The sequence below is a fragment of the Xiphias gladius genome, chromosome 1, assembly GCF_016859285.1.
Source record: "Xiphias gladius isolate SHS-SW01 ecotype Sanya breed wild chromosome 1, ASM1685928v1, whole genome shotgun sequence".
NCBI classification, from domain to species: Eukaryota; Metazoa; Chordata; class Actinopteri; order Istiophoriformes; family Xiphiidae; genus Xiphias; species Xiphias gladius.
This window is the reverse complement of record NC_053400.1, coordinates 1,044,012-1,116,100: the sequence shown is the minus strand read 5'-3', so window position 1 is coordinate 1,116,100 and position 72,089 is coordinate 1,044,012. Positions and strand designations below refer to the sequence as shown.

The 72,089-nt window shown below is 39.0% G+C and overlaps 1 protein-coding gene across 6 annotated transcripts; it reads right to left on the bottom strand.

The window, feature by feature from the left end:
- Positions 1–11,544: 11,544 nt before the first annotated feature.
- On the bottom strand, positions 11,545–39,806 carry vstm2b (V-set and transmembrane domain containing 2B). Of its 6 annotated transcripts, XR_005707773.1 has the most exons (7): positions 39,691–39,806; positions 38,938–39,125; positions 37,942–37,971; positions 36,609–37,053; positions 28,292–28,533; positions 28,124–28,192; positions 25,258–27,979 (listed from the first exon to the last, which is right to left on the bottom strand). XR_005707773.1 is itself a non-coding variant. In XM_040130989.1 (5 exons), the coding sequence occupies exons 1-5, from the start codon at positions 39,761–39,763 to the stop codon at positions 12,317–12,319; spliced, it is 825 nt and encodes a 274-aa protein (XP_039986923.1). In that variant the 5' UTR covers positions 39,764–39,806; the 3' UTR covers positions 11,545–12,316. The 6 variants fall into 6 exon arrangements, 3 of the variants coding, with proteins under 3 accessions (XP_039986923.1, XP_039986906.1, XP_039986935.1); XR_005707775.1 differs by lacking the exons at positions 25,258–27,979; positions 28,124–28,192; positions 28,292–28,533 and adding exons at positions 12,312–12,405; positions 20,013–20,143; XR_005707774.1 differs by having other exon boundaries at positions 28,124–28,533.
- Between the last annotated feature and the right edge of the window lie 32,283 nt (positions 39,807–72,089).

The window sequence follows — 72,089 nt, the reverse complement described above, 5'->3', positions numbered from 1 at the left end:
CAACCCATACTTTGTAATGCACAGATCCAAATATGGCAATTGATGAAAAGTCCATTAAAGCATGGTATTGTCCTTTTTAATAATTACTTTTGCAGTTTATAGTGTAAGACAATTTTCATTATAAACAGTAAGTCATACTTTTTTGTAGACAAGACAGCATAATCCACCTGGCATTATTATGTCTCCTCCTTGTCAATTGTTCCATGCTCTGTTAGGATTTGACAAGGACTTGTACAGTCAAACTCAGTCAAACAGTGGGAATCCTCTGCGTTGATCGAGAAGATCGTAAACTCCACCCATACAGACTTGGGATCGTCTTGGATGGGAGTGTGGTTTTTGCCTCAGGCCTTCTGTCTCCTTTTTGGACTGATTTATGCCATGCACCTGGACTACCCAAATGCATGAAAAACACTTTCAACTTTGTACAGCATGTATTGCTCGACCTCGGTAGAAGTGAGCTGGCACCCAAAATTCATACTTTGAAAAACCAGCTTGCAGCGTAAAATGGGGGTTCTGAATAGTTATGCTACTGCTCCAGATATCAAGTGCTTTGTTTTTAATGATGCACTTTTAGAACAATATTTGCTGTTGTGGTATTGGCACTGATTTTACGGTTTGATTCCATTCTGATTCACAAGGTCTCTGTTTGATACAGACTTCGATTCGATTCCATATCCACTCAGTTTGGGATATTTGAGTAATAAAAAAAACTATAAATCCAAAATGTATCAAGACATCTGCCTTTTAAGCTTGTTGGGGGAGCTTCCATCATTGTTTTTTCATTTGTTCAAAATGTAATTTTGTCAACCAAGTTTCCAGACACTGATAGGTCAGCAGACCAGAGAATTCAAAGACTGTAACCTATCAAACCACCTAGTTTTGACGTGATTTGTTGTGATTCTGAGATGTTGACTGTAATAACGTTCACATGCTTCATGTACATTACACAGATGTAAATGTAAATGCACCAAGAAGTGTATTTGTTAAAACAGGAGAGGCATAGGTTGCTTGAGTTTTTCATGATTTATGTGAAAAATTTTCTCAGGACATGAATGACACAATTTTTGCCACAGTTTCAGGCTTATGATTCAAGGTTGTTGGATTTATTAAAGCAGGGGAACTCCTGTAACTCAGAACAAAAAAAGAATAATTTTTCTCTTTTTGTTTGTTTTTTTTAATTTACGTTTTGTAGTTTAACAACTTATAAAAATAAAAACAAAAATTTTACTTTTACTTAAGATACTCAGTGGAGTAATTGGGCAATGTGTTAAACAAAATTTGTTAAAAGTTAAATTAACTTGGTATTTAGTGTATTGAACTTAAGAATTCCAGCCCTTCGAGCATTTAATTTTAAATTCGCTCACGTTTTCATTCCACTTAATTTTTAAGGTAGTTTCCCCTAATTTTTTCAGTAAATTCAATTTACCCAGGCTTAGAGTGTAGGAAGAACTAGCCTAGAAATCTCACATTTAAAAAAACTGTTACTACAAGACACAGACTTATTTTTAATGTCATTTGCATAGGGGAAAGTATATAGCATAACAATAGACATATACCATAGCATTTATAGCCTAAGCTTGTTTGCAATTCGTGTTTCTAGATCTCTTAGTGTTGGCAGCCAGAAACGAGCACATACTGACGGACACAGTAAATATGCGATGCACTTGGCTAATGATTACAGTCAATCGCAAATTCACACCGTAATCATATTCATAAGCTGCTCAACAATTGAAATATGTGTCCCAGCTATTGTCTTAGAATTGATAGCCCTGTTTGATGGTAACACAATCAGTCCTGGGGCTTTCTCTTTGTTTTGTGGGTAGGTAAACTTAATGCAATATTGTGTTATTTTTCATTTTTTATATTGTCAGATACTACGCTACACATGTCCTGAAAAGGAGGAAGTATAGAACTGAAACTATCAAAGCTTTTGTGAACTGTGTACAGGTGTGAATGCAGAAAAAAATGTTGACTCACAACACTCACTGTATGAATATTGAGTTCATACAGAATATAGAGTTTGGCTGTCTATCCTGAGGCCTTGCTAGCTGTACTTATTTTTAGTGGTACATACCAGTAGTGAAAAATCCTCTTCAGGTCATGGTTATTGAATGATATTTTGCAGGACACACCGTGGCTTACGTAAGATCCAGGCTAGTCACATTCTCTTTCCCCTGAGATTTGATTAATTCAGCAGTGACTCTGTAGCCTCTGCCTCAGTCTGACATGATGTTTGCTGTCTGGCTGTAGAATAATCTGAGAGCTGGATTAGAAACAGTGGAAATCGAGTTTTAGTGTAATGCTGTGGGCAGCTGCCTGCTGAGATCTCTATCTATCTTATTAATTCATGTATTGGTGACTTGTCATTGTATTTTTATATCTCCCAGCAAGGATCTTGAATGACACTCTCACAGGCTGTACAAGAGAATGCTCCCGCCTCTGTTTTAATGTTCAACCAGCACTGGGAGATGGGTCTAAATACACCCCGTAGACCAGCTGCTTCATTCTGTACTTCATACTGGTGCTTCTGCAGACTTCTATGACGTCATGCTTGTGCAAAGAAAATCAGTTTAGAAATCAGTTCAATCAATCCAACCATACTGTACTTTCTATATCATCTGGTGCGAGCTTGGGCTTTAAATCAAGCTTAAATGATGCTGCTGTGATCCTATGATCAATGATGCTGCTGTAATATAATGGACACAAATTTAAGTCCCATTAAAAACCAGTGAGGAAGGCAACTTTCATCAGTTATTACCCTGTCTGTCAGAAATAAAATGCTGGATGTCCCAAAACTACTTCCATGAAAACAAATCTGGGGCACTAGAGGCAGGTTAGAGGAGCAAGCTTATGACTGGAAGGTCGCTGTTCAATCTCCGGACTGGCAGGATTAAATCTAGGTGGGAAAGTGAAAAAGCAACCCTTATCCATCCCTCATCAACACCGCTGTGGTGCCCTTGAGCAAGGCCCTTAACCCCAACTGTTCCAGTGGAGCTGCTCAATGGCCAGCAGGTCAGACAGCAGTGAATGTGTTTAACTGTGATCAGGGCATTCCTGTAAATGAGAAGTTGCCTCTCACTGAAATTACCCTGAATAAATAAAGGTAAAAGTCAAGCCCAAAGCTAGAATCCTGGGTATAATATTTGACAATGACCTTTCATTTGAAAAACAAGTTACAGAATTTGTGAAGTCATGTTTTTATCAACTGAGGAGCTTCTCAAAAGCCAAGTCTTCACTCTGTCAGCCTGATGTCGAGAGGGTCACACATGCTTTTATATAATCTGAAAAGGTTTCATTATTGTAATTAATTGTTTTCAGGGTTTTAGGATACAATAGGCCTTCATTGTCAGGCCTTCAGATTATACAAGAGCCTCTCTTCATTGTTCACTAGTCAGTTTGAGATTTTAATGATTACCTTTAAAGAACGTCATGGTTTAGTCCACGGGCTGAACAACTGTTCCCCTATGAGCCAGAGAGCAGCCTCAGATCCCTAAGCAGGACTCTGCTCGGTGTTCATAAGTCCATTGCACCTTGTTTTATTTTACTGTATAATTTTGGTATAACCAGTTTGCACTGTGTGAACTCATTAATGGCTAATGTGTTTTCTTCTGATGATTTAAAGCCATTTTGTTTTGGATTCATTGGAAAGAATTGGAGGTTCGTTTCTTGTCTACATTGTTATCGCAATTTCAAGGCTGGAGATATCTGGAGATAGAGAAAGCCAGACCAGCCACCTGGATTACTGGGAGATTTCCTTTTTGGCCGATGAAATGAACTAAAAAACTAGAATTTCTGCCTCACGGTTATATGCCTCAATCAACCAGCCAAGTTGCAGTTTAAATCCATGTCTGTCCAGACTCGTATATGTAGTGAAGACTATATATATATGTGGTGAAGTAATTCAATAAAAATGTATTGGGTGTATTTTGTTATAATTAGCGTATGAATTCTTGAGTAATGGCCAAATAAATATTTTGTGAAGTGACCTTGACTTTTGACCACCAAATTCTAATCAATTCATCCTTGAGTCCAAGTGAATGTTTGTACCAGGTGTAATGAAATTCCCTTCAGGTGTTCATGAAGTATTGCGTTCACAAGAAAGTTCACTGTGGCCTCGATGTTTGACCTTTGAACACCAAAACCTAATCAGTTTATCCTTGAGTCCAATTGACATTTTTGCCAAATTTGAAGAAATTCCCTCCAGGGGTAGAAAGAGTACTGGGAAATTGTACTCAAGTAAAAGTACTGAGAAATGAAATGTTACTCAAATCGAAGTAAAATTACTTGTGTAAAAATTTACTCAGATAAAAGTACAAATTAAGTCAGTTAAAATGTACTTTGAGCAAAGGTTACTGCGTTACATTTTTAAAAGGGGGAAGGGTATCAGTAAAAATGTCATATGGTGATAATAATGATATATGATAAAACTATTAAATTAAAGAATATCTTTAGGCTGCCAGGTGTATATGTATTGGTATTTCAATGCATGTATGCCATTCATATGAGAACTGCATCAAAAGCAACCAATAAATTCCAGTCCGGTTCTTTGCAGCTTGTGCACACAACCAATACTTACAAATATCGGAATGTATAAAAAATGTATAAATGGAAATGTATAAACATATACTCCACAGCTAATGCAGCCAACAAACACATACAAAATATGTAGCTAGGCAACGCAGTAGTTGTTGATGCTCTGCCTGGTGCAGTGAGTTACAACAGTCATCAACAACAGTCATTCGTTGTACTCACCTGTCTGAATGTTACTCTTAGTCTTGTACACTGCAAAGTCCTTCACAATATGCTCTAAATCAATATCTCCTAAGTTGATTCTCAATGCAAAATATAGTCCACTCAGCCTCTCCATGCGCTCCTGCAAGTTTTCAAACATTGGGCTGAATGGGCTCTGCAATCACAACAGGGACTATTAAAAACAGCAGATAGGTGGTGCACACATCAGTAACGGTAGAAGTGAACGTTGAAGTAGAAGTCACAGCTGAATTATTCACCGTCAATATTTAAACATTTTGTGTTGAGCTAGACCCAGCATGCACCCGTTGGTCACACAACATGGCAGGTATGTTTTATTTAGGACACTTGCTCTGATCGCCAGGTTGTGCACAGTGAATGTAGACATTTAGAACGTATATGGAGACTGTGAGGTGAGAGTGTATCCTCTGAAAATACAGAGCTCTGCTCTCCATTGGCCTTAGACCATGATGCTGCATACTGACCGGCAGCTTCTTATCTACTGCAGGTGCTGATTTGGCACTTTTCATTTGTTGCATTCTCACATGTTAATCATAATATCATTATCATATCAACTCGCACGCGTTGGTTAGCAAGGAGAGAGGGGAATTTGCAGCTTTACATTATTTGGTAATCATGTAACCCCATGTCACTCCCCATGGTTTATTTGTGACGTGTACTGAGCTACACTGCAGACTGGAGTAATTATGTCCAATGCATGCTGAAATTTCAGTAGACCTATGTCATGTGTGTATCTCTTGTATAAAAATTGTATAACTGACACAGAAACACACAAACAAAAAAAGAGTTGTGTCTTATACTGTGTCCACAGCAAGCAGGTCCCTGTGGAAACTGACTACCAGACTCAGTTACTGAAAGATATAAAAGCTTGGGTGGGAACCACAGTGCCTGTAACATTTCTAATAACAACCATCAAGGAGACAAGAATTTAAACATATATCAGCAGGCGCCGACTGGCAACAAAAAGCATCCCAGGAATTTGCTTTCAAGCAGCCCCAATTTGATACTCCAAATTCCAACTAACACAACGAATCATTAGTTTAAAAAAAAAAGAAGAAAAAAATAATCTCACACCATCTGTTAATTTGTATTATATAAAATATTGAAACAATCTTTCCAAGGCTTTCCTCCCCATGTTTGTGTGTACAGAAAGCAAAAATTCAGAGTTGAATTAATGTAGCATCCCACCTAATTTGACTTATTAGCATGCTTTCATTATCAGAATTATTTGAAATTTTAAAAGCAGTCAATAGTGTTTAAACACAGAACTAAATTAGAACTGGAGACCATCTTGTGATGGGATCACGCCAGCCGCGACACCTGTCAACATGTTGACGTTCTGACCCATGAATACTCAGAAGTCATTACTACATTATTACATGAGTACTCAGTGGTCATTACTACATTATTACATGAGTACTCAGTAGTCATGGGTCAGACCATACCCATCTTCGAACTCGGCCTTCATTTTGATCTCAGCTACACATCTGTAGCAGTTTGGTGACGGTACATTGCACAGTTATGATGCTATCGCAATGAAAAAATCTTTCCACAGACATACATATGGATACCAAAGTACTCGTTGTATTCCCCGCTACAGCAGGTGTCTCCAGGAACACATTTTGCCATGCTGACACACAGCAACACACAGACACACACACATGCACACACACACACACACACACACACACACACACACACTTGTCTTACTTAAGCTTTGAGGACTTATGCACTTATTGACATAATGCATTCCCTAGTCTCTTACCCTAACCTTAACCATCACAACTAAATACTTAACCCCAACCCTTACCCTAACTCTAACCTAAACCTGTTGCTAGCCTGAACCTTCAAACAGCCCTTTGAAGCAGCCTTTTTGTTGTTGTGGTTTACTTTAGGCAATTGTTTTTTTTGATTTGTTCTTGTTTTTTCTCCCATTTGTCGTTGCGATTTGCCATTAACAGTCACCACACTTTAATTTGCTGGATGATTAAAAAGGTTTGTGTACAGTGCACATATTAAATTTGAATATTAGTTTGTACTGGTCCCATAAATGTCTTAATTCTTCATAATAAATTTGTTTGATTGTTTTGTGATAATGAGTGATAAGGTATATAACGTGGCCAAATTCCGTTAGGAATAAAATGTAGCAATTCATAAAATTAGAATTTGTTTTATTTATGAATTGTACCCCCTCCTGCTATTGGAGACTAACTGTCAGTCTTTGAAAAAGTTAAAAGGGGGTTATAAATACATGCTAATGTAAAGAAGTAAAAAAGAAATTCTCAACTACAGGATGTGTATGGATCGTTATGAATTAGGTGTGTTATGTGAAATTTAAGTACAGAAGTTAGAATATCTTAAGGAACAAATGCAAAGTAACCAATTTTGTATCATCAGAAAATTTAATAAAATATACAAAGCTATCGAACAACAACAAAAAACTTTCATATAGTGAAAAACAAAATAAAGACATAAAATATACAACTGAAACAATTATTGGCACCTTTTGATGAATTTAAATTAGTTCCCCCCAAAAAATTAAAATAATAAATCAGACTCACCTGTGCTTAATTTTCAGTGTTCACATGACCTAAATTAACCAATGAATGATTGTTTTACTGCATATAAATGGTTTGTTTGTTTCCAGTTTCTTTTTCACAACAGTGAAGACAAGAGGGCTGTCTGAGAGCATTAGAAATGCTATTATCAAAAAACAAAACAATTCCAAAGGCTACAAGGCAATCACCAAAGATCTTGTCTTGAAATCCCTGTTTGAACAGTTTGTAATGTTATCAAGAAGTTTCACAGTCATAAAACTGAGCTATAAAAAAAACCAGTGTCAGAAAACTAGGTTTGAGTTGAAGGTCTTGAGTCTTTCAGCCGGACAATGACCCGAAACACACATCCAGCAGCACAAAAGAATGGTTGAAAAGAAAAAGATGGACTTTTGTAAACTGACCACCAATGAACCAAATCCCTTTAAAAACCTTTGGAGAGTTGAAATCTGCCATTGCAAAAAGGACTCCTGCAAACTTAAAAGAGCTTGAATGCATAGCAACGGAAGAGTGGCAGAATCTACCAGCAGACAGGTGCAAGAAGCTTCTAGATGGCTACAAGAAACGTTTAGAGGCTGTCACTGCTGCCAAAAGTTCTGCAACCAAATATGAATGAAGAGTGTCAATAATCCTGTCTGGGGTACATTTTGTGCTTGTATTATTTCACTATTATGCAAGTTTGTTTGTTTTTTTCGTTTTGTTCCATAATCTTATCAAAATATTTTGATCATACAAAATTGGTTAATTTGCATTTATTTTAAATTCTGTACTTAAAATTCAGGGGTGAAAGTAGTTTCAACCAGGATTGTATTACCTTGACAGTAAGTAGGCAAATTATTTATTGAAACTTGCAACTTTTAAAGAGTAAACAGGAATAACGTATTTAGGCATTTTGAAAACTGTATTGTGAAGGAACTGTCGGTTATCAATTTACATTCTAAGGTTTAAGTTAGAGGCTAGTCTTCTGAAAAAACCACATGAAACATGACTTCACTTGCAATATGAAAGCCACATCTGAGTTTTCATAGTGTTGTCATAGTGAGGTTAGTAGCCATCATTCCAAAATTCCTATTATCATACAAATCATCATCACATTTTTTGGTGCCATCAAATGTGATTTATATCAGTACAAGCCAATGAATTACCAGGGCTAAGAGTTAAAGAATTTTAAATATATTACAATAAGTGATAAGACGCTAAGAGACAGGAGTCTTGTATTAATTCTTATCCCAATTCATAGCAGAGACGCAACCAGCTGTTGGTATCAGTGCAGGTCGGTGGGGTTGGACAGACAGGGCATAAATGACACAAAAAACCAATGTGATATGCAATATTTAGGGTTATTGGAAACTTTGTGGTTTCCCACTACTGTGAGCTTATTTTGTTATGTACAAATCACTGTTGTGTGATCATACATTGTTTATGTATATGTAATGTATGTGTAACCATGGGAAACAACAGGGAAATGCACTGTGTTTAGCCCCTACCTGGTGATACTCCATAGGGATAAGGAAATAAGAAAAAAGTTGAGAAAGTTTGATTAGAAAATAATGAATTTTTGAAACACTTGAAGCCTGCTGTATGATTTATGACAAAATGAGAACTGCATATTAGACTTGCTTTCTAAAATGCTAATCAAGCTCCATTAGCAAGGTACTGAACTTGCCAGAATTCTTTGCAAAGTAAACATGGTTCTGGTAAAACCCAGATAGGGGTAAGCAGGTCTGAACTAGGGCTGCTGTGCATTTTTTCCGTTACAGTAAAGTAAATACTGCCAGCCTGTCGTAATGAATATTGAAGAATTAGGAGGATTCCCTGTATTTGCTAGTTGCTTCATAACATACTGACATTATACATAAAACATCTTTCACCTGACTGAGTAGTCATGCAGTAAGTACTCCATTTTTGCGATGCTGCATTCATGATAGTACAACCGAGATACAGGATTAAGCAAAAAATCCCAGTGTCAGAAAAACATTTTCAAGCTTTACGTTGATAAAAGGTTGCAGATTATGTTTACTCTTTTTACAGTTATATCAGGATATTTCCATTGCCACTACCTATGGGATGGTGAGATAACAAAATAAAAACAAAGTAGTCACTGTTGAATGAGGCACATTAGTGCTTAGCATATTAACATTGCGGGAGAAATTTGTAAAACAAATTTCAACAAAAAAAACAAACAAATTTTTATTTTTTTATTCTTGAATGAGGCACAGGTTATGACAAAAAACAAGATGAAGAATTAATACATTTGTACATTGACTGTATGAAGATAATCTCTTGTAATTATCCACTAAATTAAAAGACAGTGTTTAGAACTAAAGCTGAATCAAATTGATGTGTTGTAAATTACAATCTGTACATGAAAATTGTATTTATATGAAACAAAATTAAAGGCTTTTTATTATAAACAGGACTCAAAGTCCCTTCGATTTTTTTTACATCCTGTTTACAATTGTTTGTATGGACATTACACATCTCTCTGCAATGTCAATACACAAAGATGGAGACATTTGGTATTAAATTGTATGGGCCCATCTGGATTGCTGCACTCATTCAGGGGCTTGCTGTGTCTTGGTACGTGCAGTCAGGAATCAGATAGCAAGAATGTGTTGAAATCCAAACACAGGTGTCCAAGGTGAGTGACACTCGATCCACAGCAGTCATCCCTGGTGCCTCTCATGCCCTCTGATTTGGTCCTTTGCAGTGAAAGAAAATTTTATGTTTTTTTTTTAGTTTTATTTTTTATAAGGTTTAAAACAAAAGTCTAGGTAGAATGGTAACCTCAGCGTGCATCTGTTTTACTAAAATTTTAGCACACATACCTCTATGGCCTGTGTACAGTTAAATCTTCCTAGCCTCGGACAGATGAACAAGGCATAGGGGGAGTCGCACATGTAATGCTATCTTTTCATCAGAAAAGGTTTAACAAGGGTATAATTCAATAGGCCTTGCTAAAACCGAGCAAGAAAAGTATTTTAGATAGCAGATGACACAAAAGGCAAATAAAAGAGTTAATACACTCACCGAAGTGCCAATGCTTGGGTTTGTTGCCATAGCTGACTGCCTTCGTGGAATTTCAAGCATTGGCTTCACATGACCAGTGGCGTGTAACTTGATTGGCTCGATTTTGGTTCGATTTGAGACAGAATCAATTGCTTATCCTGGAAATTTAATCTGAATTTTTTACCTCAAATTTTGGGATTTGGTCTATCGAATTATAGCAATTTGATTATATGGTACTTGAATTTTTTAAAACTTGAATTTTTAATTCTGAATTTGTGAGCATTGAAAAATAAAAGTGCAACTGAGTTACTGAAAATTTGAGAGTTGAATTCAGAGACAAAAAATTCAGATACATCATTTCAATGCAAAAAAGATCAGTGCTAGAAATTCAAAAGCTTTTAAATTTCAAAATCTGGTGTGACAGATTTGCCTCCATATGTGTCACTGCAGAAGGGATGATCTATTGAATATCTATATAAAGTATAGGCCATATAATGCAGGGGTTGGGAAACAAGACCAACCCTCACAAGACTGGCCCACCAGGAAAATTCCCAAACCTCCTGATTGCAGGTCCACATCTGAATAACAGTAACAGAAAAAGTACTTCATTTGAAAGGCGTCATCTATCTTTAAGAGGATTATGTCATTGTAGTTGAATAAACCAAAAGTGTTTTATACATACATTAGGTGCCTTGCTGAGAAATGTTTTACCTTTGAGTGTTGCCAACCTGGTTTCAGTTGCCTCATTGGATATGTTGATAATTTATCCTTTTAAAATATTTTTTTCCCTTTTAATTAATGTTGTTGAAAATGAATATGGACAGCAAATTTCATGGTAATGTGCTTATTTCATTTTGATATTTCTTTTGTACCAGTTGAAACTTTGACTTGATGGTAGCGTTAATCAGAGGTCACCAAAATATTAGAATTGATTAATATTCATTGCAAATTTCCTGGAAAGTGTTACTCCTGGGGAACTGTTGAGATGATGGTGAGGCTACAGAAAAAGCTAGTACATCAGTAGATAACATCAGCATCCTTAATCTTTGCCTGTAGTGGAGTGGAGTTGTCCCTGCATTGGTTTTAAGCTGTTGTTGACTGTGAGTGATGAGAATTAATGTCATTAATGTCATTTCTTGTGTATTTCCTGTTCTTTATAATCCTCTGTGGTGAAAGAAATCCATTAACATACGATACCTTTCAAAATGTACCTTTTATTACAAAAACAATAAACCTTCATCTCAACTGCTGTTGGCAAGATACCAATAAATCATTTTTGTCTCATAGAAATGAAATGTCTCACTTTGATCAACACAGATTTAATAAAAATAAACATTATTGGAGGTGAATAACAACAACTATGGTAAGGTGTGCCTTATCTTAATCAAAATATATCTGCATATTATTTGTTGTTTACATTATGGAACACAGCTGTGAGAAAAAGTGTGTGTGTGTGTGTGCGTGTGTGTGCCATGTCTGTGTGTCTGTGTGTGTGTGTGGTTACGTGTGTTTGTGTGTGACACAGTGATGTGTGTAGTCAGATGAACAAGATTCACAATGGAGATACTGTAAAGAAATGTGAGTGTAGAGAGTTTGAGGAGGGTCATGCGTGAAGCAGGTGCAGAGCAGAGGCAGCGCTTCATGTAGCCACACTGTACAGGCTGTGTGTGGATCAGTAGTGATGCTCCCATCATTCACTTTAAACAGATTTTTCTTTTCCACACTCTGCTTTGTCTACATTCATGTAGCTTCCATCTCTGTTTCATGTTCGAGGACCGTCCATCTCCTCTGTTTTATGTGGTCTCTTCTGTTTTACTCCATCTGCTGTTGCATTTCTTTCACACCCTGCAGTGATGTGTTGCAGCAGCATACGTTGATTTAATGTGACCCTTCTCCCTGGTGGGCACTGACTGCTGTGTGGTTTCTGTTTGGTATTGAAAGTGAGAACATTGCAGGTCGACATAATTTTGGTTAAAATCTCTTCAGTGGGCCAACAGGAATGAGAGGAACTTATGCAGGAACAGGAGAGTGATGCAGAGGAGGGGGTCGATGGTGCTCATCACGCTGCAGCCTGGATGAAAGGCAGAGAAAGGAAGATGATAAAGAAAGAAGATTACAACAGCATTCTGCAAATGACATTTAGTCTTGTTTAATCATATTAGTAAAGACTGATCAATCAAAAATTAGACCATGGTGAGAGCAGCTGACACTCTGTTAAGCCCCACTGCATTTAGCTGCTGTTGCTACACTGCAGTCATCACTCCAAAGTCTCGGTAGTCTTTGAAACCATGGTTTATTGATTTTAGACAAATAAAAGCAGACTGTTTTTAACTGGCGGCAATTGTTTTCTCTGGCTGAAAAGATGACTAGCCTAACCTGAAATCAGTTCGTTTGAAGCTCATTTTGAAACGAGAACCCTGTTATGGCTGCATACTGTTCCTGGCATCATGCCACAACACTGAGGCTAAAGCTTCAAATCAAACATTCTCACCATGAGATCCATGTAGAAGACAGGCTTATAAAGTAGCAGCATTTTTCTTACTGTACTGCAGGGCAGAGCTAGTTAACCCTGTGCTGTTATTGCAGTACAGTATTATAAATGAAAATGTATTTTCTTCTAACATATCCCTGTTTAGATTCTTCCAGAAAAACATATTTGGACAACAGATTTATGCATTACTGTTAGGTTCTCAAAGAACATGTGCCACATGTACTTTGGGAAAGGCTTTGATGATAAATAATGACTTTGGAAAAGGTAATGCTGTCTCAGGTGATGTGTGTGGTTGGAGTTGTTGGAGGGTAAACAAAGGTGCTGACATTAGCCTAAACACTGATATTGGTGCATCCAGTCATCAACGCATGCTTTTGCTAACGTAACTTATATCCCCATGTTAGCTAATGATTTTGTTTGGCAGTAATGCTTACTACTATAGATAGTAAGATAGTAAGATAGATAGTAAGCCAGTTTGTAACTAAGTATATTTACTCAAGTACTGTACTAAGTACAATTTCAAAGTACTTGTACTTGAGTATTCCTATTTTATGCTACTTTTTACTTCCACCACTAAATTTTAGATGGGAACATTGTGCTCCACTACATTTATTTGACAGCTTTAGTCACTAGTTTCTTTTAAGATGAAGGTTTTACACAATGGATCATATAACAAGCTTTTAAAGTACTACACACTGATTAAACCAGTGGTTTCCAACCTTTTTGGCTTGTGACATCTTACAAAAAGCAGTGTGTAGTCGGGGTCACATTTCAGATGTCTGTGAGTTGTTAACAGCTCCAGCAAATAGGGATTTTTCCTTCTAAACTTATCACATCATTTCATTGTGATAAATGTTTAAAAAAATCAAAGATTAGAGAAAAAGTCAAAAAACTGAAATGAGATTTGTGTGACCCCAATAATTTTAACCAGTCCTGGTTAAAATTATTAGCACCACTGAATTTTAAGTACAGAATTTAGAATATCTTCAGAAATAAATGCAAATTAACCAATTTAGTATAAACATTTTGAATAATATATCTAAAGTTACTGAACAAAAGAAAATGTAAGCTGTGCACAGCCCATTGATTCGCTCAGCCCTTCCTTGCCCTGATCTTGCTTGCTCTCTCTCTTACAAACACATTGACAATGGACCATGTGTCATAGTCGAACTGGCCACCAGGAGAAATCCTGTCACATCTGCGGACGCATTTGATGTACCACGTCTGATGTATAGAGATGTTTGAAAATTGACTGACCAAATGATAGTTCTGGATATGGAGCAGTAGTGAAGAGATTAAACATTAAATTACATGGGAATTAGCCATAAATTCCTGATACTCATCTTTGTGTTGTTTCATGCCATTGTCTATAGTTACTTCTGAATGAATGGATGGATGGAGTCACTTACTATCATGGCTAATTGAAAATAAGTTTGGTCACAACAAAAATGTATGCCTCTCCTTTGTTTTATTTGTGTGTTGTAGATAGTGTGTTGGCTAAATACATAAACTTAAATTTATAAATCACTATAAAATACTAATAATAATACTAATACTAATATTAATCACTAATACAATATTAATAATCAATAATGTGTAAACAAATTATGTGATTTCAAATAATAAAAAATGAATTGAATTGCAAAGCCATGTAACTTATGCATAAATTAATTTTCCAAAAACAGACACCCAGTCAAAAACGGATCAGAGGACAATCAGGTCCGTGCCTGAAAAAAAAAAAAATGGAAACACGGAGCCATACCATGTTTTTTTCATTTTTATTTTTTGGTTTGTAATGGAAAAATAATCCTTATAATGGAAAGATTCTTTTTTCACTTTGTCATTATGGGGTATTGAGTGTAGATTGATAATGGAAAACATTTTTATTTTTTTATTTTTCGAAGGGATCTGAATACTTTCCAAATGCACTGTATAGGGAGGACAGGTGGTTTGAGGGAAGATAAGGAGGGAGGATATCTACATTAAAGTAGGGAGAGCAACCCTTAACAGAGTTCTATGATACCACTTATCCACAACCTACAATGCTGTCCTCTCATCCCTACCCAGGAGTTTTAGCAACCATGCACACTTGGCTTTATGTGACTCCAGCAACTGTCGTTCACACTTGGCCTCAGGTGACCCCAAGAGCTCTAACAACTGTCGTTTCAACAGCCAGGAGCACTAATCAACCAAGTGACATCAGTGGCCTCAAAATCGACCCCACAGAGGTAAAATACCTGGAAATCCCCACCAGTCAGTCAGAGCTGAAGAATCAGCTTGAATGAGAGGTGAAACTTCTTCAAGATCTACAACCAAATCCAGTTGCCCTCAGTTCAACTCTTCTTGGATAACCATGACCTCGATGACAGATAATCTCCACAGTCACCCCACTGTGGTTTTCAAGTGTAATTATCATGCCATTTCCTGCTTTTTCCCTATTTCTAGTGATAATAATATAGCTGAGGAAACACTTCATCTCACCCTAGACCAGGAATTGATGGAGATGGCATGTTTGCCTGTCTGCTGTTTTCATGCTAACTCTCCTTTATTCCCCAAGTTCACATGAAAGAGCAAAGGAATTGCTAAAAGGGAAAGATTTCAAGTTTCCTCACTGTTAATCACTACAGAACCAAATCTTTCTGATGCTGTGCCTGAAGTTCCTTTCAGTAAAAGCAAATCTTGATAATTCAAATTCGGCTGCATCAAAGTGCTTTATAAAACAAATTAGAAAGTAATCATAATAAGACATCTCTCTGTGCCATGTGTAAGAAAAGATGGTCATCCATTGCATCACTATCAAACTCAAAAGCTTTAGAATCAGTGACAACTGCTTCAGACTGTATCTGAATATGGTGATGAGACTGAGAACCATTTCAGAGTCAAGAGTGTCAGATTTCCATGTCACCTGCAGTTAAGACCTTTCACTTCAACACGCGATAGACAACTGGCAAAATGTATTTAGTTAACTCCATTTAAGTTGTACTTCTCGATCATATTCAGCATACCACGTTTCCCTAAGCTTTTCACCTTAAAAGCTCTGAATCCTCCTGTGAAGTTAACACTAATGTTAGCTCAAAGGGGTCCTGTGGCATTTTCATGCAAACAAACAAAAGTTCTGTTAACATTCAGTGTTTCTCACCAAAATGTATTGTTTGTATCCTTGAGGTCAAAATATGTGTTGAATGCATTTCCTTCCTCATAAAAAAATTTGCAGAGCTGACTTATTAAGTATCTTAAATCCTGCATTGTCCATGTTTACTAGCTTAGACAGGAATGTGATTCACATCACCCACAAGCATGTGCACGTGCTCTGATACAGTAAACTCACTGTATACTACAAACAGCAAACAGAGCTAATAGAAGAGAGAATATTGGACTTAGATACATCAGGTGGACACACACACCACTCCAAATGAATGATCATGGTGCTCTTTGACTGCTGGAAATCCTGCAGACAGCTGATTGCTGAAACTTGAAACTTTTTACCTAAATAATATTGTGATTATAGCTTTAGGGCACTTTTCATATAGAGCAGGTCTAGACCGTACTCTTCATAGTTATATTTACAGACCCCAAAAATTCCCCCAGGAGCAAGCACTTGGCGACAGTAGCCAGGAAAAATCCCTTTAACAGATAGAAACCTTGATAGTTGGCAGTCGTCTGCCTCGACCAACTAGGTTGAGAGAGAAGGCGAGAGGGAGAGAAAGACAGAGAGAGTGAGAGAGAGAGAGAGAGAGAAAAAGAGGATTTTCATAAAACAACAAACAGGGCATAAAACACCAACAGTTTTTTATTGTTTTCAGAACTAGCCAACGATGCATCTGAACACAAACAACTTCTAAACAGGAGTTGGTCGTGTGATGTTTTCCCAACTGTACTAGGTGATGGGGACTCCGTGAATGCAGCATAGAGCACAGGACTTTGACGGACAAACAGGGAGAGGACGGGCAGGCTTAACATTTACCAGGCAAGGCCAACAAACCTCAGATGAAAAATTAAAATATGAGGCAATTTTAAACACCTGACAGGTTATCTATCCCCTCCCCCCGCACCCCCCACCCCATATTAATTGTTTCTGCCAATCAGTCATATGTCATTGCAAAAAAGTGTCCGATGACACCCCCCAAAAAAAGTTGGCTGTTATTACTGAGGATAAGGCAGCAGAGCCAAAAGTGAAGACAAGGTAATCTTTCAATTGTGCCATGCTTTTTAACCTTCTATTGTCAGATACTCAGAGCAGATTTAATTGGAGGAAATAGAAAAAAAAATGCCCAAGATGGATTCCTCTGGGTTCTTCTGTAAAGAGAAAATTTTCAGCAAGCCACTTAAACTGTATTTGATTTAGAGTGTAACAGATACCAGCAGCCCGTCTGGCTGATAGTCCACTCAAAGACTCAGATGTAAAAATATCAGACCACACCACAGCAATATTTATCAGGGGATCTTTTCGATTAAAAATCTGCACTGGATGTATGCTACTCAAATGCTTTTTTTCAATCAAGAGTAATAAACAACAGTTTCCCAAGTGCAAATTTGACATCAGACTTTGAGGCAAGCAGTTCTTAATATTTCAGTTTCATTTCCAGATTATAGTCATCTACAACCACTCATGTAGTTAAAAAAAAATCTTGATCATCACTTGGAAAATAACACCATATTACAAAACAAAGATCATTACATTTTTTTTTATTGGTGAAATAATGTGATGGAAATTTAAAAAAACAAACTAATAAGGAGTGACAAAGAAAATAAATAAGACAGACATAATGGACAAACATACAGCTACTAGCATAAAGCAGTTACAATAACATATGTGATGATATGGGAGTGGAGATTAGATTACATTAAGTAGGGTATGTGTAGATACTGTGTGTGTGTGTGTGTGTGTGTGTGTGTGTGTGTGTGTGTGTGTGTGTGTGTGTGTGTGTGTGCGCGTGTGTTTGTTTGGATGTTTGGATGAAAGGCAGTGATATCTATCTGTGTTTAGTGATCCTGGACAGGTTGGTGTAGGGAGTAAGGAATACGGTATGTACAGGAGAGCCAAGGAAAGAGACAGTGTTAATGTTACAGTGACAATAAATATTACAATATTACAATGATGTAACAAAAATATCTTTATATTATTACCATAATTATTATACAATAACCATTATGTACAATTAATATAATAATTAATATTACATTTATACAGCAATGAGGAGTGAGGGCAGACCGGGCCACTGGAGACGTGAGCGACAGGATCCCCAATCTAGCCCCCCAGCACCACAGCCGGAAGGCCCAGCGGGATATGTTTGGGGCGGGTCAGCGAAGGACCAGAGAATGAGTGAAATCGATGCAGAAATTAAGAATTTAGGGTATGGATGAATGAATTCCAGATTATGTTTTTTAATTGAGGCAGATAATTTTTCCATTCATATGTATTCACTTAGTACATTTTTCCAAAGTGCGATATTAATTATGTTCCTTGATTTCCAGTTCATGAGGATAGTTTTGTTGGTGATAATTGGGGCTATGGAGAGTATCGATGATGCGTACAAAACCCTCCCCCAGTGGATTAATCATGCACCGAAACCAAATTTTTTTAGTGTAGAAAATAAAAATTGCCAATGTACTTTATCAAATGCCTTTTCTGTATCCAATGCGACTGTGGCTTTGTGTGAGATTTGTAATGGATTAAGCTAAATAGTCTGCATAGGTTGTTAGATGAGTGTCTTCATTTAATAAAGCCAGGTTGTACTGAATGGATGACAGAGTAATTGTTTTGATTCTTGTTGCTAGGGCTTTGCTGATAATTTGTGTGTGTGTTTTGATGAGAGATAGGGGGGCTATACCTTGATGGGGAGGTGAGGTTTTAGTAAATGAGAGATTGCAGCAGTGTTCAAGTCTATGGGAAGTTTGGATTTTTGTTTAATTTCAGATGTTAATCTCTTGAAAATGGGGGCTAGAATATTCTAAAGTGTTTAAAGAACTCAGAAGGAAAGCCATCAGGTCCTGGTGATTTTTGTTAGGCATGAGTGCATTGTGGAATTCTGTTACTGTAAACGGTTTCTCAAGTGCATTTGCTTGGTCTTAAGTAAACTGTGGCAAATCAGTATTGTGTAGGAATTTGTCAATGTCTTCTCCGCTTTGTTTATGTATTGATGAGTATAGATTGGTAAAAAAGTCTTGGAAGGTCTGGATTATTTCCTTAGGTGTCACAATCTTCCTTGCTGAGTTCATAATCATTGGAATTGTTTTTTTTTTTTGTTTGTTTCATTTGATTTTGTTATTTTCCAGTTCATTACTGTATTCAATATATTTGTGTCTGAGTCTGTGTAGGCGGAATTGAGTTTCCTAATTGTGTGTTAATTAAATTGTAAATTTTATTCCAGTAAATAATTTTGGATTTGTGCTGTGGGATTATTTGCGTTGATGTTCTCTAGTTCTTTAATCTTTTGTTCCAAGTACGTTTCCTGTTTATTCTCTTTCTTTTTCTTGGCTGTGGAATATGATTTTTTCCTCTTAATCCCACTTCTCTTTTTTCCAAAAGTAGTAATGGTACTACTTCCGGTGATTCATTTATTTCAAGGAAGGAAGCCCACTCTCTTTTAATATAAAAATTAAAGTTTGGGGTCATCAAGTAGGGATGTAATAGGGGACTAGAATAGCTAGAGGGTTATTTTTTTGTCAGAGCACAGTTTGCCATCAATGTACAATTTATTGACTGAGATTTTTTTTCCTGCATGTTTTGTTTTCTGATTAGGAGTAGTAGTAGTCAGTTGTCTGATGTTGTACCTGTTGTTTTGTTTAAAATGTTTGAATTTTGCCACTATGGTTCCTCGGTGTTTGCGTGTTTTTTTGTGTGATGTGATGTACTGGTGGAATGTAATGTCTTTTTCTATGTCCGCAGAGATTTTGAATTGAATAGTCATAAATTCCTGTATCAACTGTGCCGGGTTGATGTCATGTGTTTTCTTTGGGATATGGGGAAAAAAGGAGTTTGTCCCTCATGTTGCATACTTATAGATCGAGTATGGTTTTTTTCTTGTCCTTGTTTTCTTTAGCAGTCTTTCTGTTTTTCTTTGTTACTGGCTGAATTCCAAGTTTTCGTGTAGCTGTTGGTATTCCTTGTGAAGCACTTCAACAAGAGCTATTCTTGCATCTAGTCCATAGAGTTTATTGTCGATTGAAAGTAAAAAGTCACTGACCTCAGTACAGCATGATTTGTCTGGTGAGCTGTGAATGTAGTCGGATTGCCAGAATCACTGGTGGTTGGTTTGGAAGCAGAGTCGGTTCGAATCAATGTAGTCCTCAAGGTCTTCCAGATCAAACGGTTGTGCTATACCAGTTGACAGGGTATAGAAAAGGTTTATTTTGTGAAAAAAAGTAGTAGTTGTGTTTGAAATTTTGCAGCTGGGGGCTGCCATCTTGAATCACATCAGTTATTTGGTTAAATGATCTAACCCTAATGCAAATCTTAATTGAAGTAGAAAGAAATGGTTCATCTAATTATAAAGTTCCAGTGTGGCTCAGTGTTCAGCACTTGGTGTGAGTTTTGTCGCAGCAAGAAAGGACAAAGCCATTCAGGTTAGGTTAACTCCAACACTGAACACGTAGTTATGGGGAAATAATGAATTAATGATTTTTCCCCATGTTGTTCAAATCACCTTATACCACCTTGTCTGACTGTACCATATACTGTGTATATTCTGTATCATCTTGTTCCACCTCTTCATTGATGCTATATGATATTTACACTGAGTGAATTAATCAAACCCAAGACTCCATTTTCCCTACAGTTAGAAATCATGTTGTTTGTGTATCATTTTATACAAATTTCCCCCAAACCCGGCCTGGCATTGGAAGACTGCCTGTTTGGGTTTTTCAGTAAGGATTAATATGGACAGCAAAATGTAACAAAGACAGAAAACCTGAAAAGCAGACAGAAAAACAAAAAATAGGCACATAGCCAAGACAAATGGTAGTAGAAACCAAAGAGAAAGCCATGGTGTATTTATTTTGTTAATTGAAGGGTCAGCAGTGCAGTTAACAAAAGGACATTGATTTTAGCAGTATTTCAGAAAAACAGCCAATTCTTAACCTACAATCATTTTGGGGAAACATATTAACATATGGATTAATATCAGAGCAAGGAACTGTTCTGTGATCAGCCACTGTGCTTCAGCTGGATGTAAAATTACTCCACCGACATTCAAGGGTCACTTTTCTGTTAAATGATTTCTGCAACAATGGAAAAGTCTCAGTGTACTGTGTTTACACTTTTATATCTATGCCCTTTGATTAAAACCAAATGATACTGCACCTTAATATGTTTACATCCGAAAGTCACATATATACGTTAGTGCTGTTGCCAGTACTGTCTATACAGTTGAATCTGTTAAAAGGTCTGCTGCAGAGTTGCATGGTTAATGTTAGGGTTACAGATTAAAGATCATGCCAGTCAGGTCAGATGACAGATCTTAGCAACAGCATTAGACTGTAAACAATGAATTAAGCAAGCCCTTTCAGAATAAAGTCACAAATCTTTGCATTTATTAAATGCCTTGCACTTAGCCTTTTCCAACCCATAGAATTTCACTTCTCTCTTTTTCTTAATAAAAACGCATTGAAACTGTTTTGGTACAATTCAGAGTTAAGCAGTTATCCTGCAGCCACTAGGAGACACTGACCAGCTGCCTAGTTATCAGCTCTGTAACCTGACAGTTTCTGCTTTTACATAAATGATTGTTTCATCTGCAAACATTTGGCTCCCAGTCTCTTTACAGCTTTTAGGTAGATAGTTTATATATATGTTAGAAGAGCAAGGGGCCCAGCAGTTTGGTACACCCAATTTGCAATTTCACACATTTTGACATTGCTGTTTACATTCTAAGTATGATATATACAATCTTAAAGCTTGTTGTGAAAATTGGGTTGTTTTAGTTTATTTCTAAGTACTTTGTGATTCACAGTATCAAATGCTTTTTGTCTAAGTATAGTGTTCCTACCACTTTACTTTCCTCCAAACTACTTTTTTGTGGTTTTGTCATATAGCCATTTCTGTTGAATACGTTGATAGATATCCAAATTTTGTGGGGTTTAAAGTTGCTATGTGTAAGTTTGCTCTGACGTCAAACCGGTTTCTTGCCGGGAGCGGGTGGCGGTAATAATGGTCGCTTGCCATGAGTTTCTGCCATCGTTTACAAGAGGTTAGAATACACACTCTGGGCAGCGCTACTTCTTCATCCTCTTATGCTGAACTGAGGGCAGACTGGACACTACAGTGCTCACAATTGCAAAATAGTATTACGAGGCAGGACCAGCCAGGGCCAGCTGGTTAGCATGCTAACTTCAGTTGTAGAAAAGAAGTGATAGAAATAGAGGCAAAACAAGAGTTAACATTGGCGTTGCTTTCCACTGCAATTAAGCACAGGTGAGTCTTATTTGATTTTTATTTTGTTTGAGGAACTAATTTAAATTCATCAAAACGGTGCCAATATTTGTGTATTAGCACCAGCGTACATTTTATGTCTGTATTTTTTATTTCACTATATGCAAGCATTTTTTTTTTTTGTTCAGCAACTTTGGACATTTTATTAAATATTCTGACTATACGGGTTAATTTGCATTTATTTCTGAACATATTCTAAATTCTGTACTTACAATTCAGGGGTGCCAATAATTTCAACAAGGACTGTATGGCTTGGATGCCATGCAGCCATATTTCAATGAAAATGAAGTTCATCATTCCATGCTGGTCTTCTGCATCCGCTCTGCTGGGGCATCTCTGCAGCCATGAGAACATTGTAAAAAAGTTTAGCTGCACTTTTACCATGAATATCACTACAATAACTGCTTCAAAACCAAAACTTAACAACCGTACGTTTAAGCAGGAGTCTGACCTGAAATCAGGAAGAACTGAACAACGTTGGCAACCAAGATGATAGGGTCCCCTGGTTTCCCTCAAGTAAATATTGCTATTTATATATCTCTGTCATACAATCTTACGGTTCGTATTTATGCATAAACTCTTCAAGCTGTAAACATGCTCTGTTTTATGTTTGTCTTTACAGGAACTTTTGTGTTGACCTGCAGAGCCCAATCAAGTAGAAAGCATTTGTTGTGTGGAAACACAGAGGTAACATGTTAGAAGTAATGTTAGCATTCCCAAAACACAGTGAACGTGAACTATAGTGATGAGCCCGTCAAAATTACACCACCACCCACCTGTCAGGAGTTTATCCATGTTTCCCACAGGTAAGACCCACAGTCTTCCAATAATCCAATCACAATTCCCCCAAAAAAACCGGCGCAGTGTGAAACCTACTTCAGGGAAATCTATTAAGTGAGTCCCAGACACACCACTGTTGTTGGTGAGTCTGGGACTCAGTGGTGACCACACCAATATTGCTTGCTTGCTTGGTTGTTTTAAATACACCGATTGAAAGCTGATTTGAATTGTGGTCTATTTGTTTTTGCAGAGCTGTTTTTTTAGTGTCATATATTTCCTTGCTACTTGCTATTTGCCTTATTGTTTTCTATGGTTATTGTTTTGTATTGTTCGATGGAGCTGTTTTCTTTCTATTTTATAATTATTTGTGTTGACATTACTCTGACTGGCAACCCTATTAATACCTGGATTGGATATCCTTTCATGGGACAGACATTGAGAGTGAAGTGGAGCGAATCAATGGCCAAATTCAGACAGCTGGCGCAAAAAACGCCATCAATTCATTATTGGACATGGATTTGAATGTGGACTCTGATCTATATCAACCACTCATTCAACTAGATATCCCATACCAGGATGGAGCTGTTGGTCAGTTCAGATGGAGGACTGAGTTTGATGAGGAAGCAGCTAACACTGAGGATACACTAAAAGCAACTTTGGAGGATCAATTTAATATACTCATGGAGACACAAAAGAACCACAAGGAGGAGCTTCAAACTACGGTAACAACTTTATTAATGGATGTCACTACATCTTATGAGCGACTCTTTCAACAGCTAAATCAAACCCTAGACATGCAATTTGGTTTTCTGAGGAATCATTTCGAAGCAAACCTCAATTGGCGATTAGTACATCATCATACAGAGGTATTAAAAGATGTCAAAGTATGGAAAAAAGTATGGATTCAGTGTCCCAGGAAATGGAGACATTGAAACAAATCCTCAATATATCAGCACTTATGACTATCCCTATCAAAGTTGTCCCAAACAGTGATCAGCTGGGGGAGGACCCAACCTCCAGTCTACTGTATGGTCCGATTTAAAGGCAAATATGTTGGAGACCCCTCGGGATTCTCTTATTCTGCTGGAGGGCAGGGGACGGTTGATGGGACAATGCCCTGTTAAGCTGCAGTGTCCATCATTTGGGAAGATGGTAGACGAAGCAGATCCCCTAATATATCTGGAGAAGTGTAATGATTTTCTGGCTGTAAAACCACTGACTGAAGAGGAGTTAATGGCAACCTTGGGGAATGTTCTACATGGAATGACAAGATACTGGCCGGATGTGGCTCGTTTGAACATGCATGCCTGGTTAGAATTTAAGGAAAAGTTCCGTCCTGCCTTTCTGCCTGAGGAATATGAGGATGAACTGGCAAAGAGAGAGGACAAGATTCCAAGGCAATGGGGAAAGCATCCATGATTTTGCCTGTATGTACCACTCCTTGTGTCAAAGGTGGAAGCCTGATATTCAGGAGGCTGCAGCGCTCAAACTGATTCTATGGAATGTCATTCCAAATATGGGGAGCCAGCTCTGGGGTAGAGTCACTACTGTGGATAAACTGGTGAGACTGGGACAGCAGTTGGGAAAGACAGATTCAACATAAGCTACAGAAACAAAAAATGGTGTGAAACAAAAGGAAAAGAAGAAAATGGATTTATTGACCCCTGATCCCCAACACTTCCAGCCGGAGACCAGCCGTGTGCCTCAGAATAAAAGCACCAGTGGTTCTCTTTTGAGTCATTTACTATAACAGTACTTTATTTAACTGACAGGTAGAAGACTTCTATATAGGCCTATGGCCTACTGACCTCTTAAATGATATTCCTAATGACAGATTTTTTGTTCAAATGGCTTTAAGACAGAGCCAAGGGGTTTATAGCAATGATGCGGCTGAAATAAACTCAGAAAGACAGACTGACAGGTGATGTGCATTGTTGGGTCATATTGGAAATATGACTCCAAATGATGTATTTTACATATACATATATACATACATACATACATATATAAATACATATACACACATATATACATATATATAAATTACATATACACACATATATACATATATATAAATACATATACAAATATATATATACATATATACACACACACATATATATACATATATACACACACATATATATGTGTGTATGTATATGTGTATATATGTTTCTATATGTATATATGTGTGTGTGTATATATATATGTAGTCCCTTGAATATGATTCACCTTTTTCTCATGGTCTGTTAAAACTAAACAAATATCACAATAAATTGTAATATGAATCACAATACTTGTAGAATCGCAATACTTAAAATATGCAGAATATACAGTATGCAGAAAGATGTTGCAGGAAGAGCGTACTGGTTCCAGGAAAATTCGAAGGAAAAACTTTCTCCTCTTCTGAGGGAGGGAGAGTCTAACAACTATGCTGCTTTCTTTTCGGTGGAAGCTCCAACAGCTACTGCATTGTTCCCTACGCTGACCACTTTGGAAGACAGACTGAGAAGACAATCCAGGAGTCTCATCTGGAGGAACCCTGGAAAATCCAGTTAGAGACCCTTTTACTCAAAAATGCTGATGTTTGTACAGCATAAGTGGGATGCACTAAGCTATCAAAGCACCAGACCTTTCTCACAAATCCACTTCCCATTCAGCAGAATCCCTATCGTACCTGCTCTCATAAGCTGAAGATGATGAAGGAAGTCATTAATGACATGCTGAAGTACGATGTAACTGAACTGCCTTGCTCTGCTTGGGCTTTTCCAGTAGTCCTGATTCCAGGGAGCTTGGCAAACCAAGGTTGTGTTTAGATTTCGGGAAAGTGAATGAAAACATAGTCACGGATACCTATCCCATTCCCACAATCCAGGAGATACTGGATAGTCTCTCAGGTGCTGCTGTCTTCTCTTCTGTAGACATAAATAAGAGGATATTGGCAGGTGGAAATGGACTCTGAGGTGTGAGAAATCACAGCCTCATCTGCCCTCTGGGTCAGTTTCAGTTTTAAGCCATGCTGTTTGGACTGAAGAATGCCCCCGTGAGGTTCCAGTCTTAAGCCATGCTGTTTGGACTGAAGAATGCCCCCGTGACGTGCCTGGATGACAACATAATTTTATCCCAGTCCTGGGAACAGCATTTCTATGATGTCCAAGCTGTCCTTGACAGTAAACTGCTTAGGACATGTCTGAAATTTCTGGGACATATTGTGTCTGCAGCCGGGGTTCATGTTGACCTGTATGAAACTAAGGCTTTGCGCAACTTCTCAGTCCCCACCAACCTGAAAGCCTTACAGAGGTTCCTGGGCATGGCAGAGTCAGGTTCCCAACTTCTTACAGATTGTTGAGCCACTAAATGCCTTAAAGAAATGAAGAGCAAAGTTCTTCTGGTAACCTGCTTGCCAAGCTGATTTTGATATGCTTAAAGAACATCTGATAAACCTACCTGTCCTATGTCACCCAAACTTCACAGCTCCTGTTGTGGTCTATACCGTTGCCAGCGGGATAGGGCTTGGGGCAATACTGGTTCAGAAAGCAGACCTTGGAACTGAGGAAGTCCTCACATTTGCCAGCCATGACTTGAATCCAGCTGAGAGTAATTATGTTGCCAACATGTTGGAATGCTTGGCTGCTGTTTGGGCATTGGAGGAGTGGAGCACCTATCTGGACGGTCACCTTTGCACTGTGTTAACAGATCATTCCTCTCATCACTGCCCGCTCCTGAGCCCCTACAGGAGATCAGCCCTCCATACTTGCGTTTTACCATAATTTCTGCTTCCTCTGGACCATCAAAAGAGCTTCCTTTCTCCATCAAAGCCATGTGGAAGGCCTAGCAGGTAGACTTTGAATGCCAGGACCTGTACTCAGTGTGAGCACTACCAGAGACTGCAACACCTGGTCTATTGGCCAAAGATGAGCTGGGATGTCAAACAACGTGTTCAGAATTGCCAAGTGTCAGTTGTATAAACCTGAAAATTGGTGACAAATCTCCAGCAAAGTCTGGTCCAACACACCTGGGAAATGCTTGGGATGGATTTAATGGGTCCATTTCCAAAGAGCTCCCAAAAAATGTTTACCTACTGGTATGTGGAATATCACTCCAGATGGGTGGAACTTTGAGAAAAGCAACTGCAAAAACTATATCAACTCCTGGTGAAGGACATCTCGACCCCATGGGCCCTTCCTGATTTCATTCTTTCAGATCATGGGAAACAGTTAATTTCCTTAACCTTTCAAACGATGTGCCAAACTTGGAACGTGGGACACAAATTAACCTCTGCCTATCATCCCCTGACCAACTTCACAGAGGGATTGAACCGTATTTCAAAAACCATGATTGCATCATATGTTGGAAACCAGAATAAGTATTGGAATAAATACCTCCCAGAGTACTGGTTTACTAACTCGGTGGTCCAGAAGTCCACTGGAGTTTCCCCTGCAGATCTGGATCTCAGACATTTGTTGCTGCAACCTCAAGAGCCTACTCCTAACACCCCTGCCTAGACCATGATTGCACACCTGGATGATCTCTGTTCCTTTGTTTCCAAAAACCTGGATTCTGCATGACATTGTCAGAAAAGGAACTATGATAAACTCAGACGAGACATGGAGTTTGGGGAACAACTAAGAGTCTTGGTACAAGCCCATCCCCTCTCCAAAGTGGAGAAGTCCATAAATGCAAAATTAGCCCCCGAATGGCAAGGGCCATATCGGATAGCAAGTTGGGCCGGTGAACTACAAAGTGGTTTTGGAGTATTCTGGCCAGGACTTAAAAGTTGTCCACATTTCTCGCCTGAAACCCTGCTACCAAAACGCTCAAGACCTGCAGGAACAGGAGCACAAGTATGTTCTGGAGATCTCGAATTTGGACTTTGATGGGGAGGACTTCATTGGCTTCTCAGACATGATATGTTCTGTCCCAGCGGAGGGTGGGCAAAAGGATCTGTGGGGGGACAACAGGCTTATCAGCATGACAGCTCCTCTAACTCAGACACTAAATCCAGTCATAAGTCAAGAACACCTTAATCAAAGCCTTGGGATGTAATTCTGAGAAACAGACATTTTTGGGACAACTACAGCGCCTTACCTTTGGCCGGCTTTTGCTAGGGGGGGAGGAGTGTAGGGACCAGCCCATCAGAATTACATCACTGCCCACCTGTCAAGAGTTCATTCAGGTTACCCACATTTAAAACCCATGAACTTCTAATAATCCAATTACAATTCCCCAAAAAAACCTGCACAGTGTGAAACCTACCTCCACGAAATCTATTAGTGTGTCTCAAAGCTGCCAGTGTTGTTGATCAGTGGAGGAGAAATATGCCAGCTTTACCCTTGGCATCCAATCACGTAAAGTCTGCATCATTGTAGCCAACTTGTGATAAGATATAAGCCTTGTCTTTGGAATCTGTGTCAGGAGGAAGAATAACCTGGTGGATGTGTATTCCCCAGTTGGTGTCTCTCCAGGTGTTGCTGGTCTTGTTGTAGCTGAAGCCAACTCTGCAAACCAGATTGATAACAGACGGTGTTGTCCCACAAGTTTTGGATTTCCTGGTTTCATTTGTTTTGCGGGGATCTGTGGTAGAACCCGGAGCAGACCTTTGAGTTTTACTTTTACGTTTGTCAAACTGGATTGAACTGAAGTGATTTGTGGGGAAAACAAAATACTCTCGTTACTGGCACCCCTATTTATTTAAAGGGTCAAACCCGCTACAAAACACTTTTAATAACTGTCAGGGTGTGTGGGTAGAAAGTAAGATACAGTAAGTAAGAACAGAAGATGTGAAACATTAGTCAAGTAATTATCTCTGGCTTACTAGTGAAACTCTGTTTCGCATCCTAAGCCAGGATGTTAAATGAACCAGGTTTTTTACTCCCTTTACCTGCATGAAATCAAATATGTCTTTATTTTAAACTGTTTAAACTGTGTAATTACATAAAATCTGAGTGAAAGAAAATAATATGGAAGACCCTTACTACTAAATTTACTAATAAATTTAAAATGACAAAGCCCGCCTCAAGAATAAGGCACTTTATTTAGATCAAATGTAATGTAAATATAAATAGGTAAATATAATGCTTAAGTAGCAAAGCCATAACTTTTCTAAACACAGTCTGGAACATGTTTTATATCAAGGTAAAGATTTCCTTGTACAATGAAGTTGTGTCAGGTGGTGCTGGAGCTCTCTCAGAGTAGTCATCCTGTGTGTTCCTATAGATATCCTGAGACCTTCCTGATGATGCTGGCTGCCGTGTTGTCTTCAGGCCGTCACTTGACTGATGCATGACACCCACCCGGAGGTAACTTCCTCTCTGTGTGGTCTCTAATACTGTGAGCACACTGCACATCGTGCCTATTTGCCAAATTACAGATGGTCAACAGCCAGAAAAACACTGGGGGCAGTGACACCCATTCTCTCACTTTACTCTCATGTTATTCAATAATGTTGATAAGATGGAGCTGACCTTACTGACATTTGGACCAAGATAATTAATAAATAAACTCAGCTATTTTGGCAGATCCTGACAATGTAATGCTAAATGGCAAACGAAACTAATAACATAATTATCTTTAACTCTGTACACTTCCTTTGCCACAGTTTTCCCATGGACAGTTGGTATGGATCCCTCTTTCTGACCCAGGTTGGTGAAGCAGTCGGTCACAAAGTGGTTAGCACTCACATGCAGAATTTTGCTAACTGTAGTTGGAAAGTTGCCATCAAAAATAAATTTCAGCTCATGTCCTCTGAGAACAGGGGCCCATATAGAAATTTATGGTCAGTGAAGTCAATAACAGAGGAGTTCCCATGCTTAGCTGTTAGCTTGGATATGATGCTAGTGAGCCTGGTGCTTGTGAGAAAAAATGGTGCAAGGTAGTTCTCAATAATAATACATGAGTAGTTTTAGTTTATTACTTGCATTTCAACATTTGATAGGATGTTATACCACTGCTTCTTTCTTTTGTCATTTATCAGGCTGCAAAAAAACAACAGGAAATAAATCTGATATTTATTTGATTTACAATTACTGTCTCAGCATCTTCATTGTCTGCACTTGTGGAACTGAATTCTCCCTATTACCTGATTTCTTTGGCATACCTCATCTACCAACAGCAGAACATCTCGCAGCTGAATTTAGTTTCCATTTCAGACAATTTCCTGTTATTTCACCCCTGTTTATATATTTGTACATTATAAATATATGAGATTGTTGTTCCTTTTTCATGTTAATTATTTCTGGAGATTTAACAATTTCACATGTAGGGTCAATCTGTATCTCTGATTGGTTATTCTTTCTCTGTGCAGACGTGATCAGTGATGTGATCACCTCAGAGCAGCTCTTCAAAGTGACCTCTACACTTGGCTGTAAGTAGAAGGAAGTCTCAAGTGTTTTATTGTTCACTCTGACGTTGCTATTTTAGACACTTGTGTGTCATTCTTACAAGTTTTTATATACGGGCTCTGACCTCATGAATTAAGACATGAAATTTCTTCCTTTAGTTTGTAAATGGAAGGGTAAATGGACTGCATTTATATCGTGCTTTTCTAGTCTTATCAACCACTCAAAGCGCTTTACACTACTGCCAAATTCACCCATTCACACACACATTCATAAAAGCATTCTTTTCTATACGTACTGCACTTTCTAAACACACACATACTATCACACAGCGATGATACAATTTTTTCTGAGCCACAGCCACCCATGAGAGATTCTAAGCAAAATCCCATGGTGGAAGCATTTTAATTAGATTTAAAAAATGAATGCAAAAAAAGAAAAAAAGAAAAAAACATATCCTCAACTTTCTTAAAAAAAATCACTTTCTGACTCATTTTGAAATGAGATATAAGTAAATGTTTCCTTTCATACTTACATCAACAACTGGTTAAGATATTTGTCCCAGAGGTTTGTCAAAATTGAACTTGTGAGATCTGTCCTTTGTAAGTCTACAGTAGATTTATTCATTGGTGATAAGAAAATCCACTAAGTCTCTTCCATGATTTGCAAAAGCAATAAAATGATGCTTGGGGCAAATAGTGTGTGGACTCAGTGTTAGTCATTTCATCTGGGATGTGGTGTTAAACAAGCTTTGTGCTGACTGTGCTCTGTTAGCTCTCTAGTCAGCAGAAAAGAGTAGAAGACTGTCAAATATTTTATGATTACAATGAAGCTTTTAATCCCACCAACATGTTGATACCCATTATGTGACAGATAGATTGGATAATGCTTCATTAGCTGCTTCATCAAATGGATTAAAGTGAGTTTGTACAGAGAGGCTCTGAACACAGGTTGTGATACTAATTGTAGTAAAATTAAATATCAAGCAGCTAAACTGTCGAATCTGTAATGTGCCTCAGTGAACTCAACAAATCAGAAGGCAATGACTCAGGGTGAGTGGTGAGAGCACAGAAGGAAGAGAGGGAATTAAAAATGTCAAAGTTGCATCACTGGCTGCTTATTTAGACCAACTTGTAGCCTCCACACTTTGACAGACATTTCATTCTTGTGATCTACTGTTTTGAATATACATGCACTGTGCATTTTTCTTTCATTCGATTGCTACCAAGCTTTGTGTTTTTCTGCAGGAAAGGGAAATATGTAACCTTGGATACTCATACAGTTATAGCTTTTTCAGTCGGTGATGTTCAGTACATTCCTCTCATTTTATGTTTAAACATTCTGTCTTGTGTGCTTCTACTTTAGTTGGTGCTTTTCGTCGTTTGCTGAAATTACATTTACCCTCTTTATTTAAAACACCATACAGCTCCGTGCTACACTAAATTACAATTACATTGCTGTCGTACTGCTTGTAGAGACATTTGTGCCTTTCTACTGAATGGATTTGTCATTGAAGCATTAATCCCATCGGTCACACTATTAATCGTAAAAAATGTTTTCAATTATAAGGCTCTAAAAATGTTACTGAATGACATATCAATGCATTTCCAGCAAATGTTTAATTATAAAAACGGTCTCAATGAAGTATGTGCAGTGTCACATGTTTAGTGTAAATTGTCTCACGACCATAATCGTTGAATTGAAGTGTGTTAACATAGAAGATAGGTAAGGATAGGAAAGATAGGATAGGATTTAGGTACATATTATCTTTAAGGTGTCTGTTATTGATATATGCATTTGAAACTACTCAACTTTTTTCAGTGTGGTCATAGAAGGAGTAAACATCTTGATGGCAACAATAGTGACTAGCAGGATAACACAGTGCAATCTAGGTATACACGTACTTATACACATATATAGTTCTTGTTCTACCTAACTTTCTACTCTGTTCTTTCTTTTAAGTTCTGGATATGCTGGATCTAGGTGACTGCCCAGAGTAGTCATGCAACATTACTGTTAGTCCTCAAAACGAGAGAGAAAGATACTTTGCTCAGTGATTGTGATAGTGATGGGTCAGATAAGTAGTATGAGGGGGAGACAGGCCATTTGCCAGCTGTTGAATGCATAAGCTGAATTTATGTAAACAGCTCATGAAGGAACAAATATCAGTGATGATGAAATATTGATGATATATTTTCTTTTTTCTCTCCAGTGTAGGCCTCAACTTGAATTTATACTCTATTAGGCTAAATGTTACCTTTATGTTCAGTGTGAATGAAACACATGACTGCTATACAGTTGTTAGTAAAAGTTGCACAAAACTGTCACACTGAAAATGTTACAATGAATTTGCACTAAAGTACATGTTCAAATGTTACAATAAAGTTACAATATTAATGTCTCAATACATTTTACAATAAAGTAACAATGTTGAAATACATTGATGGTTATTTTTGTCTTGGCTCTCAGTATCCATATCCATGTTGTATAAGGGTTTATGATATGTGAAATAGTCACACTAGAATGTGATAGAGCATTCTAGTGGCAATGCTAGTGACAGAGTTTTAAATTTGTTAATAACTGGGCTGGGATATATAGAAATTTTGATGACTGTATTGGAGAAATATCTTAATTCAGTACACAACACATTACCCCACCAGTCACAATTGTGACCGACCATAAAACACACTTTTTCCACCTACTTTTCCATGAAAACACCAAAAATAATGATTGATTATTTCAAAGGGTTACTAATGACTTTGCCCAGAAATTTGTCCAGGAAATGACCTATAACCTATGGCATGTTGAAAACATAGTAATTGAAATTAAAGTTACAACCTCAAGAACTTTAGTTTTGTTTGACATCTTTTCATCTGTAAATCACCAAAACCACACTGACTGTTCTGTACAGTTAGTAGCTGCTCCAGAAATAAAATTAGGTATGGTAATAAAAGAGGTTTGTTAAAGTTATTATTTCCCAAAGCTGATGTCATAACCAATTTCACCCAAGAGTTTTCAGACTGAATAATTTCCACATTCACACAGACTACCTTCATCTGTCAATGGGGGTGATTTCCAGTCATCATTATACCATCCTTGCTTTTATTGTCAGTGTAATTGTGTCTAATTCAATTCTGCCACCGCAGTTATAGCAGCATCACTAGAGAGCACATATAAATTATCCGTGGATTAGTAGGAAAAGTATATCACTAGGATACATAAGGGACAATGTCATGGCAAGGAAGTGTTTCTAAGAGTGGGTTGTTATTATTATTATTGATATTATTTATATTTTTACTTTTACCAGTACTCATCTACGACTGTGGTTCCCAATCAGGGGGTTGAGACACAAAACAAATGTGATAGTTCATAAGGTTATTACTGAAACAGTAAAGAAGAAAAAACACGTGCTTGTGGTTTTTGTAATGTAGTTTCGCATCTTCTGGCCTCTTACAGTAAGTAATAAGTTTTGAGGAAACTCACACTTTGGTGACACTGCTGAGGGCTCTTACAAATATGTAACCTGTGACAAGGGATCAAATATGGAGATTTACTCATTTCAAGGGGTAACAAGCCAAAAAAAAAATGGAAATCAGTGATCCAAGGGACTAAGTGTTTCCGCTACATACACTGCTGCTGCAAAAAATTTTGCCGCCACTACAATGTTGGCAAGGGATTTTAATTTGAAACGATGGATACAGGAAATGGAGACATGTGTGGACACCCGGCTGAGGCGAGAAGGAGAGAAAAAGCAGAAAAAGACAGAGAAGAGAGAGAAAGGTAGATTTAACTAACTAACATAAAACAAAAGTTGAATTGAAAAAGTGAAACACAATGTAACACAGTGGGGGTCAGGGCCATGTATGCTTATTGGCAGAAATAATGGATTATGGTCACTTTTTATTTTCTTGTCTTGTCAGCCTTGTAACCGAGGGAAATGACTGAGTTCTTTGAAAAAACAAGAGACATTACGCGACCAGGACTAACAATGCAATAAGGTAAGTGGAGCTTCTGACTCTGAGATTTTATATGCTGCGTCAGTGATCATCCAGAATACAAACAACAGACTTAGGTTACATAAATGAACAGTGGACACATGGTCTCAGAACTTAATCATCGTTAATAATTGGTTCGGTTTTGGCTTTGGGCTTACTTAAGACTTCATAGATAAAGAAGGCTGTAAACTGTGTCCAGTGATAGACAGGTCAGGATTTGTTACCGTTTATCACTGGATGTGTGTATTTGGACTTGTCAAAGGTTAGTCTGCTGGTGGCCAGTCTGCAGGGTGGGCCTGCCCCTCCTGTGGGACATTTGAACAAAATCAGATTGATAAGTCCAATAAGTGACTGTTTCTGTGATCAGATACTGTATTTTCCATTTCACTGCACAGTCATGTGTCTGGGGTCCACCAGAGGGCTCTTCTCATTATAACTGTGATGCTTGGAGCAGATACAGCTATCTAAAAACCAACTGTGTTATTAGTATCTGTCCCGATTAAACTAAACACTGCACTGTTTCCAAGTGTCTGCAGTAACTGAAGTAAATTAGCACACATTACTTCAGCTTGATTGTAGAAAACATGTCACATTTATTTTGGAAGAACATTTTAAAATATGTATGGTATAATGTTTTTTTCTCTAGCAGGTGGATCCGTAAAAGGTTCCCTTTAAGTCACACATACCTTTTTGTAAATATTGAAAGAGGCAAATCTGCTTTTACTACCATCATATATACTTTTCCACATGCAAGCAAAGTTAGATCTTGACTTTATTCCTTCAAATTATTAAGTGTCATAATTAAATACAAATGGCTACAATAGATCAAAAGCATATTTATGCAACTGTAATGAATCTGTCATCCTAATAATTACTGCCTGAGTCTTTGGCTAATATTTCTTTACAGACACACACAGATACCAACGGTCTATTAAAGGCTACACATCCACGTAGGCGTTGATAAAGTCCTCTCCACTTGTCCCTGTGAGGAGGCTCTGAATGACTGATCAAAGCTGTGAGAACAGAGGACTGACGAAATGACACAGCAGACTTCAGCAGACGCACAAAGAACAGCAAACATCAGGCCTTTAAAAGATACCTACTCTAATACCATCAACACCTCTGACTAGGGCCTGCCATTTAACAACATAATGCCAGCATGTGGAAGTATAAATGCTGGAGTCAACGAGAGCACAGATGCACTTCATATCAACACATGGTATTTGCATGTCAGTCCTACACATCCTGTCTGTGATACAGTCCACCAGCTGACTGACTGCCCTCTGCATCAGCATCAAGTCTGACAAGTTTCCACTAGACTTCGATGAGTTTTAATTATTCATAAGTACGCTTCATCGAACAGAACTGGGGCAGGGAGACGAACTATGGTGATATAGATGACAACACTCCACCCCCCCTTACTCCCACCACTACCCTACCATCTGCCAAGCCACTGGCAGAAGTAGTCATAAATAGGTGTTAAACATTTGCACATAAGTCAACCTAAATGATGCCCTTATTTAAAGAGATTTGAAAAGTCTGACATAGGTGTGGCACGAGCATTGGAACAGATGATGGAGAATGTTGAGCCGGGTGATCACTCTTCTATTCAAGCACTAAACACATGACTGTACACATACCTGCACTGTGTATGAATGTAGAAATATTCATGCTGTCACATGCAGGGCTGCCACTAAATCTGAATATTTTTTTTGCGACAAGGAAAATGTTATCTCACCGACTGTAATTTTTATGTTGATAATATAACAAGCTGTCAAATGCTGTCCACAAGAAGAAGCATATAGATGTAGAATATCACAGAAGAAGGCTAGTGCTCAGGAGAGTCACTGTTGTAAAATAATAATAAAATAAGAAGATACAAACATAACACACCTAATATTACATGAAATTTGAATCCATGAAATCCATGAAAAGAGGAGCAGCAGTTGTACATTAAAAAATTAGCAGCAGGTGCAGTTGATTAGATCTCAGACTAAATTATATTTTCCACAACAACACAAAGATAAAGCATTATTTTCAAAGAGAAACAACAGCACATTTGCTCAGATTTGCGTTACTAAAACAGTTGAACCCTGAGACAGATTAGCACAGCAGCCACATATTGTACAGCCTGCTGAGCTATGTGTAAAGATCTCAGGTGGATCCTCCTCCTACCACCACTTGGAGTCACTATGGCTCTGCCCCCCCCACAAAACAAAACAAAAACAAAAAAAAACTCACCAGCTCCATGCTGCTGCCAGAGGATGGTCGCTTTCCCTGGCAGTGGTGAGGCTGACGACTTTGCCACCGAGGTGGTGGTGGTGGACGAGATGGAAGGGAGGAGGCCGGGCTGAGCCTCCTGACGCACCCGTTGCTTCCCCTGCCCTAACCTCGGTCCTCCCGCCAGGCCTTGGCCGGGCTCTGAGGTGGCCCTTGCTGCTGTGTCCACTTCCAGAGCTGTGTTGGCATTCCTCAACAGCCAGCGGTTCTGGATGTGTGACACAGCCTCCTCAGCCACCATGCCGTCACCATGCTGCATGATGTGCAGCGTGGCATGGACCGTAAATTCCTGAGTCTCATCAGCCCACAGATCAGACACACGGCACTCGTACACCCCCCCGTCTTCCTTCTTCACCTTGGACAGGCTTAGGCGGTGGGAGATGGCATTGCCCTGAACACGCACAGTCTTAACACACATATAAAAAGAAATCACTGACACAAGGCAAATGGCAACGTTTGAATAACAGTCAGTTTTAGTACAAATTCATCATCAGCTTGTTAAGGGTAGCTCCGTGTTTTATGACAGTAGATGGAAGCACAGGAATAAAAAAATCAAAAAATTGATGACTCTCTATTAGCTGCTCAGCAGACCGACACATTAGTTCTGACAGATCCCGAAATATCCGTAATAAGGGCACACTTTAACAGCACAAATGTATCATATTATCGAAATTCAACCTGCCACATCATGTTTCACACTGACACAATTTTAGAGGTCTGAAAACATTACAAGATAAAACGTGGGACAGCGGAAGGCTGAATAATCATCTCAGGATTTCTTTACCTAATCAGTCTCTAGATTTAAATGAAAAATATCTATCAGCATAAATAAAAAGGATGCAAAAATTAAACTTTTATTAACCAGTAATAATTCAAAGTTTATTTCCCGTTGAAAGAGCAAACAAAACACTAAGCAGCAAAAAGGTTCTGGTTGACCCCAAAACAACCAGTGAGTGAAGCAACTGACTATGAGTGAGTGTTAGATGTATCAGCCATTAGAGCTGAGCCACATGTTTGATATTTCATGAAGGCATACCATCAAGAATAGACAAACATTGTTATTCAGTCTGAAGAAAGGAGCAACTCTATCAGTGGAGAAATATTACATTCCACCAGTTAATCATAATGCACACCCCCATGTCAGGTGGATATTTTCTTTTCTCTGAGGACGAAGTATTTTTCTGTCAAACACATATGACTATAATCCATCAAAAGACAGTCCCTTGTTTGGCACTTGGGGAATAAAAGTCTGTTGATCAACAATCTTCAGTCAGACAACAAAATGGACACTTACACTTATTTTTGTGGCTTCCCTTTGAGGGACCTGAAAAGAGAAATCATTGTGAATCACATGTATACAACATGTTTATCAATTAAAGAAATATTGGTTATTATGTTACTAAAACATGCGCAACAACGAAAGTGGAGAGAGCAAACAGCATGGTTGTGCACAATTCTGAAAGACACCATTGATAACCTCTCTCTCTTTCGTGCACGTCTTTTCCTCTGATCTCTGTACCCCTGTTGCATGTTTTACTGTGCTTAAACCACAGATGAAATGCAACAGATGAAATAATAAGAGAAAAATAAAGGGAAGTTGTCTGACAACATTCAAGATTAATTTTTCACAAAACGTAGCAAATACAACTCTTTGTGTAATGTGGACTCAGCATTTTCTTCCACCCGATCTGGATTATTATCTGGATCTACGCCAAATCGTACAAAATCATAAATCTCAACACCATAAATATCTATGTATATATTATTTTTCACATCAAGATGCATAAATTATTTCCTGCGAAACTAACAAAAATGTTGAAAAATGCCCTATCCCCCAATGTTAAAGAAAGTGATTAAAAAAATTCCTGGATCCGCAACAAAATTTAATGGATTCAGTACTTTTTGCGTAATCCTGCCGACAAATAAAGAAACAAGCAAGCAAACAAACCAACCAGAAATGCACTCAGAGAGTGCAGACCTCCACCAAGGCCAATGTGAAATTACATACACCAGACTTCAGAGAAAAAAAAATCATATTCATAGTAAATGATTTGGATCTGCCTCAGAATTTAATGGGTACTTCCCTGACCTATGCCCCATCCCTCAACCAAGTTTGGTGCAAATCGATTCATCAGTTTTTGCTTAATCCTGCTGACAAAGAAATTTTAGACACGGGTGAAAACATAACCTCCTTGGCAGGGGTAAAAATATGTGCAGGTCATATAAGTAGAAGATATGGCAAACAACAAACACAGTTCTGTTATTTAGAACTAACTAATGTTGCAGTTACCTTGGCTCTGTTGACTGGGGCGCTGATCTGTAGCTCATGAGGCAGTTCTTTAGGCAGATCCTCCTTCAGGTACCACCACTGGATCTCCAAAGACATGGGTGCTGAGCTGACAGCCTTAAATGCGCAGGGCATCTCCACATCTTCTCCCTCCCCCACAGTCACATCTTTAGGGACTTCAGTGAATGCAGCTTTGGAATATGAAGAGGAGCAAGGAGAGAGGCAAGGAAGCAGAAGCACAGATTAATGAGTGGGGTGGCCAAATGAAACTGCTGTTCTACACCCTCCATAAGCCTAAAACAATGGAGTTTGGCAGTCCATTTCTATGCCATCAAGCAGACTTTGTCTATTTTAAGCTCACATCCTATAGCCCCATTAACCGTGATTATAGACTGAAATGGTTTTATAAGGGCACCTCTGACCTACAATCTGCCTCAGGCTTTATTTGTTCAAATAATGGAAAGCAATTCTCCATCCTTTTCATGATGCTCTGACGTGGGCACAGCTGGGTTATTATGTGTTTGTTTTTTCGCATTTCGCTCTTTCCTTTTGTACCGTTAAATTCTCGAGCTACTCTTCCAGATAGAAAAAGATACAGTCAAAATGCATAGGCATAATTTTAACAATAACAGGGGTTTTTTATCAGACAGGTGGGATTTATTTTAAACTGTAGCATTTTTTGAAGCTACAGTTGATTTACTGCGTTAAAATATATTTCTCATTCTCCAGTTTCTCCCTCTCTGGAGGTTCACTTACCATTTGCACAAATCATTAAGGGCGAATTGAGAATGAAGTAATAAAGGAGGCTGTAGAGTCCCGTTTTTTCCATGTCACAGTAAGGATCGTCACACTCAGCACGGACATTAGACGGTCATTTGACCTGGATGTGATATTAACTGTGTGCTCAAATAACTCCAAATATGGGCAGAGAAGAGCCACAATCCAGAGCCAGCCTCTGCATTAGCCAGGAAACGTGTACAATCCGAAGGCGAGCTGGAGCATAATCAAAACCACATTTCAGCGCAGAAACAAGAAGAGCTGGAATAATCCTACAGCAGGTAGAACACGGTGATTCCTTTATTCCCCGCTGAGCGTCGTCTGTAAGTAGAAACCGAACTTCCCGGTCAGCTGCAGAAACCTGCTCTTCATTATCACCCCGCTTCCCTGGCGGAGGAAAGCTCTCCCGGGCTCCGCTCCACTACCCATCACATAACCGATCCTCTGTACGTGTGTGTGAGAAAGAGAGAGAGAGAGAGAGAGAGAGTGAGCCAGAGAAGAGGACAACTTCTCCCTGATACTGACAGACAGGAGTTACTGCTGAGAGCAGAAGAGGTTTTACCGTTTGTCTGCGCCCCCCCCTCTCTCCCTCGATAAGGAGCCTTCCCGCGGATTGGCATGCGTTGCTAGCGCATCGCCACAAGGCGCCAGCAGCAGAGGTCTCTGTGCGCCCTCCCACCTCTGCCAGTCTCTCTCTCTCTCTTTATTTTTCTACGTTGCCTTCCCCCTCTCCAATGTCCTTATCTCAATGCTACCTGCTTCCAAACAGTAAATAGTGTTTTTTCTTTCATTTATGAAAACACGCTGTCAAGCTGCTGCTTTAAATTTAGGGCATCAAGATAATCTTTATACTGCCAGTGAGAGTCAGTTGTGGAGGCTTAATACGGATTAAATCCCCCATTTGAGTCAAATGCTTCTCTATGAGAACCATTTAGGCCTCACTTATACTCCACACGGCCAGCTGTTGACACCACGGATACATAGTTGTTCTTAGTATATACTTATTTTCTAGTCTGCTTGGAGTCCACTTGGAGGAGCACAGCGCCTAGCTGGTGTCCTTGTAGCATAGTAGTATAGGACTGTAGCATACTTGTCAAGTGGACAACAAATGGGAGGACATACGGATGTCCGCACAAAGCCTCGCGCACACCCTCTGTTGAGGAAATTTATGTCACACGGACCCTAGCAGACCCTCGTGTACTTACTCATGCTGGAAGTATAACACTAGTTTTAGGCTGGTACAGATTTTTATGATGTGTTTCCTCAGACATTGCTATGTGACTGGCATTTTAAGAATGACTGATGGCATGTTGTGTATCATACAAACTATTAGCAATTGCTCAGCAGTGGTTAACTGGGAAAAAAATTCAGGGAAAGACGTGGATGCACAATCTTACTTCTTCCTCTCCCAACCCACAACTTGAGGTATCGGCCAATACCAAAGTGCCGGTCCGATACCAGCGCCGTCGTCCTCCCAATTTTATAATCTTCAAAGGCCTACATGACTGTGTGGAACAGTGGGATCATTAACATAAATATTACACTAGCATGAAGTCAGGGATTGCTGTAGAACCAAAACCTAAGATGACGCCCTGCCATGACTCAATAAATAGGCAGGCATATACCCGACTGTTTAAATATATAAGTATTGGTACAGATAGATTTGATTTCTGATCCAAAATCAGATGGTGCATTCCAAAGACTGTGTGGGGCAAAATTTGGAAATCGTTTTAAACTTTTTTTTTTTAAAAGTTGCTCTGATTCAGTCACAACAGTTCTTGTCTGCACTGTACCATGTGGACATTGCTTATATGCATGCTTCAGCAATACAGTTACGTCATTAGATGTTGATATTGTTGGGCTGTGTTAGCTGACATGCCTCTTCAATGACATGTGGAGGTCGGGGACAGTGCCTGTGGAATGTGGAGGTTCCCATTTTTTTAAAAAGGGGAATCAGATTGTACTCCAGTTATCAGGGTGTCACATTGCTTAGCCTCCCTTGGAAAGATTATGCCAGGTATAGGGGAGGCTCCAACCATCTGTCGAACCTCAGATACAGGAGGAGCAATGCAGATTCAGTCCTAATCCAGAAACAGTGGACCAGCTCTTTACCCTTGCAGGGTTACCATGGGAGTTTGCCGATCCAGTCTACATGTGTTTGATAGACTTTGTGAAGGCTTAAAACCTTGTCACTCTGGGAGAGTCGTGGAATACTGCGGGAGTATGGGTTACAAGGAAAGTTTCTACGAGCCAGCTGGTCCTTCTCGGCAAGAAGTCAAACACGTTTCCAGTTGGTGTTGGCCTCTACCAGGGTTGTCTCTTGTTACTAAACCTGCCTGGGATATTCATGGACAGGATCTCAAGGCGCAGCCAGAGTCAACACTTCCAAGTCTAAGGCCAAGGTTCTCTGCCGGACAATGGTGGATTGCTCCCTCCGAGTTTGAAGTGAGTTGTTGCCCCAAGTGGAAGTAAAGTATCTCTGTTTCTTGTTCACTGTGTGGGTGAAATATGAGATTGACAGGCAGATTGGTCCAACATCAGCAGTTATTCAGGGGTTTTACTGGACCGCGTTGTTGAAGACCAGGTCCCGATTAATCAGTCAGTCTACATTCCAACTCTCATCTATAGTGGAAAGTGGCTGAAAGAATGACAGTGTGGATACAAGCAGCCAAAATGGATAGACTCACCCTTAGAGACAGGGTAAGGAGCACGGAGTAGAGTTGCTGCTCCTTTGTGTCAAAAGGAGCCAGTTGAGGTGGTGGGGGCTCTGATCTGAATCCTCCTGGGTGCCTTCCATTTGGTAGGAGACCCCAGGGTACACCCAGAGCACGCTGTAGAGACTATATAACTCATCTGGCCTAGGAACACCTTGGGATCCCCCAGGATCCATTGGGAAATGCTGCTGGGGAGAGGGACATCTGGACCACCTTTCTTAGCCTGCTGCAACCATGACCAGACCCTGGACATACACACACTGGATGGATGGAATTGAAACATATTTTAGTAGTGTGTCGATACCCTCTCCACATATGAGAAAGAGTGGTAGAGGTAAAAGGTGGTTCCCCATCAGAAATATCAAATTGAAGGTTTATGATTTGAATCCTTGCATCTCCAAATTAATTTTGAGTTTTTGTTTTTTCAAATTTTTCATGTTACCCATAGTCCCATGGATAAGCTGTGTTGGAAACAAAAATCCAAGAAAAAATTGTTCTATAAGGATAAAATCCTGTGTACAATACAGTTTTAAGAAATAAGTCAACAAATTCCAATATAGGTCCCAAAGCACACTGCACTCTAATCCATCCAGGTTGAGATATTATGACTAACATACTCATCAAACCATTTCCTCTGCACTGAAAAATGTATCAGTATGACACTGTATGACAGTGATTCTTCACCGATCATCTCTTCAGTAATAAAAGGAATATACTGTATAGTATACACTGGTCATGAAACCAGTACCTTGTAATGTTGTGCCCCCCCTCCTCTATAGTGGGGATGTTGATTCTCACATTTTCCACAGATGGAGTGGTCACATAATATAATAAACTCTAGATTGGGTCATTGCAGGGAGAAAACGCCCACTGAATTGGCCCGAGTATTAGACGACCCCGATTATAAGACGTAAAAGTAAAATATGAAATATCTGCATTAAAGCAGAAGATAAATCCAATATTTGTTTATCTTGTTTCTCAGTCTCCTACTCTCTCTCTCTCCTTTAAGGCTGTTGGAAGTAGTCAGAATGATCTGTGTTTTTGAGCTCCTCATCATCTCTGACAGCAACAATTCTTGGCTGTTTGATGGGTGATTCGGTCTGTTTCTGCAGTAAAGATCTTTTGCACTCATTTTCACCCATTAATGGCAGTAAAATATGTTACACAAGCCTACGGAAACTCTTGCAAAGTGAACTGAGCTGCCAGAGAACATTTAAGGCTGACTGACTCTAGAAAATTCACTATAAATGAACCTGAAGACACTTTCTTGTCCTGGTCAGTGCCATGACTCATCTTTTTCCCTTGCGCTTTTAGTGTTTTTTGACCCTTCCCTGGTGTTTCCTGTCTTCCCCTGTCTGTCTCTTCCTGGGTATGTGTGTGTATGTGGGTCTGTGCTGTGGGTGTGGCGCTCCTCACTCTCCCCTGGCTGCCTGATTGCCAATCTGCCTGCACACCTGCCATCCATCAGCTCATCGACCCAGCAGTATTTAAACCCTGGTTCTTCAGCCACTCTTTTCTTTTCTTTTGCTTCATCCAGTTTGGTACCAAATGCTCTTGGCTGCCATAATTGTGTATTCTGAATTCATCTCCTTGTCTGTTTACTTTGAATTAATCATTGTTTCCTTGTGCCTCAGGATCATGCCGTTTGCCTGCTCGACTCATGTGACATACTCATGGCTCAGCTCACCACCATGAAACCTGTTCATCTCTTCCAGCCTTCAGCTTCCCGCAAGTCCCTCGCCTGACAGCTACCTGGCCATCATTCCCTGCTCTGCTCCAGCTTTTCTCAATCTCCTCACCTGCCAGCTCCTCCACCCTCATTCCACGCTCAGCTGTGCCCTGCCATTTTCCCTTATGCCCTCCACCTTCACGTGCTGTAGCCCTCACTCCCCCATTTACCATCCATTCAAAAACCTTATAATTTATAAATAAAATGTAAATATTTTATTTTCCATTACAACTCTGAATGTAACATCCAGAAAGAAAAAGAAAAAAAATTTTTTTTAAGGCCAATATGGTATTTCTGAGCAGTCTTAGCTGTGTGATGTCACAATTTTTCCACATGCTCATTGCACATACTTCACAAATACTAAAGGTGAAAAGATTGTTTGGTACATATCTGATTAGCATTCAGTCTTCTACCAGTACCCATCCCTAGTCTACAGTATACAGTTTTTACAATCAGTACTGTATACAAGACATTAACATACAGTAATTCATTGTTTCATAGAGGAAATGAAGAAAAAAACTTGCTGTCTAAAGTCAAACTATAGCTTAAGAACCCCACTGCCAACAAATGTTTTATTTATTTGGACTGTTCCTGAAGCTGTTTCGCTGCCACTTACAATTGGTTAAAATTTGACCAAAGTCCTCCGTTTCCTTCATGCATTGTATTGTGGGAGAAAAGTGTCTGTTGATGGCACACTCAAAAATATTATGTGTTTTTAGTTTAAATACTACATACAGACTTTTCCAAATATACTTAATTTTGTCATTTTCCAGTGTGAACACACTACAGACTCAAACCTGCTGAGAAATTAATGTGCGGTGTGCAATTAGGAGTCATTGCAACTCAACCTGAGTTGACTGATTAATAAAGTCAAAACACAATTCAATCAGTTTATGTAAATAATTGCTAATCAGAAGTTTGTGTAACAAAGAATGGTAGGCATCAGTCAGCCCTGCAGTGTAGTTGCATACCATGCGCTACTGGTAGTTTCACCATTGAACCACAGAAACTCCACAAAATTCGCCTGCAGCATAGTAATCTTATCTGCTGTCCATTCCTATGCCCATTAAGTTCCAATGGATGGCACAACACAATAGAGGTAGGTGGAGCTGATTTTGATAGTGAGAGTGAGCTGAGAGGGAGAGAGAGAATGTGTAAACCAAACACTTACTGCTGCTGCTTGACGAAAACTGGAAGGCTTTTATTTTGAAGCAGCTAGATGAAATGTAGCTCTAATCATTACAGTTAGTGACTGACTACTAACTCCTGGTTGATAAAAACTGGTGTGCATCAAGATATTGACATTTATTGGTGCTTTTTTTTGTCAGAAGATAAGTTTTAAATATTGCAGCCAAAAACAAAAAGCATTTGAAGCAATCTACTTTATGTTTAGGCCTAATTTACAAAGGTGGCAGTTTATTACACTTTCACAAAAGCTCTGTAAAAAATTATATGCAAATTCAGCTACACATAAGAAGAATTATTAACTCATTCAATTATAATATTACATTATTTCAGACTAAAATATGTTATTGATATATTTCTGTAACATCTGGAAATCCTAGTCCAGTCAGCCTTCTCAGACATTTTCCTTGAATATTGTGACCATTCGCTTCAGACTTCTAAAACTGGAAGAATCTTGTAAACGGTGCATCTCATCTGACAGCAGCTGTCTACCTCTTTAACTCTAAATGCTCCACTATGTTCACCAGCTGGTTTCTAACTGTGTCTGTCTGCTGTTTGATGCTGAGCAGTTAGTGAACAGCGGCTTTTTACAGCTTTTTCTCTAAAAACAGCTGCTGCTGCGTCCCAAAAGGATGCTATGAGAGTGGTGAGAGTGAACCTGAACAGTTAAGTTGTGGATTGGAAAGATAGAAAATGAGCCAAACGAGAACCTCCGTGTTATGGTTAGACACTGCCCCCCCGTGTTTTCCTCCATTCTCCCTCCCTTGTACAGTTGTCTGGCCCCAGTTTGTCTTTCTCCCTGTCTATGTGCGTATGTATGTTTGTCTGGCTCAGTATGGCTTTCCGGGTCCCTTTTCCAGCCAATCCATCTGAACCCCTGCAATTTATCAGCTCATGAACTCCACAAGCTACTGCAGTATTTAAATTCTGGCTCAACCCTCCAATTCCTCGTTTCTGTAATTTTTCTCTTCGTGTTCACCTGAAATTTCCTAATCCTTGGATTGCCTGCGACTCAGGTTCATCACCCCTGGTGCTTCAGTTCACCTGCCATGTCCAGCTCAGTCTTTGTCTGCTTTTAAGAATTTGGATCACTGTACCAATGCCTGTGCAGCTCCGCCATCAGCTCCAATTGCCTGCTCCACTCCATCTTACCTGCTCCACTTAACCTGCTCCACTCTGCCAGACCAAGCATCATCCACCAGCCACACTTAAGTAACAACTCTGCCAACTCATCAATCCTTAAGAATGAATTGACTTTCAAACTATTAACAGTTTTCTGACTTGTGTTTTGTATTTTTGGTCCAAAATTGAACTGTTATAATAGTCCAGGGCTGAAAAATGAAGCTAGTGCAGGAGTGCCAAAAACTGAAGGGGGGTGTTATATATAACTCACCCGTTTTAAATTGTATTAAGGCTATAGTTATGCATAATTAAGAGCGTTGCCGTTATCATTGACAGGTGGGTGCAGTTTGCTAGCTACTAGCTGTCTGCTAGGTGCCACCTCAGCTGAAATCACGGAACTTGACCTCTTGGCTGTCTTTCTGTTGTTGGTGCCTTTTGGAAAGTTTTTCCTTCAAATGTCAGACAAATAATATAGCTTGCTCTGCGGTTAATTGTACTAATCTACTACTAACCATCCAAGAAGTCTATGTTCCAGTTTTTTCTGTGAGGGAAATTCTAGTATTATTTCATTTTTATGTCAGCACTAATTATAGCAGGTATCGGTGTCTTCCCTCACCAAACCTGGCTTGTTAGCTTTGCTCATTAACCAATTAATTAGCCAGCTAATGAATTAGCAGGATGCCAAGCTGTGCTAAGGATGCTTACAGGAGCGTATGCTTGCCACAGTTATAGCCAGCATGCACCGAAGACAAGACATAATAGAGAAGTGTTAGAATTTAGGGTCATTATACTTTTTAACAAAAGTATAATCACCCTTTATTTTCATAAAGGTCCACCACATTAGTTAGCTAACGTTATAGAATGTTAATCTTAAATACTGGTTAGTGATAATGGTTTTGGTGGCAGCATTCAACAAACAACTCTGAGTGGAAAACAGGCAGACTCAGCATCAGCTCACTATTACACCATGTCAACTAACGTGTCTTGCAGCTCTCTGAGTGATCACTGCTACATTATTTCAGAGTCTTCAGAGAACACTTAATGGAGAGCTTCTGCAGAAGTAGTAGTGAATAGGGCTAGTAGATATGTTACTGTTATAGTTATTTTGTGATGGAACAGTAGATATCTTCTGTAATTTTGAATTAAGTAATGTGATATGGCATAATTCTATACCTAGTTTGAAAGGCTTCATTACAGTAAAGGGGTGCAATATTTTGAATTTATCAGACTGTTCTGTTATGTTATTTACATTATTTCTTCCTCCATACTCATCATATTCACGTTACTAATGATTGTTTATGTAAAATTTGGTTTGTCGTTTTTTTACAAATGCATCAAAAGTCATCACTTTCAGTATTATAACTAGATAGTTACTAGATTGTAACTATTTCATGGCATTCATAGAATCTGGAGAAAAATTTCTCTTTTTCTCCTTATGTCTTGTACCTGTGCCTATGTTTTTCTGTGTTATATGTTCCCACTCATGGCCTCTACATTGTTGTGGTGAGGAGGCTTTTAACCAAGACAAGCCATACTGAATGTTTTCTACCGGTGTTTTTAACATTTCATCTTTCTTGTGGACACTTGTGGAAAGTGACAATGCCTGGGCCAATGCACTGTGCACTCCACAATGAAGAGGTTGAAGGCATCACTTGTTTCACGAAACATTAATATTTGCCAAATTATGACACTGAGTTCTTATCCATAGGTCTTATCATTATAATTAGTGTTACAAGTGTTACTCATCTTTTCAGTTATTTCAGTACTTAACTCATACAAAACAACTTGTAAATCTGGAACCTTTTAATAATGATGTTTTCATGAATGGAACATTTAACTTTAATTTGTTAAACTGTTGATTGTGTAGTGGTAATCATATTTTATAAATTAAAATATTAAGATGGTATTTATATGTTAACAGACCAAATGTTGCATAGATCTTAGCAGAAAGTAAAACATGAAAAGCAGATGTTATGTGCTGGTTTTGTTTGACATTTCCTGCAGACAACTGTACTAAATCAACTGAGAAACTAGACTTATTTTTTTGAAAAACAATTGTATAATTCCCGCTGTAATTAAAGCTGTATAGTTTTGCAGCCTCCCAGGAAGTATCATTTATTTGCGACGTTGTGACCTCTGGGAGGGTCTTGTTGGTATTGCACAAGTATTGTTAGGCTTATATTGTGAGGCATAAAAAAAGAACTACACAATCAGCTGATAAAATGCACCTGTGGCAGATAGGTGCACTCTAAAACTATAAAATGTAAAAGTAAACACAATAAGTGAAATAAAATCAACAGACTGAGCCTGTGCAAGTGGTAACAAACTATGCCCAGAATGGGCCCAGAGAGCTGCAGAGTCCATGGGGTGGTAGGGAGAAAAGGGGATAAAGGGTGAGATTGTAGGGATGAGGAAGAGCAGAGGTGGTAACAGTGTTATCGCTACAGATGTTGTGTTTTTTACCAACCATAATGAACAGGCCTAACAAAATGGGTCCTAAAGGCCAAATTCAAAAGCAGTGACACTGTCAACTGTAAGCAGTTCACTGCATTTGGAGATGGTCTTTAAATCAATTTGCCAGTGTATTTGAAAACATATAATTCCATATAAATGCCATGTGTGAAATGAACTCCATCTTCCAAAAATAGCCCAGGACTGTCATGTTTAATGTGAATGTGCTCAATCATTTCACCATTTAACCTACGATCAAATGTAGCCATAACACTGTTGAAAAATTTCCTGACCTTATCAATTTTCGCTGGACTGGCACCAGCCTTCTCTGGGGCAGAGAAGAAAACGTGATTTTCATGCCAGGGTTGCTGCCACAGTGGATGTTGAGGACATCCAGTGAGAGAGGGAAAATATGGTAAAAAGGCCTTTCCACTGCAGTCCGACCCAGCCAAACCAGCAGACAAGGACGTCCAGCATGCTGAGGTTGCTTCCCAAGGTCTCTGCAGCTCTCTGGGCACCAGACTGTCACCAATGATCCACACTGTGACTATTGGAAGAAAAAAAAAGGGGCTAATAAATGCTTCACATAATGAAAAATATACAGTTCACTAAAAAGGGGGTTCAGTTTTTTATGTTAACAATACTATTATGTCTCATCTGTTGGAATAAAATGGAACATGGGAGCAACACCTCAAAATGTACTGTACAGTCCTGGTTGAAATTATTGGCACCCCTGAATTTTAGCCACAGAATTTTGAGAATCTTGAGGAAAAAATAATGCAAATTAACCAATTTTGTATAATCAAATTATTTTAATAAAATGTCCAAGATTACTGAACAAAAGAAAATAAAAAGACAAAACTTGCATAATAGTGAAATAATACAAATACAAAATGTAATTATTCTCACTACTCACTAATATTTGGTTGCAGGACCTTTGGCACCAGTGACAGCCTCTAAACATTTCCTGTAGCCATCTAGAGGCTTCCTGCCTCTGTCTGCTGTAGTTTCTGTCACTCTTCTATTGCTAAGCATTCAAGCTATTTTAAAAGGGCTTTTTGCAATGGCAGATTTCTGCTCACTCCAAAGGTTTTCAATGGGATTTAGGTCCGGACTCACTGCTGGCCAGTTTAAAATAGTCCATCTTTTCCCTTTCAACCATTCTTTTGTGCTGCTGGACTTGTGCATTGGGCTGTTGTCCTGCTGAAAGACCCAAGACTTTTGCCTCAAACCTAGTTTTAGGACACTGGGCAAGTGCCTAGTGGTGTCCTCCTTGGCCTTTGGCCATGGAGCCCTACTTGGTTTAGTGTGCTGCGTGTGGAATGGGCTGAAACCACCACTCCAGATTGCTCCAGGTCAGCCTGAAGCTTTTTTTGATGTTGTGTGTCATGCTTTTTCCCCAACCATCACAGACTTCTCTCATTGAGTTTCTTCTTAGCACCATGTCCTGGAAGCATCCTAACAGTTTTATGACTTTGAAACTTCTTGATAACATTACAAACTGTTTAAACAAGGAATTCAAGATCTTTGGTGATTGCCTTGTAGCCTTTGGAACTGTTTTGTTTTTTGATAACATTTCTGGTGCTGTCAGACAGATCTCTTGTTGTCTTTGCCATTGTTGAAAAGGAACTGGAAACAATCAACCCATTTCATTCCATAAAACCGTCATTCATTGGTTAATTCAGGTCATGTGAACATTGAAAATTAAGCACAGGTGAGTCTGACTTGTTTTTTTGTTTGAGGGGCTAATTTAAACTCATCAAAATAGTGCCAATAATTGTGTCAAGTGTACGTTTTATGTCTGTATTCTTTATTTTTCTATATGAAAGTATTTTTGTTGTTGTTCAGTAACTGTGGAGATTTTATTAAAATATTCTGATTATATAAGACTTTTTTTTCTGAAAATATTCTAAATTCTATCTTTAAAATTCAGGGGTACCAATAATTTCAACCAGGACTGTAAATTACAGTCTTTAAATATTTTTTTCCCCCTCTGAGGGCAGACAATATAATATCAGCTGTCTAGAGTCAAGTAGCCAAGACTGGTACTTACAGTTTATTTTGTGTGCGGCAGGCATGGTGGAGGCATCACAGGTGGCCATGACCTCAACAAGGACCGATGTACTAAAAGAAATAAACATTTTGGAACAAATATAAAAGCTCCTTTCTTTCTCCAGAGTCAGATTCAACATAAATTCAACAGCGCTGGTGACAGCAATACATATAAGTTAAATTCCCCCACGGACTTCTAGCAGTGCCAAAACCATACATATGCGCATTGATTGCAATAGTGGTGTGGGGAATTATAATCTTTAATGTAAACTGTTATGCACCCACGCATCCGCACTGAGAATCGAACTGCAAAGTTTCTAATTTGTTGTTTGGTATAATTCCTTTAAAGGCTGAAAAAAGAAGAAGCTACAATCATAATTACTGCTATGCAAGCCAGTATCAATAAATCATTTACGGTAAGAACTACTCTCATATGTAATTTAGCTTTTTAACCTTAATTTATTAAAAGTATGATTAATTGACATCCACATGAACGGCTCGTAAATTAAGCTGGCCAAATTTCTGTAAATCTTGACAAAATCTAGTGTTGCAAATTACCAAACTTATATATTTAAAAAAACACTGAAACATTTTTAAGCTTGTGTAGTATAATCTCAATAACAGATAAATCCGTATATTTTTTTAGTTTTTTTTGTATAGTTTCAGGTTAGCTTACCTCAAGTAACATAAGCTGAGACGGCTGGGTACCAACCCGGAGCGAGACCACAGGGTTGGCCAGCTAGCAATGCAGAGTAGCATATAGCGTAGCTTCTTAGCCTTATTTAGCTTAGTAGCTTCAAGCTAGGTGAACATGTTTCAACAACCAGGCTATATTCGGCCTGCCTAAGGTCCACCCAATCTCGCTAGCTGGGAATTAGGCGGAATCAGGCACTGCCAAGATGGTGATGGCTGGAACCACCACACTGATCTTCAAAACCGCTTTAATGTGGAGCGGCAGTTTGAGTTGATAATTCTCTGTAGGTCCATCACTACCACAGACACCTGAACATTGTCCCATTTTGTTAGTTACTGAATGAATGTAATTTACAATAAAAGATTATTTCTGTAAATATGCCCAGTTGTCCTTTATATTTCCAGTCATTTTGTCTACTGTTTGCCCATAAATGATGATTTTTTTTTCATCCTTTTTACCGCTCTAAACAGTATTTTATGTGATATTTTAACCTCATTATACGAATAATGATTCCCTTGAAATAATTACAAATAGGGACAAATGAAAGAGATATTCTCTATATAGTACCCTTGTGTAGTACTTTCATGTCATTAAATTGTAAAGTGACCTTGCTCTGTCAGAGCAGACATCAGTATTTTCACTCAGTGTTCACTCTCCTTCGTTTCAAATCTCAATTTCATCTTAATCACCTCTACTGAAAAAGACTAGAGAGAAAACACACATTCTTTAGTTAAGAAAAGTAATTTTGTATCAAACAGGAAGCAAAAACTCAGTAACTCTGATAGAATTGTCATTTGCATCTCTGTTCACATCTTTCTCTCTGTCTGTCTTGGCTGCTCTCAGTGTTTTTTTTTTTTCATTTTATATTCCAACTGTCTCTTCAGCAGAGCCAATTTATTCACTTTGGACAACACAATATGTTGGCAGAATCCTTCTTTCACTTGCAGATTTCTTTTTGATATGAAAAAGTATAAAGAATAAAAGACACATAGTTTTTCTGTTCAACTCGCACTGCATCTTCAAACACAAGAATTTAGAGTACCAATTTCACACAAATGGGTTCACGAAATTCAAGAGCTCTTCTAAGTTTTCTTGGCTCTTCCTTATACAGACATGTCTCTCATTCCGAATTTTCTGCTACATAAAGTTTGTTATTAGAGGAAGAGCATCCTGTGTGAAATGAATTGTTCAGTATACTTGTATAATTTTTGTTGATTGGAGTTTATTTGATCCTGTGGAGCTTAGTAGATATTAAGACTCTGCCACCATGCTAGCCAGTCTGTGAGGCTGAAATTAGGCAGAGCAGTGATTTGAGTTGAATGCTAACATCAGCATTCTACATGCTTACATTGAAAAAGTTTACATTTCAGCTAAGTGGTGCAGGTAAGGTTTGCCATGGTCACCATTTTAGTTTAATGTGTTAACAAGCAGTGTTAGAGTTACTTAAAAAATGTGCCTCAGTGCCTCATCATACACTTAGTATCAACTTTATTCATCTAATGCCATCCAACAGCTCAGCCGTAAATTCTACCTTTACAAATATAATGTTTGTGAATAGTGTAAATATTTTAACTATATGATTATTATTGATTTTTACGAGTGCAGTCGTATTATAGTTGTGAATATGTGTCTTCTTCTCTTGATCTGAAAGCCTGCATGACGTGCGCCAGGTGAGAGAAGTGTGTATGTACGCAAATAGGAGTGCGCGAGAACGAGGAGCTGATTGGCATACTACACTATATCTCGCAAGTGATTGGTTCCTGATTGGTCAGAAGAAAACGCCCAACATATATTGGAGCCAAGATGGCACAACTATGCTGCTGGAACACTCATCTCCCTCCTGTCTCAACCGGCCACACTATTGTTTGTATTTGGTGATTTGTATTTGGAACGTGACTGACTGTATAATAGAATCTATGATCAGGCGGGATTTAGAGGTTGGAAGCAGGTATTTAATGCAGAGCAGGATGATGATGATGATGATCAGCTGGTGGCCTGACTTCCATGCATCTATGTCCTCTCCTGCAGTCAAGTACACACGACACAAGAACACAAAAAGAGAGGGGGAAATGAAGAGGTGGAGTGGTTGCCAGCTAGGGGTGGTGGTGGCAGAAGTAGAGGGCCTGACAAGGTGTTATCTAATGCCCCCAGCCCATTTACAAACATGAGGGGAGTTAAATATTACAAACACATGTCAATATAATGCAGTCAGTATAACATCATCATTAAATATAACCCTAATGACACCTCGACTAGCACCTCTCGGGAAAGTAAAAAAAAAAAGAAAGGGTTGAATATGTGGCAGAGCTCTTGAACTAGTATACATTAGATTGTATGGGGTAACTAATAAAGCAACCATGGATTTTATATTACTCACTGAAATGGTAATTATGTTACTTTTTTTTATTGCCAAAGTTCTTTGTCCAAGTCTCGCCACTCAGCAGCCATCTTGGCATCCCCCCATACAGTTATTTCAGGCTAACTAGAACAAGCCTTCGTCTAATTGAATGGAGACAGAGCAATAACTTCAACTTTCAATGGTCACCAGGACATAAAAAAATGCATGTATAGACTCACCAGTCAAATCTGATAAAACTGCTTAAAAAGGCTTTGCCCCCAAAATAAGGTTTAAAATGCTTTTTTCCACAGGTTATACTTCTAGGCATGCACAAGGTTTCAACTTGTGTCAGTTCAACAACACAATTGGCTTGATATGTTTCCTGTTTGGCTGTTCTAAAGAAGATTATTATTTTGAGGGGAAAGGTGGGATATGTGTCATTCAACTGCCATCTTTGGTGTGATGGACTTTTCAATTAAAATTGCTTTAAGTGGTCTGTCTCCTATCTCTCCTAACGTCTCTGCTATTACTTAAAAGTAAAAGTAATTAATTAGATTACTTGGTACTTTTAGTCACTCATAACAGCTCCATCAAAGGTGTCTTTGAATATCTCCATACACCCAGATGTCTCCTGTATTTAATGCGCAAAAGCTGAAAACAGAAAACAACTGAAGTCCTTTCCTCACAGTGAAGCTGTGAGGTTCAATCACCTTCCAACAAAACCAGCTGATTCCAGAATGTTGGCTTCCAAACACATACATTTGAGTCACCCTGAGGCACACCAACAGTGTTAGCATGCTAATATTTGCTAATTAGCACTATTCACAGCATACAGCACTGGTATGTTGTTAGTTTTGCAGGTATTTGACCCTGATGAGTGTGCTACATAGCAGTGTGCAGGTGCTTTTTCCATTTTGTCTGTGCAGTTTATTGCTACCCATAACCTACTGAAAAAAATATGGATGTGCATATACCCCCTGATGATTGCAAAATTGAAATCCATCCAATATATTTTGGGATATTTCAGTTTGGATCCAAGTTGTGGGCCAAAAGATCGGACCTACATTGCCATCCCTACAGCCACGTCTGTAGCCCAACTAAAAACTAACCACAAAGGGACTCAAGGTTTTGTAAAATAAAATTACACTCCTCTCAGTAGGTCTTTGACTTGTGTCCGGTGTGCCTAACAGAGGAGTTCTGAACAATTTCATATGGAGACAATTAAAATGTAATCAAAAACTATGAACCTTGGTTTGCCACATTAAGTTTCATGATTGAATCAATGTGTTGTGACATTGGTTGGGATTGAGAATTTATGACAACAATATTTGTTCTTGGGGGAGCTGGGAGACTGACACTAGCATTAAACGAATTGTTTTAGAATGTTGTAGATCATGTGAGTGTGTGTGTGTGTGTGTGTGTGTGTGTGTGTGTGTGTGTGTGTGTGTATGTATGTATGTATGTGTGTTCGTGTGCATCTGTGTCTGTGTATAAGACAGGGACAGAGAAAGAGAGAGAGCGGCAATTTAAGATAACTATATTTGATTTGTGATGACTTTCTTTTGTACAATATCAGTTTGTTGAATTAAAACATTAGTCTCTGCTCCATGGCACGTTATCTGTTCTGGTAAAGTTCACATCCTGTGGTTAATTGTGTTATCAAATCAAAAGGTCAGCTTCTCCAGGTTGGAGATGGGTAGAGCTTTCTCTGGCAAATGTTAGTTTTTGACACTTTTATTATAAGGTGAGAAGTTCATCTTGAAAATCCTGAACGTATCTGAAAAGTTTTATTGTGGAAGGTGAGAAAGGCACTTGGTGGGTCTGAGGAGTCTACAAAAGTTTTATTAAAAACCCATCGTTTATCTCCTGGTGGAATTTGTGATGAAAAGAAGGGGTGTCCTCACTACAAGAGTGACGACTGAAGCCACCCAGTCAGTTAGTGACTTACCCATCATGTGAATACGTCCCACTGACGTTACGATCCACATTATCGTCACACACTCTAGAAAATACAGTGTGATCGCTGCTTAGCTCTTTTGATAACCTGCTAACATAAGAATTGGTGAGCTAACTGACTATAATTCATTGGAGGGCTGATAAATGAGAAAAAGCAATTGGGACGTGCCTAGCAATATGTAGCATTACTAAAAATTCAATTCAATTCAATTCAATTTTATTTTATTTTTATAGTGCCAAATCATAACAGAGGTTATCTCAGGGCATTTTCATTTGGAACAGGTCTAGACTGGCTGGGTTAAGAGAGAAAGAGAGACGGGGGGGGGGGTTGCATACAGGGCAGGGGAAAGAGCACAGTACAGGTACCACATAATGATGTATAAAGATGTAAAGATTGGCACTGAGCAGGATCATGGGGACAGTAAGTGGTTTGCAGTCATCGATCCAGACTCTGCAGCATCAGGGGCAGAACTACGGGAGAGAGAAGAAGTCAAGTTAGTAAGGAGCACTGATGGGATATGAATGCTTATAGATAGAGAGGAAAAGGAGGAGAGAGGAGCTTGGTGCATCAGGGGAAGTCACCCGGCAGTCTAGGCCTATAGCTGCGTAACTAGGGGGTGGTTCAAGACAAGCCTGCGCCAGCAAAGCAACTAAGCTTTATCAAAAAGGAAGGTTTTAAGCTTACTCTTAAACGTGGAGAAGGTGTCTGCCTCCCAAACCCAAACTGGAAGATGGTTCCAGAGTAGAAGAGCCTGATAACTGAAGGCTCTCCTACCCATTCTACTTTTGGAGACTCTAGGAACCACAGGTAAGCCTGCATTCTGGGAGCGCAGTGTTCTACTGGGGTAATAGGGTACTATGAGCTTTAAAGATATGATGGCGCCTGACCATTAAGGGCTTTGTAGGTGAGGAGGAGGATTTTAAATTCTATTCCGGATGTTACAGGGGGCCAATGCAGAGAAGCTAACAAAGGACATAAACGCAGTTCTAAGGCTATCATTATCAACATGACATGAATTTTGAAATCACCTACTATAAGTACTTTATCTGTACCAAGGACTAAACTTGAAAAAAACTCCAGTGCCAGGAGTGTGGTACACTATAACAAAAAAATTGACTTTAAAGTTTTCCATGATGGATGTGTATGACTAAGAACCAGGCTTTTGAATGAGTTATAATTGAGTTTAGGTTTAGGGTTGATTATTAGGCTTGAGTTGAAAATGGCTGCAACTCCACCTCCTCGGCTGGTGCTTCGAGGAATGTAAAAATTAATATGACTGGGGGGAGTCGATTCATTAAGGCTAACATATACATCATGACAAAGCCAGGTTTCACTGAGACTAAAAATATCAATATGATGATCTGATATTAGATCATTTACTAATACAGCTTTGGATGGAGCGATCTGATGTTTAAGAGTCCACAGAGTTTAATTCTCCTATTTTGTTGTACTTTTGCAGTGGTGGTCTTCATTTTTAGTAGGTTTTTGTTTGCAACTCCTCTACTCTTTATTTTTGAGTTGATTAAGTTAGGTGGTTGGAGGGCATACGAGGTCTCTATGGGGTTTTTCTGTGGGTGACTGTTGTAATGAAAGCATAGAGAAGCGTGTAAGACTGCAACTCTGCCTCCTGGTCTCAACTCTGGGTTGTCATGCTTTTGGTCTACTAATAAACTCAGTCAGATTTCTAGATATAAGAGCTGCTCCACCCAAAGTGGGATGTATGCCGTCTCTCCTAATCAGACCAGGTCTTCCCCAAGAAGTCAGCCAATTATCTGCAAAGCCCACGTCGTTTGCTGGACACAACCTCGACACCCAGTGGTTGAATGATGACTTGTGGCTATACATGATACATGTCATTGCTGGTCAGATTAGGCAGGAGCCCAGAGGAAACTATGGAGTCTGACATTGTCTTTGCATATGTACAAACCAACTCAACATTAATTTTTGTGACCTCCGATTGGCATAATTGGGTGTCGTTACTGCCAATCTGAATAACAGTCTTACTATATTTACATTTATCTGTTAGCCAACAGTTTCAAATAGGATTCAACGTCACCCGCTCTGGCCGCAGGAATACATTTGACTATGGTCACTGATGTCGCTAACTTCACGTTTCTCAAGATAGAGCTGCCAATAACCACAGTTGGTTTCTCAGCGGATGTGTCGCTGTATGGGGAGTATCTGTTTGAAACATGAACTGGTGGGTGGTGAACCCTGGGCTTCTGCTTAGGACTATGCTTCTTGTTACAGACGGTCACCCAGCCACCCTGGCTTCCCGGCTGCTTGGGAGATGCCGGGGGGAGAGTAGGAGCTGCGCTGGGTCGCTTCACACCGGCTACTAGGGGCTGGCTAACTACCGCAGCTAATGATTTGGTTTACATGATGTGGAGCCGTGCTTCCACTTGCATGAGCTCACCTCCATCACTGCAAATAAACAACATTTATTACATGTACCACTATCACTAAAGGAGGCAGAGGAATAACTAAACATAAGATACACGGAGTAAGAGAGAGCAGGAGGAGTAAGAAGGAGAGAGAGAAGCCATTGCTAACTGCTAAGCTAAAGTAGCTGGCTGGGCTCAATAACGTGTAAACAACTGTGAAGTAGCGAGGAAATCGCTGAAAGGAGAGCTAATGCTGCTTAAGCAGAATTAATGTAGGTTTAAATGTACAGCGGGTAATTAGCCGCTGAAGTGAAGAAAATAGCAAAATTAACTGGGTAGAGGCAGAGCAGCTAAACTCGCTACCTGTCACACAGACGTCGGCAACAGGAAATGACAGAAGACGCTTACCTCAGCGCGTCAGCAGCCTGGTTATGCTAGAGTAAGAGGTACTTTGTGTATCTTAGTGTTGCCTGTCCTCACACTGTACACACCACTGCACGGGTGCATGTCCTGGTAAATGAACCAGCATGTCTTCAGACAGGAGGAGTTGGGATCAATTGGAAGTAGTATTAGTAAGGTTTGAGATGCCACTGTCAAGTTTTTTGATACTGTTGCACATTTTGAAAGGATGTAAAAAATACAGGGCACCTTGTACACTGTCTTCCCTACATTTTCCTCAGTGTGGTAATGTTGTGAATGGCTTAAAGCAGGTGTGGAATTGGCAAAAGTAGTGAGTATAGCCTGTCAGAGCTTCTAGTGTGGTGGTAGACTCTTGTTTCTGTCTTGAAAAGAGTACAATTCATGGTGAGTAACTTTAATTTGAAATGTATCGAAATCGAAGTGCAGAAATATGACTCACCAAGCAAGAGTCTACAGGACATGGGCTGTTGGTGAACAAGAAGAAACAAAAGAGCTTATGTATGAATGCAGACAAAAAACACCTGACACAGAGCAAACATTTCCTCCTTTCACACTATTCACTCTGTCTCATCACCCCTCCATTTTCAGGAAAAGAATAGATAAGTAGCTTTTATGTGAGGTCTATGTGAGATGTGAGATCTCCTCCATTACAGAATCATTGCCTTTTCATGTGCTTTTCCTTTAGATAATCTGTGTTAGATCTTCAAAGCCTCAGCACTCATCTACAGCCCACACCTAGCCCTATAACTTCCTCTGCTGCAAATGTATTATTAACATGAAAAAAGCACCGTGGCCTCTCACTGGCCTGCCACTCATTAGCACCACAACAGACTGCTGTACAGTTTAGTTCAGAGCATCATGCTAAGAACTGACAAGGCATTAGGCTAAATACTGATGGATAGTGAGGACGTGCAGAAGCCAGTATCTGTCTGACGGGGATGTCATGCTGTCCCTAGAAGTATCGTTTTGTCCCTGATGTAACAACTGGTGCTTGGCTTCTCTGCTTTTTGTCACAGAGACATATCAAATGAGACAAGCTAATGTCTGTATAATGTCTAGAAAGCTAACACTGATATTACCCTCATACACCATCAGTAATGTCAGGGATTTATGCCAGCAGCGGTCCTGTCTGGGTTGAAGAGTAAGAGATTTGAGCTCTAGTGTTGCTGTACAATTAAAGCAAAGTGACCTGTTCTCTCAGCAGCAAAACAGATGTTGCATGCATCTGGCTAGGGTGTGTTTAAAAAACAACAAACAGTAGTCCAGCAACTCAAAGTATGTTATTGTTTTAAATCTTTTAATTGCCATTTCTTTTTTTAATGTCTTTTAAATAACCTTGATGTTTCTGATCAGCAGTCAGAATACTGGACCTGCCTTGGAATACTGGACCTACCTTACCAGTATTAGAACCTGAGTTTGTATTCACATCAAAAATAACACATAAATTCAGTTATACCAGTGCAAATCACACAAAAGCAAGTCACCTATTCAATGCACGTGGCCTCATAACATTGTGTCTGTTGTATTTTTAAGAACCTGCCACTGCTGTTTTGCCTAAGACTACTGCCCTGGTACACTGTTTATTTTCTTTTATGGCCTATTGATTTAATTCACTTGGTTTTAGCTGTCGCCTGGGTTTTATTGTATTTTACCAGATGGATAGTTTGAAGATAGTTATCTGTAGGTTATAACTCTTTATTTTTAACTTTTTTTTCAAACCTTTATCCATTTTTAATCTTTTTTATACTTTCTTTTTTAAGATATTGCTGAGAAATTCTATGTTGTGCCTGGTGAATGGGTGTGGTGCTTTCCACCCTACTGGCTTCAAAGTAAGAACAGTAAGGAAGTGGCAGGCACAAGAAGCAGTAGGCCAGGCAGAGGCACAATGCAGCCATTCATCTCCTCGCTATTCTAAAGCCCAAAGGAAAGAGAGGCATTGCAGAGGTTGAAAGCAGGGGGCTGGGAGCATGTGCCTGCCTGGAAGATCACCTGGACAGACCTCTGAATGTCAGAACCACTCGGACTCAAGTTTCTAATACAGTTAGTGTATGATGTCCTCACAACCCCTTAAGACCTTCATTGCTAGGGTCTGGCAGACAATCCAGCATGCCCACTGTGCCCAAAGAAAGGTCCCTTGAGCTGCTGTCTGAAAACCTTGGGACAGGGTACCTCGACATGACGAGGTACTGAGGAAGGTAGTGAACAGGATTCCGCCACAGCAAGCAAGAACTCCCCGCAAGGCATACCATTGCCTTCATTAGGGCAGGGGAGAAGCCCCAACCCCAGATCTGGACTCACAGTGGTCTTTCAACAGCACAGGACTGGCAGTTCAAGTATAACCTAAGGAGGCAGTTGAAATTCCCAAAAACTTTGCAACAACCACAATCAGACTAGACCTGGTGTTATCATCTGAGGCAAAAAAACAAGTGGTTCTGCTGGAACTCACTGTCCCCTGAAAAAACAAGATAGAGGAGGTCCATGAGCAGAAGAGGACTAAGTACCACAAATTGGTAGCCCAGTGTTGGAGGCAGGGATGGAACGGACACTGTGAGCCTATTAAAGTGGGTTGCATAGGCTTCACAATCTCTTAGGGATATCAGGGTTGCAAAACAGAAGAGCTACAAAGAATAGAAAAGAAACTCAGTGTGCGAGCTGGCTTTTGACCAAGAGGGGTGATCCACGGTATAAGACGCTACTTGGACACAAGCTGGGGACTGATCACCCCTGGCTGGGTTGTCCAGGGGAAGGCCTCTGATGATCTAAGATACCCTATGATCTTGGGAGCATCACTAACGATGTGTCCACGCTGCACCACCAAGGAGTATTGTAGAACTTACTCTCCACTTAGCTACATGGAAGGCACAGTTCGTTCTGCAGTGACAATGAATGTTGGCGCTGAATTTAAATTGTGCACTTCAGATTCTTCCAACAGGAATGTATGTCGTAGGCATAGTGGGCTGATAGGACTTCAGCCATAAGCAATGAGATGCAATTTCTTTATTCAAGCTTTAGAGGGGCGAATATGCATTAATAATCTCTTGTATACTTTTTGAAAAAATGATCTTGTAGGCATTTTTGTTGGCTTTATGAACTAGCTGACAGTACAGAGATGGCAGAAATAAGGTGTTGGTGGGGCATGCATGGCGGTGTATCCCACATTTCATGCATTATTTTACATCAATGATTGTGTACGTTGTCAGAAATGAATGCTATATAAGTGGCTACAAGATGAAATTAAGCACATGAATGGTTGGATGGAGGGGACAACATATCAGTATATGAAGAAGGTCAGCAGCAGACTTTGAACAAACAACATAAACAAAGGCACAAAGTTTGGAGTTATTTACTCAACACGAAAAACACAGTAAGCTCCTTGAGTGTCACCATGTTGTGTTATGTTTACAATAGAAATTCTATTCTGAGATGATTCGGCCCCCATTTGCCCTCTAGTAGATAAAATTTTTAATTCTCCTGGCATACACAAAATACACAGGCTAGTCTAAGACTAAGACTAATAATGCTGCTCACTTTGCAGCTGCTTGATTAATTGTGTCGATAAAAAAGTAAGAAGTACGAACCTTAAGTGCTGAGGAAGAAAAATGCCCTCCCAACAGCATTTATTGAAAAAAGATAAATATGATAATTGTTTTAAGACTTTTGTTCTTTCAATATACTATCTGTTACAGCATGCAAGTATCCTCCAGGTGTGGGGAATGTGTTGGAATAAGCAGCAGTGTGTGCAGGGCAGGACACTACACCAAAATTTATAATGCATCACCGCTTCTTCATGGATAAATTCAAAAACTGTTCTGGCAGTTCCATCTCTATGATCAGCAGCAGCTGCTTGTAGCAAGCTGTTTTATTTGCATCCCTGGTTTTTTTTAATCATTTATTAAGTATATTTAAAATTTGAAGCAATGGATCCCACCCAGCAGGAGAGTATAGTGGCTCAAACCACGTCTACACTGTCCTCTTTGGGTAATTATCTAATGAACTAATCAGTTAATAAGTGTCTGCACTGAATGTTAAAGCCAAGTGCCAGGTTTTGTGATAAGTATGTTGAACTTTTGCAATATGTATCAGGAACATTTTCAGGGCTCTTACTGATTACATTTGATTTCTTGGAGAACATATTCGGCTAATTTTAGCTCCCTCTATAGAGAAGAGACTGAAAACATTACACCTGAAGAAGTCAGTGCTGCTCTGAGAGCAGCAGCTAACAGCTGAATAATTATATTTGAAATTTTGGATCTAGCAACAAGAGCTTACACACTTTATCTGCAATAATGATCATTGTTTCTGTATCTTTGTTAGGAGTTATGTCCTTGAATTGAGCCACGGTCCCTCAAAATGTTTTTGCATGTCCCTGCCAGCCATCATTTTGACTTACTAACCTTCTTATACATCAAAATGATGGATGTATAGAATTATTGATGGGAATATTATCGGGTTGACATCACCCCTGCATAAAAACAGGCACCTACCTTCAAAAAGCTGCTCTGGTCAAACCCTAATTTGTAGTTCAGCCCAGAGGCAATGGTGCCAGCATGTCACTGAGCAGAGACAGATACCGTATATGTAGAAGGTTAATTTAATGAAAGGGCATCTTGTGATTTTCATTCGTTCAAACCTCTGGAGCATCATTTCTGCAAGACTGTAAAAACATATTAAATGCATGCACAGTGATAACAGTAATGCAAATGAAACAGCAAAAGCATGTATAGTGCTGTCGATAGCACCTTTACCCTGATGCACTGTTTCATAATGTAGGGAGATGGCTCTCATACAGACAGAGATTGACTGCTTTTCAGTAGCTCACACACACAAACACATGCATTTTCCACTGTGGAAAATGTCACATGTTATGTATCTATCACTCCACATGCATTAAACATTCATGGCCACACAAGGAAGCAAATCACAGTGTATATTGTGGGACTTACTGCCAAACAGACTCTATTTAATTTCAAGCCTCATTAGTCAACAGAGGGAGCGGCGCCTGGATCACCTTTAACATTACTGTTGTTATGATCTAACACTAACTGATTGGCTGCTGGTACCCGGCTCCTTGCAATGACATGATTTCAATGCATACAAGCTCAGTATCAATCCACTGCATGAGACACTGCAGGTGAACTGTGACCTGACAAGGCTGTGACTCTGGAGAACAAGAAGAGATGTGTTTTTACGCAAGCTTTATTTATTGGATTGCTATATATTATCAAGATATCAGACTTCACATAGACCATGAACACATTCCCCTCTCTATCTCAGAGAAGACCAAAAAAAATTAAAAAGTTAAAATTAAAATACTTATAAAGTTGATCAAACAGTGATCAAACAGCTGCTAATTTCCAGATCCAGCAGTTACAGATCAACATGATCATCCCATTGGAGTGATGTTTGTGTCAACCTGCTTAATCTAAGTCCAATATTCTCTCTCTGTTTTTGGTCTCTACCAGCTTCTGAGAAAAATATGTCTCTTTAGCTGCTAAATGTTCCACTATGTTCACCAGCTGGTCTCTGACTGTGTCTGTCTGCTGTTTGCTACTGAGCAGGTAGTGGATAGTGGCTTTTTACAACTTTTTCTGTGACAACAGCTGCCTACTGCTGCTGGAAATTATGTTAATGAGAGCAGAGTTTAACGGCTGGAAAATTATCCAATTTTCCGTGGGTTCAACACCTTGTAACTGATTCAACTAATCAGCTGTTATAAAAATATTGTTTGATGCAACTTTAAAACTGTGGAGTCCCAAAACAAACAAAAAAAAGGGAAAGTTCTGCCATATTTGAATTATTTAACTTACCATATAAAAGACAGAACTAGAAACATTATCAAGTAAGATGCTAGAAAAATGACTGTAGCTCTAGGTGCAGTTACATATTGGAACCATTTACTGACCAACAACAGCTGGGTGCAGCGAAAAAGTCCAGTCCTCAATTTGTTAGTAGTTACTTTGAACATTCATCTTCTCATTGTCTGTGAGTCTGACAGAAAAAATTTCACTGCTTTTTGAAAAGACAATGTTTGGCTGTTCCTTAAAATAAGCCTAAAATATTGTCTTTTCAAAAAGCAGTGGTTAATAGGAACAGTGTAGATGTAAACAACTTCTTATGTTGTTTTGGTTTCCTTCCAGTCTACGATGAAGTAGATTGAGATGTGTATACACTAAGGCAGCAACAGAGCCCCAAAATTTGTTTAATTTGGTTGAAAACCGTGGCTGATTATGTTTGGCCAGAATTTTCCTAGATGGTCTGATTTTTCCTGCCAAACCCTCTCTTAGTTACCTACTGTAGGATGTTTGTTGGATAGTAGTTTAGATGGAGGAAGGCATTAAAGACTCTGGTGAAAGTGAAGAAAACAATCAGAAAAGCTCATTTAATCACTAAATAAAGTTTGAGATTGCTGGCCAAGTTTCGTGTTTTGAGTTGCTTTGACTACTCAGTCACTCAGTGTGTTTACATTCACTTAAGTAACTGGGTTACAGTTGGCTTTCTCATGTCATATAAAAGAGAAACCTGGTTTCTGTAATCGGGGTAGGGATTGGGAAGAAACAGGATTACTGTTCTGCTGCAACCATGTTTCTACAGTGTATGTTAACACATTCTCCGATTAGTTTGGGTGACCTGGTTTTTCTCTCATTGAACTGGTCACTTGAGTGCATGTAAATGCATTGAATCTGCTTGTGGTTTGAAGGTTTTGGGGAAAAAAAACACTTAGTGTAGTTAGTCAGAGGTGTGTTGGTTTTGAACCCAACGGCGCACACTGGCAGACAAAACAGCTCCAGCAGCAGGTGTTCTGGTTGAAGGACAGAGCCGTACAACTACAGCTCAGTGTGGATATGCCCAAAAGCAGAAACCCTGAGGATCCCAAAGAACACCTGTGTAGTCTTGGAGAACCCATCAGACTAGAGCCAGTGTTGCTGACTGGTGCTCACAAGAGGTTTAACATCAACACAGATACTTGTTATTTTAAGTTACTATTTCATATAAAAAAATAAATAAGTGTCAACCACAGTTATAGAAAGAAAGTTGATCAAAAGAAAGTTTTGATCATACAATACATATAGTATTTATATTATGGATTTGATGGTAGTATGAGGTCTCAACTGAAACATCTGGATGGCTTTGAAACAAAGCCATAAAAATGTGATTTAAGTGAGGACTTTCAGCTTTAATTCAAGGAGTTTAACAAAAATATCACATTAAGCGTTTCAGCATTACAGCTATTTTTATACGGAGTCCCTCATTTTCAGAGGATCAAAAGTAATTTTGAGTATGCTGCAATCACATCTTGATGGCTTCATTTCAAATTCGTTGTGGTCCTATACAGAGGCAAAATTATGCAAATTGTGTCACTGTCCAAATACTATGCACCTAACTGTAGTATCTAGAGCGAGTCCATGTGAGCCCTCTGAGGTCGACAAATGCGTCGGCGCATCATTCTCGATGTTTCTATTAATATCTTTGTGATAATACAGCGCCGGGGGGAGATGACACAGAAGAGAGCTGACACACGAGCTGCCTCTCATCGTGCGTAATTGGTATATTCGTTTGGATGTCAACTTGTTCTGTAAAACAAACTAACAAATGGACACTCGGGAAATCACTAAGGACCCACCCACCACCTTAGAAACACTTCACTTTTCACTCAGTTGGCACCGGAGAGGCCTGAAGAATAGATAAAAGGTGTATGGCTGCTTGAGCTGTTAAAGCGGTTTTGCAAAGCAGCAATGATGATGTCGGACTTTCACAGCCTGAAGGGGTTAATGTCTAAGGTGAAGAGGAATGCTGAAATAATAGGGACCCATCTGAATACTGGGAAGTGTATTTATTTTACAAAAACTTTGTTTTGAGGTATCACAGTAATATTGCGCTTTGTGCCTAAATGTGACAATTTTCTCTAAATCCTGCTTCAATGCGTAAAATTGATTTCTCTATCACGAGTCATGAATTTTGTTTGACCAAACTGACTGTCCATTAGTAAAGGTTTAATCAGAGTAAAAGTTATTTCCTTTTTTAAAAGTAAGCTTCACTTACAAATAGTACAGATGAATAGATGTGTTTTGGCCATTGACTATTTTATGATACTGTTCTCTGCAGAAGAGACTTTGTCTTTCACAGAATTGTATTTATTTATGTGTGTGTGTGATTTTACACTGAATGTGAAATAAATGGAAATCTCTGTTCAAGTTTAGAGTTGGGAATGGAAGAGAGTATCCCCATCCCACACATTCCCCGTAGGTGTGAATTGTTGTGTGTGCTTGGCATCTAGAGAAAGAAAGCAGAAAAGGAGTGAGAACTAACATTTTCATTTCTTTTTCAGCTGGCAGGGCCCAGTTAACCACATGCAGCATCTCTCCAGCAGCCACACATGTAAATATGTAAAAATTGTAAATAGTGTGTTTTTTATATATTAAATATTTGGTTTGAAAAAGAAAAACTGTTGTAATGCTCATTTTTAATTTGCATACATCCTATGAACCTTGATATGTAGTATGAAGTCATTATTCAGTCCCATTTTATCTCAGTCCCGCTAACATTTGGTGAAAGTAGAGTGACAGACAACACTTCTACTCAAACACAATTACAAAATTTCATTTTAGACATTTGTTATACATTTATCTACTATTTTACTCATATATTCCACTACTTTTGTGAGCCTAAGACTTTGGTAAACCCATTTCAAATACCAAATTGATTCACCCACAGGAGTAAAGGTATGTTTTCACAAAAGATTTGAAGAATTTGAAAAATCAGTTTTAGGGCCAAACAGTCTCTTCTCACAGTGCTCAAGGACAAATGGGTTGCCTCATTTTATATAGAATTGAAACGTTCTCCAAATTTTGATAAAACACTTGGGTATCATGTTATATACAAGTACCTTTTAAAAGCTGAATTTAAGAAGATACCTAAAAAAGGGTTAGGAGGAGGTTGAAGTGGATGGAACGGTCAACAAAACACAGGACACTCTCACAGGAGACTGCTGTTTGTTTTGTTTTTGTTTTTTACATTTTCATTAATGTAACCATGACAATGAAGGTCCTGTAACCTTAAGGATGTACTTATGTACCATGATCTTTTCCTAAACCTAACCAAGTAGCTTTGTGCCTAAACCTAACCAAACCATGATCATTCCACAACTTTAAGCATGTGTTTATTATTGTTACAATGATGACAAAAGTCCAGTACGCCTGCCGCTGGTACACTTCTATGGGTCGTACCCAAAGGTACGGACAAACGACCGCCTTAACTTTAATTAAGTGGGTTATTCTTTGATTACTTCAGTCTCAGTCTAAATTAAGCCATTAAACAAAGTACATACAAAATAGTCCATCAATAGTAGTTACGGGACAACTGTTGATGAGATTACTGTTAACTTTCTGAAAAACAGTGCATTTCTCTAACCCTCTGTTTGTTCCCTTGAGAACATAAGTGTCCAAATTGTGTGCCTATATCTCTACCTCTCTCTCCCTATTTTCTCCTGTCATCTCTTCTCACTCAGGCTCTCTGTGTTGGACCATCAGCTGTCCAGGGACGCTCTCCCTTTCCTAGCTGTTGGTGCCTCATTCCAGATGTTTTGGATCTGGACGTTTGTCCTCCAGGAGGCCCAGCCTCCTCCTCCTCTCTCTCTTCCTGTGTGTTTGTTTCCTTCTCCTAGACGTGTGAATGATGTGCTTGGTTTTGCCACTTGTGTGTTTGTATAGTCTGTCCTTTTTCCAGGTCTTCACGGTGGAGAGGAGGTTGTGTTGCTCACGCCTGTTGGTGGCACCTGGAACTCTGTCCTCCTAGATCATATTCCTCACATATTTTCAGTCTATAATGTTGTCATCCTGTTTGTCCATACTTTAAATTTACTATTTTATTCTATTTTGTACACATAACATCTATTGCATGTCTGTTCGTCCTGAAAGAGGGATCCTTTCTCTCTTGCTCTTCCTGAGGTTTTTTCCACTTTTTCCTGTTAAAGGGATAAGGAACTGGAAAAGGAGTTTTTTTCTTATCTGATTCAAGGGTCTAAGTGCAGAGGGTGTTGTAATGCTGTAGAGATTTAAGTCCCTTGTAGCAAATTTGTGATTTGTAATGTTGGGCTATATCAATAAAATTCGACTTGACTTGACTTGATCTCACGTTACATTACTCTTTCTGTGATGATAACTGACTCAGAGCCTACAGGTGGATGCTGGATGGAGATGAGGCTTTTCCTGAAATACTGAATGAATATCATCATCGGCAGCAGCAGAGCTTTTCGGGATAGTGGTGTTGCAGCAAGAGAGTTAGCAGAGCACTGACAGCTGAATTACAGCGCCACGATGAAGAGAGTGTGTTGGATATACCGTATGGCGCAGTAAGATCAGTATACCATGAGTGTAGTGGCAAACTCGAGTCAACTGCCGAACCTGCAGGTTTTATAGTCAGTGGACCTTTAAAGTCAAATCTTACCGTCATGTTTTCCACATGGTTTTCCATCGTTTGAGCTTAGACTGGAGCTCTTTTTATTACCTTATGTTGTTGTTTCCTCTTTTTCTGCAATGGTTTAATGGCAGCGACTGAAAAATTAGCTCAACCAGCCATTTATCTGCATCAACAATCCAACTCATATACACACAGCAGGAGTGGAAAGAAACAAGAATCATTTGAAGTGACTGGTAGATTTTTAAATAGGTGTAAAACTACACAAAAACAAACTGATTTATTTCTACGTACAGTATATATTTTTTTATATCAACACTTGTTAATGCAGGAGTATATGGGGCCTATATTTTCAGGTTTAATCAGTTTGGAAAGTCACAAAATGTTAACGTTCCATAAATGCACAAAGGGGTCTCAGACCCCACTGTATATATGACATATGTAGATATATACCTTTTTTTTTTAACTACAGCAATTATATATAATCCCAGTACTCTAATAAATGAACGAACAAATCCTCCAGCCTATAGCTGTATCTAAGCAACATTTAAAATGTGCAACATTATCAGTGGAGGTGTGCTACTCAGAGAGACAGCCTCAGCTGTCCCATCTCTCTCCTCTCTCTCTCTACCTGACAGATTTTTCAACGTGAACTCAAATTATCACCAGCTATAAAACACCAAATTGACAAAAATCACCATGGAACTGTCTATATCTATTTACATGTACAGTATGTGATGATGATGATGATGATGATGATGCAAATACACTTGGCATTTTTAAATACCAGACGACAAGAGTACATACATGTCTATCATTATTATATAAACCACAGTTTATAGTACATACAGAGTACTGTGTGTACTATGTCCTTTATGTGAAAGCAATAAGTAAATGTGTCATTTGTTTATGATACTCTAACTGAGCCACTTATTTGGTGCTAATTCAACACTGTAGAAATACTGCACAAAAAGTAAATAAATTAGTTAAGTATGTACGTATGGTGAGGAAAAATTACTTAATGTAATTGAAAGTCCCATATTTGACACTTTTCCAGTGTTGATAATTGAAGTGTTGATATCCATGAGAAGCTACATTTGTGCTTTTATGTACCAAAAACAATCTCAGTGTAGTTTTACATCTCCTCTCTCACACTTCTCTCTGGAACTCTAGTTAGAACTTTTCTGAGTGACACATGGCCAGGCCAACCACAGGTAATGGATTGTAGCCTAGCTTTGTAAAATTTAACCGTAAAATGCAAATGGCAATGGTCAGTCAGTGCTGAAATGAGCCGAACAGATGGTCAAATTATGATTTGGTGTGGAGCTAAACTCCTCAGCCTTGGTCCTGGTTCTGGTGCAAACCCCTGGATTATCTAGGAGAGTTGTAGTAGCCATCTGCGGTGTTGCAGTGACCAGGTCCAATGCAGGAGTGACTGAGCCCACTGTCTCTGCCTCAAGCTCACCTTCCTTGGCTGCTAGACCCTCCAGGTGGACCGGTACAGTGCCTGTGTGTGTTGAGGCCAGCCAGGGGAGTTTGTATGTTCGCAGAATCCGAAATCATTGGGGACATCAGGGATGTGGGTGATCAGGTAGATGGGACAGCAAGAGCGGAAGACTGCATATATGAAATATGCTTTGCCTGAGCAACATCTACATACACAAAGCCATCAAGAGCTCTGACTTCAGGCGGCGGATATCATCCCTGAACTGTAAATAAGCAAGTTTGCAGTCCAAATACCCACCTATAATAATTGCTGGTTTTCATTCCAAGTTTAACTCATAAAAAAACACAACTGATAAAACGGGAAACTTAAAACAGCAAGATAAAAGTAATACAATGATTGGTAGAATATAATAGTTAATAATAGTGTTAAACAGATTAAAAGCTGAAAACATTGTTGGAGAGGCCGAACAAAACACTAATAAGATTCCTTAATAGAGATTGATCAAACAGCAAAATAAAGAATAAAAATATAGCAAATTTCAGGTAAAAATTTGGAGAAACCAAATCCTGCAACGTTGGACGGTGGGTCTGGGTGGGCTGTGCTGTGCTGGGGGCATGGCTGAGGGCAGTGACTGTTTCGATTTGACATTACAAAGTTACAGAGGTAAGGCACAGTTTCTGAATACTGGCTATGTGCATTTTTCTGTGGATTGAGCGTTTTGATACTTTAATTTTTAAGGGTTACATATTGTAGAAAATTAAATTTCCATATCTTTTCTAATTATAAAGCAGGTCTAGGGTCTATATAAATACTGTGAAAGTACTTAGTGCAGAAAAGATGCTTCTATTACTGTCATATTGTTATGTATTATATCATTACATTATTATTACTCATGCATTCGTACATATTCATACATACCTCCTTATCCCATCCCCTCCCTACAGGGGTGCCCCAAGGCTCAGTATTAGGGCCTGTCCCCTTTGCAATAAACAAGACCTCCCCACTTCCAATTATCCTCTCACATGGCCTCATATATCACTATTACGCAGACGACAACCAACTATACCTTTGATTCCCCCCAGGTGATCCCACTGTCTCAGCATGGATCTCAGCCTGTCTCTTAGACATGTCCACGTGTATGAAGGAACGCCACCTTCAACTAAATCTCTTTAAGACTCTTTGTCATCACAGCATCAACATCAAGATCCCCTCTTCATCTCTTACTCCAACCAATGTCGTGAAAAACCTGGGTGACATGTTTGATGACCAGCTATCCGTCTCTGACCATATTGCATCTGTCTCCCAGTTGTGCCACTTTGCTCTATACAACATAAAAAAAATACACCACCCAACTCCTGGTACAGGCCATGGTTATCTCTCTCCTCGACTACTGCAAGGTCCTTCTAGCGGGCTTCCTTTCAAATACAGTGAAATCCTTGCAAATGGTCCAGAATTTGATGGCACATCTGATT

What these genes read in the sequence shown, in the direction of transcription:
- vstm2b (XM_040130972.1), bottom strand. Translation starts at nt 39,763, where the DNA reads ATGGAAAAAACGGGACTCTACAGCCTCCTTTATTACTTCATTCTCAAT. An exon ending in CCCCAGTCAACAGAGCCAAG is followed by an intron (nt 37,972 to 38,937) that starts GTAACTGCAACA and finishes TTCTCTTTTCAG; the next exon opens with GTCCCTCAAAGGGAAGCCAC. An exon ending in GGGAAGCCACAAAAATAAGT is followed by an intron (nt 37,054 to 37,941) that starts GTAAGTGTCCAT and finishes ATGTGTGTTAAG; the next exon opens with ACTGTGCGTGTTCAGGGCAA.